The sequence below is a fragment of the Chenopodium album genome, chromosome 16, assembly GCF_948465745.1.
Source record: "Chenopodium album chromosome 16, dcCheAlbu1.1, whole genome shotgun sequence".
Classification (NCBI taxonomy): Eukaryota; Viridiplantae; Streptophyta; class Magnoliopsida; order Caryophyllales; family Amaranthaceae; genus Chenopodium; species Chenopodium album.
The window spans coordinates 36,820,674-36,892,762 of NC_137849.1; the positions used below are offsets into that span (position 1 = coordinate 36,820,674).

At 33.7% G+C, this 72,089-nt stretch overlaps 3 protein-coding genes across 3 annotated transcripts; all 3 read right to left on the reverse strand.

Annotated features, from left to right (window-relative positions):
* Nucleotides 1–20,809: 20,809 nt before the first annotated feature.
* LOC145584178 (putative mitochondrial protein AtMg00820) lies at nt 20,810–21,512 on the reverse strand. The gene is made up of 2 exons (XM_081641086.1): nt 21,357–21,512; nt 20,810–21,019 (listed from the first exon to the last, which is right to left on the reverse strand). Exons 1-2 carry the CDS (start codon nt 21,510–21,512, stop codon nt 20,810–20,812), a joined length of 366 nt encoding a protein of 121 aa, XP_081497212.1.
* Nucleotides 21,513–21,521: 9 nt separating this feature from the next.
* Nucleotides 21,522–22,199, reverse strand: LOC145584180 (uncharacterized). Its single transcript, XM_081641087.1, has one exon. The coding sequence runs from the start codon at nt 22,197–22,199 to the stop codon at nt 21,522–21,524; it is 678 nt and encodes a 225-aa protein (XP_081497213.1).
* Nucleotides 22,200–34,804: 12,605 nt separating this feature from the next.
* Nucleotides 34,805–42,209, reverse strand: LOC145585204 (RNA-binding protein 2-like). Its single transcript, XM_081641931.1, has 6 exons — nt 41,936–42,209; nt 36,924–37,060; nt 36,526–36,799; nt 36,369–36,430; nt 35,496–35,577; nt 34,805–35,302 (listed from the first exon to the last, which is right to left on the reverse strand). The coding sequence occupies exons 1-6, from the start codon at nt 42,012–42,014 to the stop codon at nt 35,199–35,201; spliced, it is 738 nt and encodes a 245-aa protein (XP_081498057.1). The 5' UTR covers nt 42,015–42,209; the 3' UTR covers nt 34,805–35,198.
* Nucleotides 42,210–72,089: the final 29,880 nt, after the last annotated feature.

Here is a 72,089-nt window from a genome sequence, read left to right on the forward strand (position 1 = left end):
CCTCAAAGATTTGGAAAAAACTCCACTTTCCACAATCTATTCGATAGACGATATTTGGGATGAAGAAGACTCACCCATAGATGTCCTCACAAGATCCGGGAGAATGAAACCTCCCATTACAACACAACCCATTCCTACTACCCAAAAAATTCCCATACCTATTACAGAAGACAATGATGTTGTGAAATAACTCAAGAAGACTAAGGTCGAGATGAATGTATGTTAATTGCTAGCCACGTCCCGTGAGCATAGAGTTGCAGTAATGGATACTTTGGCTAAAGTAGAGATAGATTCTGAAACCACTCCTGAGAGGTTAGCTAACTTTCTCACGAGTGACCTTCCAAGTCTCGTCAATCTAATCACTTTTTCTGACAAGGATTTACCCCCAGAAGGTGATAAGCATAACAAGACCTCACAGTGATCTGCAAGACAATTAATGTCCCAATGACTCTTATAGACAATGGGTCAGCAATTCATGTTTGCCCACTTCGAACTGCGAGAATGCTGGGGATAAAAGATGAAGATTTGTCTCCATCTACACAAGGAATAAGGGCTTATGACAACACTCGTCGCCAAGCTCTTGGGACTATCATTATGAATGTCACGACAGTTGTCATTGAACATGCTACTACTTTCCAAGTAGTAGATATCAAAGCTTCTTTCAGCTTGTTGTTAGGGCGCCCTTGGCTTCAGGACCTTAAGGTCGTCCCTTCATCAACAAGTGAAGGCCATAGTTGGTGGAATTCCTGTCACTATCGATGCTTCTACAATAAGAATTAAGGCAATTGATAAGCCAATTATAAACGTGGAGCATGATGAAAACGATGAAGACCTATGGGGCTTTAATGCAGAAGAGGTCTCTTTTATCGATGAAGATAAAAAGACCCCTCTTCACTGCGACCTCCATTCGAACATGATAGTTAATGGTATACTCCGAAAGCAAGGACACTTTCCTAGAATGACTCTAGGAAAGAAGAAAGGAGTAGCAATACAAATGGGATCGCCCGGCCTTCCTAAATTAGATACTTTTGGACTTGGTTTTGAACCGACTCCGAAAGACTATAAGCAAGCCCGAGAAAAGGCTAATGTGCAGGGAAACGCTCGTACCCAAAAGAAAGCAATCCCAATGGATCAATATCCTCTCACTCTAAATGGAAAATTCATAAGAGAGGGTGAAGATTATCCATGTTATGAATTTCCCAAGCCCGTTGTCAAAAATGGGATAAGACAATTTGGGTTCGAAATCTTTCTGGATTGCAACTTCTTATATGACATCCCAATTCCTATCCATAAGGAGAAAACACCTCCATGATTTGACTTTAATGTCATGTGACTCCTTTTCGGGCACGAGAATAATGAGCCAAAATATGTTGAAGACAACTCCGTGCTCATTCAAACAGCACTACAAAGTGAAAGCTTTGACCCCTCAAAGCTTATCACTCCTGCAGAGGGATTAGTCTAAGGATGGCGAAAGACTGTAAAGGTGACTACACCAAATTGAAGGAAAATCTCCATAACAACATGACAAGGACCCATGTTCGAAGAGTCGTCTGAGTCAGAGTCTGAATTCGAGTCTTCCCCTATCGAATCTTCAAAGTCTTTAGCTATATTACCTCTCCCTAGCTCTTCTACTTTAGCACCTACTCCTAAGATAGTTAGTAGCCAAATCCCAACGGACATTTCCTTATTTGATGTAATGGCTTCTGAATTCAATAATATGTCTTCTTTCCCTTACTCCTCGTGTCAGTTTTTAACCCAAGATGACGAGCATTGCTCAACTAACAATGAAAGTGACAAAGAAATAATTAAGGCAATGGAAACACTTGAGAATAAAACACCAGTAATTGAAGATATTAAAACAGTGGATATCTCAAAAGATCCAAACATCAAAAGAGAAGTTAAAATCGGACTAACCCTTAATAAAGAAGAAAGAACCGGTTTAATTAATCTACTAAAAGAATTTATCGATGTATTCGCTTGGTCATATGAAGATATGCCAGGAATAAATAGAGAAATAGCTCAACACACAATACCACTAATTCTAGGAATGAAACCTGTAAAACAAAAGTTACGTCGAATGAAACCTGACGTAGCTCTTAAAATAAAAGAGGAAGTTCAAAAACAAATAACTGCATGTCTCATCAGGGTACCTAAATACCCCGAATGGGTTGCAAATGTGGTGCCAGTTATAAAGAAAGATGGAAGGGTAAGAATGTGTGTCGACTATAGGGATCTAAATAAGGCAAGTCCAAAGGACGACTTCCCTTTACCACACATCGACATTTTGGTAGATAATATAGCGAATCATGCGATTCTCTCATTCATGGATGGGTACGCAGGGTACAACCAAATTCTCATGGCCGAGGAAGATATGAAAAAGACTACATTCATAACACCATGGGGCACTTACTGTTACATGGTAATGCCATTCGGGATGAAAAACGCGGGTGCCACTTACCAAAGAGCAGCGACTGCCCTACTACATGACATGATGCACAAAAAAGTTGAAGTCTACGTGGATGATATGATTGTAAAATCAAAAGATCGTCAAAGACATCTAGTAGCCTTAAGAAAGTTCTTCGAAAGGCTGAGGAAATACAACATGAGATTAAATCCATCTAAATGCACTTTTAAAGTCACCTCAGGAAAGCTCTTGGGATATGTCATTAGCTCTAGAGGAATAGAGATAGACCCAACCAAGATTAAAACAATCATGTCAATGTTTCCGCCCAAAATCAAGAAATAGATTCGAGGATTCATTGGTCGGTTTCAGTACATAAGTAGGTTCATATCTAAGTTAACCACAATATGTGAACCAATATTTAAGAAACTTAAAAAGAATGTGCTAGTAATATGGGACAACGAGTGTCAAAAAGCCTTTGAAAAGATCAAAGCCTACCTCGCTAATCCTCCCGTATTAGCACCAGCACTCCCGGGAATCCCTCTTAGGTTGTAATTAACAGTCACAAAAGAGACAATGGGGGCTATGCTCGCACAAGAAGTAGAAGGAAAAGAAAACGCCATCTACTACTTAAGTAAAAAGATGCTCGAGTATGAAGTACGCTACACACCACTTGAGAAATTATGCCTCACATTAGTGTGGGCCACAACCAAGTTAAGACACTACATGCTCGTTCATACATTCTATGTGGTATCTCAGATGGATCCACTAAAGTATCTCTTCGAGAAATCTACACTTAATGGGCGAATATCAAGATGGATAGTCAATTTAGCCTAATTTGATGTAAGTTTTATGCCTCAAAAGGCTATCAAAGGATTAGTGGTCTCGGACTTCTTGGCGGATTTCCCAATAGAAGATTCGACACCAATACATGAAAATGAGTTTCCAGACAAAAACTTAATGCTTACAGAAGATGATACTTGGACATTATACTTTGATGGAGCATCAAACCAAAAAGGTTGTGATGTAGGAGTATTATTAGTATCGCCTGAAGAAGAACATGTCCCAATCTCCATAAAGTTAGATTTTGACGTTACCAACAATACTGCGGAATATGAAGCATGCGTGGTAGGCCTCGAAATAGCTTTGGCATTGGGAGTAAAGAAACTTCGAATATTCGGAGACTCTTCTTTGATCATCAATCAAATTTCCAAAAGATGGAAAGTAAGGAGCGAAATCTTGGCCCCTTACCAAACATATCTGGAAACTCTCACCAATCAGTTAGAAAAGGAGAATACACATATCTACCAAGAGAGGAAAATCAAATTGCCGATGCCTTGGCAAGACTAGCCTCGATGGTCAGAATTCCCACAGAAATTGAGTAAATGCCTTTGATAATAGAAAAGAGGCATAAACCCGCTTACATTCAAGCTATAGAAGACGATGAAGTAATCCAAGAAGAAGAAGAAGAAGAACCTTGTCAACTATGTCACCAAAGGGGAATATCCACTCCACGCTAACAAAAGAGCAAAACGATCCTTAAGACTTTTGGCTTCCCAATATGTACTCATAGACAATGAGCTACACAAAAGGGTACCTAAAGGTCGAGCTCTTTTATGTGTAGGCAAAAAGGAAGCCCAAAGGGCAATGAGAATAGTCCACGAAGAAGTATGTGGAACTCATATGAACGGCAAGATGCTAGTCTAAAAGATAATGCGCGAAGGATATTATTGGACTACAATGAACAAGGACTGTCATCATTATGTAAAAAGATGTCCTAAATGCCAAATATACGCTAACTTGCAGCACGTTCCTCCGTCACTCCTTTACACCTACACATCCCCATGGCCATTCTCAACATGGGGAATAGATATCATTGGAAATATCACCCCTCCTGGAACAGGAGGTCATGAATAGATCCTGGTAGCAATCGATTACTTCACGAAGTGGGTCGAAGCAGCATCATATGCAAAACTCACTGCCAAGCATGTAGCACTTTTTATCGAAAGGAATATTATATGTCGATATGGAGTCCTACATGAAGTGATAAGTGATAATGGAACTCACTTTCAAGCAGAATGTGAAGAATTGCTACAAAAGTATGGCATTCAACATCATCACTCTTCCCCTTATAGGCCTTAGCAAATGGTGTAGTAGAAACAGCTAATAAGAACTTAAAGACTATTATCGAGAAAATGACAGAAAATTACAAAGATTAGCCTGACAAACTCCATTTCGCTCTTTGGGGTTATCGTACATCAATTCGCTCATCCACATGAAATACGCCATTCTCCCTAGTTTATGGAATGGATGTCGTACAACCTATAGAGCTAGAAATACCTTCTCTACGCATCGCGTTGGAAAGTAAACTCGATGAAGTCGAATGAACTAGAGCAAGATATGAGGAGCTAATTCTACTTGATGAAAAACGACTAGAAGCTCTACATTATACTCAATTCTACCAAACTCGTATGGCTAGACACTTTAATAGGAAGGTCAAGACAAGAAACATTAAAGTAGGAGACTTGATATTAAAGGAATTAAGGAAAAATGTTCTGGATCCAAGAGGCAAATTTAGGCCTAATTGGTCTGGACCATATGTTGTCAAAACCATCCTATCGGGGGGTGCCACAAAGCTAACTGATATGGATGGCAATGAATTCTCAAACATAACAAATCTTGACCAACTTAAGAAGTACTACCCATAATCACTTGAGTAAGATACTCAAAAGAGCTACGTTTGGCCTGATTTCTTAGGAAAGGATACGTAGGCAACCCTTTACAGGGTGCAACCACTTTAATCTTCACAAAAGACAATTCGTCAATGTAGAACGAACGGCGCGCAAAAATCAAGTCCAGCGCGACACACCACATCTGTCGCACAACGACAGGAAGTAGCGCATCGTGACAAGCACATCATGCTGCGATAAATTCAAATTCGCAGCGCCAGAAGCTCTACATCAATCTGGGTGAATTTTGGCGTTTTTCGGAAATTTTCGACTTCCATACTCAAATAATTCTCGGAAATAATTCAAGACGTTTTCATTGCATTAATAAATTTTTAATGTAAAAGTTGGTTTAATTTAAAAAGCTGAAAATTGCAAAAATTACATTATTGATGGAATTTTAAATAAAGCTTAAAAATAAAATTGACTTAAAATTAAAACTGTCTAATAAGTTAAAAGTAAAGAAATGCTCTAATCTGTCTTCTCCTTTCTAGCACTTTTCCAATTCTTGTCTGCCTCTTCTTCATCATCCATCACTTTTGCTAGTTGTTGAGTAATTAGGTTTTGATGATTATAAACTAATGATGATTATCTATCTAACATGTTTGTTTAGTTGTGCATAGAAAGAACAAGTTATGCTTGGAACATGGTACAAGGAACCTGAGTAATGTCAGATATATATCAGGAACTGAAGTAATATAAGATAAGCAATAAAGGAAAGAGAACAATGATGAGTGTTATGGTTGATAAGTATGATGATGGCGAAGGAACCATGAAGGTAACTATGTAAATAGGTGTTTGCATATGTTAGCTTCACGAGGTAAGTATCCTATGCATATATAGGTCATGTATGTGTAGGAGTCTTTTAATTTAGTTTAGTTTTCTAGTTTTCTAGCTCTAGCTTAGTTTGGTTTTGTTTTAGTTTTCTTTATTGGTTTTTTTATAAATAAAAATAACCTTCTGTTTTATTCTGTTATCCTTAGAAGTTTGCTCAGTTTGTCATCATCAAAAAGGGGGAAATTGTTGACCCTGATTTGGTCTTGATGATGATGTTAATGATTGAGCAAACTTCTATCTAATAAGAGTCTTTTAGTGTTTTGATGTTTGCAGGATAAGTAAACTCTAGGAGTTGAAGTGAGGACTGAAACAGAGAAACCTTAAAAGACTAAGGATGACAAGTAAAGCAGAAGAAGAGTTCCAGAAATGGAACTTCAAGGTGTTCCCTGACAGGAACATATCAACGGGTTGTAATGACCTGGTTCCGGTGTAATGCTGGGCCAAAGGTGTGTCCTAACAGGAACATATCAACGGGTTATAATGACCTGGTTCCGGTGTAATGTTGGGGCAAAGGTGTGTCCTGACAGGAACATATCAACGGGTTGTAATGACCTGGTTCCGGTGTAATACTGGGGCAAAACCTGAGATCCAGAATACATCAAGACTACAGGATTCCAGAACAAGAGTCTCAGAGAAGCAACATGAAGACGAAGAAATAGAAGTATATTGCTCTAGGATTCATGTAAGTATGTTGGACATAAAAGTCGGTCTGGAACAAGTTTATATAGAACCAAGGTGAACTCCAGACAGTCAATGAAATTAGGGTTACTGAATTGTTAGGAACTCAGAGACTGTCAGAGTTCCGAACCTAATAGGAACTTAAGTATACACGTCTTTAAAAGTCTGTTTTAATGATATGTATATTTACCTAATTCGTGCATATCTTTTAGGGATTTGGTCTTACTGAAGAAAGATATTTATTTTCTAATAAATCCCTTTTGGAAAAAGATAAGTTTGTTTAAAAAGTATTTTTAAACAAAAAGATAAGATTGGAATAAAATTTGATTTTATGTTAATCATATCTTTATTATCAATGACAGATTTTATTCTTAACAAAAAGATATATTTTCGGAAAACTTATTTTTAGAAAATATCTTTTAAACTTATCTTTTCATAAAACCTATCTTTTTCAAGATGAAATGAATAATTTGAGTGTACTATAAATATGCTCATATGTATTCATCCAAAGTTGAGGCTGACGAAGTGTAGTGGTCGTGCTTAATGGTTTTATCCTTCACCACGAAGCTAAGTCAGTCTTCCTGGTCAAAGTTCCTATCAGATTTTGGTTACAGTACGTCTAGTGAGTTCTAGACAGATCTCAAGTGTCCATCATATTAGTTTTATCACTTTATTCATATGTATGTATTTAGAGTTATTCAATGAGATCTTGTAATGGGAAAAAGGGTTTGAGTATTTTGGGTATTGGGGTGTGATGAGTTTGAATTCTCTAAAATTCAAGTGGTAGCTGTGAGTGCACAGTGAGTGAAAGGAACCTGAGTGTGTCTTGGGTCAAGTGAAAGGAACCTGAGTGTGTCTTGGGTCAAGTGAAAGGAACCTGAGTGTGTCTTGGGTCAAGTGAAAGGAACCTGAGTGTGTCTTGGGTCAAGTGAAAGGAACCTAAGTGTGTCTTGGGTTTGGTAGGATAGGTTCCTATCATGTAGCAAGTGTCCTTGGTGGAACTTGTGAGAAAGGTCCGTGTATAATAGGATGTAACTAGGTGTTTAGCCCTATTATAGTGAAATGTTTGTGTTGAAAATCCCTTGGTGGGTCGAGGTTTTACTTCGAGTTGGGCCCTAGAAGGTTTCCTTGTAAAATCTTCTTTGCACTCTTTAAGTTCCTAACTATAACTGTTTTGTATTCCGTGAAAATTAGGCACTAGGAACTTACTACAATTCACCCCCCCTCTTGTAATATATCATCTGAAATAACACTAGTAAACATCCTTTAGAAGATCTACACTCGATTTTGGTGTTGATAGTTTCTCCAATAGCCATAACACCATGCTTCTCTTCAACCCACACTTTCTTCTCTGCAGAGTCGGCTTTTCTTTTCTCTTTACCCTTAGTAGTATTTTTCTTCTTAGGCATGATAGGAGTCTTGAATTCAACTCTTTCACCCAAGCGCTCCTTAGGAGGAATTTTCTTATCCCCTAGGCGATCTTTCACATTGGTCTTCAACAGCTTTCGGGCTTTGCTCTTGTCCTTTTGAGATCTACCAAGTAGCCATTGCTTCACATCCCTAGATAAACAAGATGGGACCTTTTGGGTAACAACTTCCATTAAAGGTCTAGCACACCAATATTCATCAAATCTCTCTACATCTTGTGAAACATAAAATTCATAGGGACGACGAAGATCACCAGAGAGAACAGTTTGAGCAAGACCATATTGCCTCCTTACCCTAGAAGGGTAATAAAAAGTCAACTTTGACAAGCTAGGAAGACCGAAAAAAGGTTGACTGTTGACACCAACCATCTTTTCAATTTTCCACCAAGTAACGACCCACTTGATGGCAAAGTCACGAGTTTCAAATATTCTACTCCACTCCCGGCGGCCCATCTTTATGGAAAAGCGTTTCTTCCGTCTTACAAAGCAATTTGGTGTATATTTGTCAACATTGTCAGGAGAACTAATTAATTCAAGTCTCTCCATTAACCATACAAGTTCAGAGGCGCACGCAATGCGTGCACTACTATCCCCTTCAAATTTACTTACACGGTTCTTTATATTTTGTTCATAAAGTTAATTTATATACTTTACTTATGTGCATAAATGACATAATCTATTACTCTCTATTATTTTAATTAATTAGTTGATGTAAAAATCCATTTAAGGGATGGGCTATATATAAGAGAAAAGCATTACACAGACTTAAATAAATTTCATTGTATTTATATACTTCGTATCATACATAATTACTAAAATAAGGTTCATTGCATGTATTTATATAAATTATACGGAGTATCATTTAACTTGTACATACTTGTAAAATATGTGCACAATATTAATATTCTTACTACTAATAATTAAATTATAGTACGTTGTGTTATACTTATAACAAATTGAAAAACCATATGCAAAATTACAAAGAACAACTTTTTTAGCACCAAGTTTCAAATTTATACTCCGTATCATCAAATAAAAATTCTCAAATTAAACTACTTGTAGTACACTTCATATATTCTAACATAACAACAATTGAGCAAATTATTTGATTTTAGAAATTAAAATAACTACCATGAGAGGAGTTATCTTTTTCAATTTATGAAAAAGTTAAAAATGGAAGTTATTTTTCAAAGTAAGATTTTAATATTTTTTATTAGTTATAATAAATTATTTAGAGAGGGTAAAATGGTCCATTAAAAAATTCCCAACCAAAAACCCCTCTTCTCTTTATATATTACATAGATGTACAAAAATTCAATGCAAATAATTAGTATTACTATACAAAATTAAATATTTTTTTATTTCTGTAATTAAAAGTATTAATTTTCTACCTGTAATAAAATTGGAGAACCTCGAAGAGGTGCTTTTGGATTCTTTTTTAGTTCATCTAAACCAAGCATGGTTTTTCCAACAATCAAAGGCATTAGATTTCTATTTGATTCAATTTGCTCCATGATAAATGTTAAAATCGCTTGGCCCTTCTGAATATTACCACTAGTAAGGAGATATTGGTTTAACATGCAAAAAAGGAAGGCTCTCCTCCTATAAACATGAAAAGACTTAGAGCGTGGTCTGTCAAAATAAAAACGTGCAAATTTCTTCAAATTAACCACATTCCCATGCATTATATCTTTTAAGTCCTTGTCCCTAAGGTTAAGGAAACACTCAAAATCTTTATAATAATACTCGCTTACTTTAGGAATTACCGCAAGATTTAGGGAAGGGAAGCCTAGAATGGCACCAAATTCTTCCGGTAACGGACAAAGTTCGTCATAACCAAGTCTAAAGCAATGAGTATCTAAATCCCAATACTCTAAGGCGGTATGAATAAACTCTATGTCAAGATCTACCCCCTTTATACCATATATACCCCCCAAGTGAAAAAAGTCAAGCTCCTTTCTCTCCTTAGCGGTCAAAAACCGGCACCACTCACAAGTAAAATCGCTAAAACTCTTAGACGTGATTACTTGATGAGAAATAGAAGCTAGAATTATTTTTAATCTGTTCGATGTATACATAATCGACAGATTTGGGGGCTATATATGCACAGAACTGACGCAAACTGAATCCTTTGAGGATTCAGAAAAATATCACCAGCGCCATGCGACAAAAATCACGCACCGCGTGATGTTTGTCGCATCGCAACAAGCTTGTTGCATTGCGACAGCCAGGCTCATGCCACGTCAGCCTAACGTGCTATGTTAACCGTGTATTTTTCGACTTCGACTCGCTTTCGCACTATGACTTTATGGTTTTTACCTTTTTTCAAAGCCTTATCCACTCAAATCCAACTTTATCACAAACACTTGTCCCATATTTGATTATTTTGAGCTTACTTTAGTCAAACTCGATTTCTATTTTTCATTTTCCTTTTTGGGGGAGAAAGTCAGAGACCCTCCATTAATAATAATAATGACGGAAATTTTTACGCAAAAAGTTGGTCATATTTTTCACACACTTACATGCACATAAAATGAAAAATAAAAAATGTAAGGCTAAAATAGACATAGTAATCATAGATATATGTACAAAGTGTCTAACACAAGTGATAAGTCGAGAAAGCAAAGTCCTATAAAGTCAAAATAAAAATATACACAGGTACAACAATGACGGCGGAGGACGCAGATGATGAGGAACTTCGAAGGTATCAAAAAACTGTGTAGTTCGTGGAGTCAACCCCTCGCCAACAGTCTGATCACTAGTGGTCGGGATCGAGAGAGTAGAGCCAGTCCATCCAGGCTCACCCTGCTGCTGAGCTCCCAAATGCTGAGTCTGCTGTGGCTGCTGCGACGACGAGCCAACCTCGTACGTCCCACCGCCCGCTAAAGGAGCCGATGTCGTGCCTCCTTGGCCGGTCGGTCTCCCTGATACACCCTCAGACGAGGGGTCAGAGCCCTCTAGTCTGGCAGTATGGTCTGACTCTGCTCGACCGCCCTGACTCCCAGCTGAGGTACGGCGACGCCTTGAGTCAGACCCCGATCTCTCCCTCCTAGCCTCGAGTCTCGTACGAGTGCGCATCGGAGGAACAGGCTGAAATATAAAAAGCAAACTAAGTCAAGTACAGAAGGACAAATGTAAACAAACATAAGAGGTGGTCAAGAGAAATACCTCCATGCCGTCATCACCACGACGACAGGTAGCTCGGTGGCTCAACCTCACGAGCTGGTAACGAAAGGCGCCCATGCCTCTCGCCATCCTCGTCAGCACCTCATGAGAAAACCTTCAAGGTCGCAAAGTTAGAGATAATCAAACTGTACACACGGATAAATGACAATAAAGCGACTTACCGAAGTCTAGTGCAGAGGTATTGACTCCTCTATGAAATACCATGGCTCGGGAGCCAGGGGAATCATTTCCTCAACCGGACCAAAAGTGCCCTGGTAGACAATGGATATCGGCGGAGGCACAAACTCTGCAGTCGAAGCCTGTCAAAATAAACCTAAGCGATTAGAATGTGCTAGGGGGCTATCAAAGGAATATAAAAAAGAATACAAAAGGTACCTCTGCCCTCTCTGGCAAGCAAGATGGTGGGACCAAACGCGGCAAAAGCCTCTCCCCATAACTCCGGTTCAGATGGACATGACTCCGCCAATCCGTACCCGATGGCGTCCTAACCACCAGAGCCCTCAACCTCGTCTGATCGAACATGTGTCGTGGAGGGCGAGTAGGGACAACAAGGGACTCTAAAGAGTGCTGAATCGCAACTCTCTCACCCAGATATACTACAACATTGTATGTCCCCTGAAAATACCGACGCTGAGCCGTGTACTGAACAGCCAATGCGAGAAAATCGAAATCAGCCCATGGCCGAAACTGAACATCGGGCTCCTACAAAACGAGTGTCCATAAGATCAAATCCTATTAAGGGGTAATACAAGCAAAAGTGTTTAGAAGGAATACCGAGAGAATCAATTCTCGAACACGAGCAGTATCAGTCTGGTTACTATAGAGGCCTCCCCAACTGGTAGCAATGGGGAGCCCTCGAGGCGAAGGCCTCGCTGGTGAAAAAGACGGAAAATACTCGTAGAACCAGACCTATGAAACAGGGAAGCGACAGCAAGTGCTAACACAAAAACCAAGACAAACTTCGGTTAAAGAAAGTAGAGTATACTTCTACGAGTCTCTAAAAACTGGAAAGTGTGACTTCCTCATCGAATCTGCGATGGCGACAAGAAAGTCGCAATCCAAGCAGGAAGTCAGAATATGCCAAGCTGGCCCAATCATATGATCCAACCATACGAAGTTCACGAAGAGCAGGCAGATAGTAGAGCAGCACGCGGCTACCCCTGTCAGGAGAGAAGGTCCCCGTTAGAAGAATCAAAGCAAAAATGCGCACCCGCTGCTCCGAGGTGCTCGCACCATCTTGAAAGGCCTCTGCCAGCATGGTCCGACGGATACACCGGGCACTAATCTGCGTCGGCCGAGCCTCGCTGCGAGCTCGAACAGCGATGAGGCCGAGCAACTTCTCTACCTCCGGGGAGAAAACCGTGATGTCATTGCCAAATGGAACCGCAGCTGACCGGAACTCCAGTCCGGTGATTAGAGTGAAGTCGAGAGGAGTGACAGTCATCTCACCCCAAAGAAAGTGAAAGGTGTTGGTTGTGTCCCAAAAGAACTCCACCAAAGCTCGAACCAGATAACGGCTCGACGAAAAAGAGTACAGAGATCGAGTGGCCTAAATCAAAGAGGTCAGACCACAAGACTCCCATAACTCGCGCAACTCGTTGTTGTCGCGAAAGTGAAGATCGTACAGCTGACCAATGGTCTAGTTGCCTGAGCCATGGCAACGAACCCGATTGCCAGTCATCCCAAGCCGCACCCGCTCTGAGTTGTGAAACTCGGGCGCAAAGTACAGGGTACGCTCATCCCACTCAAGGAACTCCCCTAGACTGGTGGAAGCCCCTTCGCCTGCGACAACAAGCTCGTCCTCCCGGTGAGCCCCACGGGAACGAGAGCCGTAACCACGACGTCGAGACATACTAAATTATGCACAGCAACAATAAATCAAAGGTTCTATAGTATCTAAGGTTCGCCTAGCCGCATGATACTATGTTCGAAAAAAACAAAGTACATAGTACTAAAACAGAACATAATTTTGATTCAAGCAAAAATAGCATTTTCAAGAAATCAAACAATTTCTTGCAATACCATGACAAATATTATGACAAATTAAGCATGAATAGCTAGCAAAAAGATGAAAAATGAGCCACATTGTTCTCACGAAATTAAAGGGTTCAACAATGACAAAATGTTCATTTCTTCACCAAATCGAGTCAAATAAGTCTCAAAACACTCCCAAGACAATATACAAGGATAAACAAGTAAATTCACGGCATAAGATTCAACAAACAAAGCAAATTCAGCATAATTGGGTTCGAAATTTTCAAAAACCCGCGAGCAAAACACATGAAATTCAACAAAAACCGAGGTGAGTTCGAGTAAAACTTACATAGATTGGAAAATTAGAAATGAAGAGCTTTAATTTGCAAAAAGTTTGAGCGAATTTGGTTGACAAACGAGCGAGAACGAGTGATTTGAAGTTTTTAGCAAAATTTCGAACGATGAACAGCAAACAGCGAAATGAGGAAGGAGAAGGGGTTTTATTCGAAAAACCCGACTCCAACGCGAAACGACAGAAATCACGCGCTGCGCGATTCTTGTCACATCTCGACAGCCTCCATGCTCAGCGACAACATGAAGCGGTGTGCGCCGGATCAGCGACATAACCTGTGGCCCCCATAATCGCTTATGCGGACCTAGTTTAGTAATTTTGGGTTCCTTGGTACGCCAGTTAGCCCTTATAAGCAAATTGACATGATTAGTAGTCGACTCGATTACAATCGCAGTAAGTGATCGACCGGGCAACGATCGTCTCACTTAACTTAAGCAGGTCAATAATTCACGGGTTATGTTTAGGTGGGGTCATCTATTCTCAAGTAGGGTCATGTTCGGATTTGGGAATCTTAAGGTTAACGTGCGTGGGTCTTGGGTTGGTTTCAGGTCGAGTCATATCGGGTTTAGGTCACCAATTTCTCGGGTTCAAAGAAGTCAGGTCATGATCGGGTCTGGGTAAAATTTTCAGATCGGGTCAGCTTTTTACAGCTCTAGCTACAGCCTATTACAATTGAACCTTTCTTTCTATGCAAGTTCCTGCGCTAAACTTACTACCCAATTCCTCCTCGGAATTCAACAAGAGCCTAATTGTTTCTCAGTCAACTTGAATCCCATATTAAATTCCCTGAGCTAGTAGTACCCTCGTAGCACTACTTACTTGGCCTCGCTTTAAAAGCCCACACTTTACATTCTCTAAATTACAATAACGATCCTTGTCACAAACTCTCACATACACCCCAATCAAGAATAGTAGAATACACTCATCTTTTTTTCCCATTACAAGATCACATTGAATAACTCTTAATATATATGTACATGAATAAAGAGCTATAACTATTATGCTTGACACTAGCTCGAGATCTAACTGGAACTGAAATCTAACCCTAACGAGAACTTTGACTAGGTTGACTGACTTAGCTACGTGATGAAGATGAAACTATTAAGCACGAACAATTAACTTCATAAACCTCTCATTTCGATTGAATACATATGACCATATATATTACATCAAAAATGAATCATAATATTCAAAAGATAGGTTTATTATAAGATATTTTCTAAAATAAGTTTTCCGAAAATATACCTTTTTGTTGATAATAAAATCTATTAATAATGATAAGATATAATTAACAAAAAAATCATAATTTATTTTAAAACTTAATCATCTTTTTAATTGAAATGCTTTTTTATCTTTTAAAATAAACTTATCTTGTTCCAAAAGAGATTTATTAAAAAATAAATATCTTTATTAAGTAAACCTAAATCCCTAAAAGATAGACATGTACTAAGTTAAGATATATTATCATCAAAACCGACTTTTATTGACTGCAGACTCATGTTCCTTTTAGGTTCGAAACTCAGACATTCTCTAAATTCCTCACACGTCAGAAACTCTAATTTTATTGATTGTCTGGAGTTCCAACTTGGTTCCATAGATTTATTCCAAACAGTATTTCCTGACCAACATACTTACATAAATCCTAGAAAAATATACTTCTATATCTTCTATATTTCCATCACTTTATGTTGCTTCTCTAAAGAACTTGTTCTTAAATCTCATACAAACCTAATATATTTCTCTTGTTCCTCTTGTAATATTCAATGTTCCAATCCTCTTACTTCACCTACGTCAGTTCTTATCTTCACATAAACACGTAAGAGAACATTAGATTGAAGTTTGTTGTTAAAACTAACTTTAAATGAGAGAACTAATAAACCTTAAATCAATGCATTTTTGTATTTATAAAATCAACCAAGAAAAACTAAAAATACATAAACTGAAGATTTACAACATAGAGCATAAAGATCCTTAAAGAAACTTTAACTCATACACTTTACAAGTTTACAACAAAGAACATTATAATATAGAGACTCCTAAAAGTAAACTAGAAAAACTAAACTAAAAGACTCCCAATCATATTTACATGTATTAAATTTCCTAAAAATACACACCTCATGTATGCTAGGATTCTTACCTCATGAAGTTAACTTATACAATCACTTATTTACATAGTTACCTTCATGAATTCCTTAGCCATCATCAAGCTTATAAACCATAGTGCATCATTATTTGTTTTTTGTATTTCTTATCATATATTACTCATGTTCCTTGTATCTTGTCTGAAACACAACTTGTCTTCCTATGCACAACTTTACAAACATATTAGATAGATACTCATCATTAGTTTATAATCATCAAAATCTAATTGATCAACACACTCTTCACCACCCCTCCTCATTAAATCATGTCTGATTTTGTAGATCACAATACTTTAATTTAGGAGTATTAATACACATAAATATTGAGTATTGGAATGAAAGTGTTAACTCATAATACACTTGGGAAAGGAGTATTAGGTACATATATAGTTTATAATATAGCTAGTAAAAATGTAAAATAAACTTTGATGTAGAAATTACACGAGTTTCAGTGACCTATATTTACAATATTGTAGTGTAATATAACACTATCTAATCATATGTGTCACTACCTCTAACATACTTCTTCTACAACCAATGCCTACTTCACCCTTGTCTAACAATCTCCAATTTTTTTATGTTAGATGTCTTGTGTACAAAATACTATAAAATATGCCGACTATGACCTCCCAAATAATATACAAAAAGAAAATTATTTTGTTTAGCTTGCAAACTATTACTACTGGAATGTTCGCTCTGATGACCTTTAGTAGTGGTCTTATTGTCATCGAAAAAGTGGATCCTCCATCCTTTGTCTTTGTCGGAAAAGAAACCTCCAACCAACCACTTGGAAGGTTTAGAAATGCATCCATCACAACATAAAAGCCTCTAATAATGAGCATGAACTAGCAAAAATCAACATATTTCAACCTATGAGAATGCTTGTAAAATTCAATGGCGATTATTACTTGTAAAAAAGTAGTAGATAATACGAAGTATTAGTTTTTGACAAGTAAGAAAATAAATATTTGTATAAAGGTGCAACATTAAATCTTCTTTACAATGGCTAGGATTCAGGTCTTTAGTTTAATAGTTAGTTATTTAGTTCTTTAATTATAAGTTATTGTCTTTATTCTATTTTTTGATTTAAGACCTTGGTAGTATTATAATTATGGCTCATTACTCCTTTAATTTATTTATGAAAATATTAACAATGAAATAATAATATAACACTAAATTATTTGATATATTTAGATGTGTCCAATATGTGTGCAATATAAGTGTAATATAAGTACAATTGCATGTAATTTATTATCCTTAAAATAATTTAAATATAATTTTTCAAGTAACATATAATATTTCATTCATTAATTACTAGTTTTATATCTAATATAATACTCGTGCATAGCTTAAAATTTTTTAAGTTTTGAAAGTCATTACAAAAGCGTATTTATATATTTGTCTTAGTGATTATTTAAATTGCATGAATAAATTTTTTGCATTACATTAAGATTTACTATTAATTGATTTGAACCTACTTATATTAATGTTAGCTTCCCCATGAATAAATAGCTTTATTAGTTTTCTTGGATAAGTCGCAGCAATTGGACTCTCGGTGAGGAAAAGCGAAAATGCAAAGGATGATTGAATATCACTCTACAATGCAAAAAGATAGCCTACCTCTAAGCTAATTAATGTCTTCATACAAAAAGGGTTACTAAGATAGATCTTACAGGTCTAAATATAAGTTTGCAAGGTTAAATAACAAAGTATTCGGGTCAGACAGTCTTTGAGGCAATGATTGAAAATTTAAAATGACCTATGGTTCAAATATAACAAAAATATACCTTTTTAGAAATTAAACGAATAAGAATAATTCAACAAATAAACTTTATATGTATGATAAGTAGATTTAAGTATATAGCATTGTTATAATCCAAAAATTCTTAAATATTGTTTAGGATTAAGTTATTAACATTAAATGCAAATATTATATCATCTTAATGCAAGGTAAATCAGATGAGTAGTCTAATAACATCTTATATACTGTAAATACATACAGTTTTAGATTAAAAACTAGCTTATTTGCTTTTACAATATTTTTTTTTCCTTTTTAAAAATAATAATTGATTTTAAAATAATTTTTATAATATAAATGATTATGAAAAGTTAACAATTAAAACTCCAAGATCAATAACTTGCATTGTAGAAAAGTTGTTTTTCTTTTTTGCAAATTCTTTTAACAAGACATTAATTTATACCTAAAAGAACATGTTACTAAAAACTTATCTTAACAATCAATTGTGGTAACATTATGCTAAAACCATTACACAATTCTTATACATCAGATCATGCCAAACAAAATATCATGTGAATGATTAAAATATATAACTCGAGAATTTTGATGCATACTTTTGATGCAAGGCCTACTTCAAAACTCTAGAGGACAAAACCACATCATAAAATGAAGAAGACGGGAGCCAAACTATGATGATGGTGTTAGTGAGCATCCTTAGAGATGATGTTATCCTATTTGTTGGCTGACTTTCTTTCCGGCCTAGCACATAAAGAATGCATTATAAAATCCCAACTATTATTTGTATTATCTATGTGATATCCGGCTAAGGATAGCTGAAGACCAAGTTGATAAAATTGGAGTACATATATAAGTCAGTTTTTTTGTGTATACTTCAATATTAAAATTAAAAAAAAAATAAAAAAATAAAAAAATAAAAAAATAAAAAAATAAAAAATAAAAAATTAATAATAATAAATTGTGTAAAATATTTTCAAAAATTCATCCATACCTATCACATTTCCTAAGTAAAAAGGGAGTGTTTAATTTCAATAAACATAAAAATTTTCTATTAATTTAAGAAGAAAATTAAACCAGATGTATTAAAAAAATTATTTATTATAAGTAATAAAACTAAAAATTACATCTTTTTTTTTTAATTCTATTTTTTATTTTATATATTTTTTTTTCTTAAAGTAATGCACTTTATAAAAAATTTTAAAAAATCTTTTGGGGAAATTAAATACCTACCTTATAATTTTGTAAAAATAAAAAAAACTAAAAAAATTTTAAGTGTTGTTTTTTCCTTCTTCTAATGTTATGTATCTTGTGGATATGTACCTTATAGCTTTTCACGTACATTAAAATTTTGTACAATTAAAAAGTTCACCAAATTTTTTTAGAAATATATTGTAAAAAATATTTTGGTCATGTACCTTATACCTTTGAGTATGTACCTTATATCTTCTGAGCATGTACCTTATATATAAGATGTGTAACTTAATTTTTCACCAATAAAATTGAATTTTTGTAAAAATATTTCACTGCTCATATAATAAATGTTTTTAAATGATGAATTTAATCTAATAAACAAGGATTAAATTATCAAGGATTGTTATGTAATAATAGTTGTAATTTCCAAACTCTTTAGGCATCAACTAATTGATCAACTTTCTAAATTCTGCTAAACTATTAAGATTAATTCTTGCTTTTGGGGTATGGCTCCATCATCTTCAATAATTATCTGTTGGCATAAAACATAATTTCTTAAGTTTAAAGTTGTATTTTGAGCTGAGTTCACTTTGAAAGTTGAATTTTTCCATGAGGGTGTCAGAATTTTTTTGTTGTGTCCCTGATATATCACTATTAATCCATGGATTTTTAGAATATTTTTTCATGGAGTAATTAAAGTCAAACTAAGAAAAACATAAGTGATTAGTGATATTGTTGTAGAGTGATCGATAAGGTGTTTATAAATGAAATAAGGTAGTTGTGATGGCATGAGGAAACCAAAAGGTGATTAAAATTTTCCTCTGGCAGGCTTGTCACAGAGCTATCCCTACTAGGGAAGCTATCCAAAGAAGAGGAATGCCTTCGCCCAAAATAAGGGTTCCTTTCTTCACTTACTTATCTCGATACCACCACTACATTAAACTTCATATAATCACACCATCTGATGAAATCTGCAAACTCAGCAGATTTTCTTCAATTTTCTTCTAAGAACTTGCAGAATTCTAGAGAGAGAATTAGAGAGGGAAGTTTGAGAAAAGTAATTTTTTATTATTGAAGTATGAAATAATATTACAGCTTTATATCTATTTATAACTAATTTACAGCAATAAGAATTCGTTACAATATACAACATAATTCTGTTATGAAAGAATTCTGAGCTGGCATTCTGTTGTAACAGAATGCTGAGTTTTACAGGGAACCGTAATAAACTATAGAAGCATCTAGAACTATATGGAAGTTTCCAGAATACTTGAGAGCAGCAATGCAGACAATCCTTTAGCTAGTTGTTCCTTGATATTGGGAGTGGCAGCTGAGGTGAATGCAGTAGCAGCAGCAGCAGGAGTATCACCAACACCCCTCATCAAGCTTGGGGTAGTTGAGACATCAGTTAGACCAAGCTTGGACAATAGATTTCGAGACTGAGGTCCTAACAAAGCTTTAGTGAAAACATTAGCCAATTGCTGATGAGTAGGAAGATAGTGCAGCTCCAGCAAACCATCTAGCACTTTGTCCCTAGTAAAATGCACATCAATTTCTATGTGCTTAGTTCTTTGCAATGTGAATGGCTGACTGATTGTCACAATGCAAAGAAACAGGCCTGAGATTACCAACATTAAGTTCCTCAAGTAATCTCACAGTCCAAGCTATTTCTGAAGCAGCTGAAGATAAAGCTTTGTATTCAGCTTCAGAGGAAGACTTGGAGAAAGTCTCTTGCTTCTTGGACTTCCAAGATATTGGAGATCCACCAAGAAGGACAACATATCGATTTATTGATCTTCTTGAATTAGGACATCCAGCCCAATCAGAGTCAGAATATGCTCTGAGAGAAAGCTGGTCAGTAGCTTTTAACAAGATGTCTTGACCCACAGTTCCAGCAACATATCTGAGCACGTGATGTAAGGCATTCATGTGAGGAACACGAGGTTGCTGCATGAATTGGGTTAAGGTTTGTACAGAGAATGAGAGATCAGGTCTAGTGTTTGTCAAAAAATTGAGTTTGCCAACCAGAGATTGTATAATGCATGATCAGGGCAAAAATCACCAGCATCAGCTAAGAGCTTGAGATTGATAGGCAAGGGTATAGAGGCAGACTTTGAGACATCCATTTTACAGAAAGAAATTAATTCCTTGGTGAATTTTCTTTGAGTAAGAACAATACATCATCAAGATGAGTAACCTCAATGCCAAGGAAATAGTTGAGCTTGCCAAGGTCCTTGATGCTGAAAGTAGCATCCAAATGAGTTTTTAGTCTGAAAATCTCAGGAGTATCACTACCTGTGACGATAATATCATCAACATATACAGCAACAATAGTGAGACTTCCATTGACCTTCTTTAAGAACAAAAATTAGTCATTTTTAGACTGTTTGTAGCCATTTAAAAGCATTCACTATGCAATTTGGAGAACCATTGCCTTGAAGCCTGTTTGAGACAATAGAGGGATTTTCTCATCCTGCATACTTTGTTTTCTAGGTTGAAAATTCCTTCTGGCATCTTCATATAAACTTCCTCAGCCAAATCCCCATGTAAAAAGGCATTATTGATGTCTAATTAGTGCAAAGGCCATTTGTGAGCAGCAGCAAGAGATAGAACACACCTGATTGTGGTCATCTTAACAACTAGGGAAAAGGTTTCCTCAAAATCAACCCTATATTTCTGTGTGAAACCTTTGCAACCAACATTGCCTTATATCTCTCTAAAGAACCATCTGACTTGAGCTTCAACTTGTAAACCCACTTGCAGCTTATGGCTTTCTTCTTAGCTGGAAGAAAAATAACATCCCAAGTTGAATTCTTTTCAAGTGCTGCAATTTCTGTATTCATAGCCTAAACCTAATTTGGATCTTGAGAAGCTTCCAAGAAAGAAACAGGCTCAATCAATTGTGCAACAGCAATGATAGTGGTCTTAGAGTGAGCAGGAAGTGAGTTGAAAGAAATCAAATTACACCAGTGAGTAATAGAAGAATAGCACTTATAGTCTTTCATCCAGGAAGGTGGTTTAGATGGTCTAGCAGATTGTCTCATAGAAGGAACCTGAGGTATCTGACTAGGTGTCTGACTGAGAACAGGAACAGGATCAGCTATAGGGTCAGAGATAGATGAATCAGGTGAATTGTGAGAGATATTAGAATGAATATTATGTGTAGGACTAGGAGATGTATTGAAAGTTTCAGGTATGTCAATGTGAGGAGTAGTGTATTTAGGAAGAAAAAGAGTAGGGGAGGTTGTATTTGTATCTTTGAAATGGAAAGGAAGATGAAACTCATGAAAAACAACATCTCTAGCGACATGAATCTTATAAGTTTTTAGATCCAAAACTTTGTATCCCTTTTGGTGAAGTGAGTAACCAATGAACACTGCTGGAGAAGCTCTAGCATCAAACTTGCTTCTGTGAACTTTTGATGTAGAATAGTAGCAAAGACAACCATAGGATCTCATATGGTCAATAGAAGCAGAAACACCATGGAGTTTTTGATATGATGTTTTGTAATCTATACTCTTGAGGGGCATTCTATTGATTAGATACGTTGCACAAAGAATGATCTCACCCCAAAACCTCCTAGGGAGATGAGACTGAAAACTCAGGGCTCTTTCAGTTTCTAGAAGATGTATGTGCTTGCGTTCCACAACCCCATTTTTGTTGTGGAGTGTCAGGGCAACTGGTTTGATGAACTATCCCATAGCTGATATACCGTTGTTTCATTGCTCCCTTAGTTAGCTCTTGGGCATTATCAGACCTCACACACAAGATTTTTGTGTTAAATTGTGTATGAACATAATGAGAAAAATTTATCATAACATTCACATCATCACTCTTAAATTTGAGCAAATGAACCCAAGTATATCTAGTGAAATCATCAACAATAGTCAAAAACTGATTATATCCATTATAGGTTTGATCCTTATAGGGACCCCATACATCAATGTGAACTAATTCAAAGGGTTTACAACTCTTTATTGAACTCTTAAGAAAAGACTTTCTAGGCTGCTTTGTAGCAGGACAAACCTTGCATACTATATTGTCAGTGCAGTCTCTAATATGCCAAGGCAATACATACTTGAAATTGTGAAAAGGTAAATGGCCTAACCTAAGATGCCATAATTCTAAAATCTTAGTGGCAGTACTAGCTTGATTACAACTAGTATTATTACAACTTTTAAGAAGATTGCTAGATGAACTTCCATGACACTTCTGATCTTCAACATAGTATAAACCAGCATGTAATCTACCAAGAAGAGTTGTATTCTGAGAATGGTCCTGAATAAAACATGCATCATGAATGAACAAAACTTTGCAGGACAAATCCTTGCATAATTTGGTAACAGACAGCAGATTGAACTTGAAATCAGGGATATGTAGAACATTATACAATGTCATATTCTCAAATAAAATCACAGTTCCCATGTGCAGAACACTGATCTTACTACCATCTGGAATAGTGATAGAATTATGCAAGCCATGTAATTCTTGAAAATCAGAGAACAGTTTTACGTTGGTGCAAATATGGTCTGTAGCACCACTATTAATAAGCCAACCAATATTTAGAGAAGAATTGAGACAGATTTTACCTGCTAGATTGACCTGAGCACCAACTTCAGAAGGTTGAGTGCCTGCAGATTCTGATTGTTGTTTGTTCAACAAATCCAACAAATGATTATACTGATCAACAGTGATAACTGGACCAGAAGCTTGATCTGCCTGAATCTGTTGTGCAGCATTGTTGCTTGTCTCAGTCTGTTGAGCAGCAACAACAACACCTCTCCCTTTCTGCCATACATTTTTCTTGAGGTCTTCTGGATGGCAATGTAACTTTCAACAATTGTCAATGGAATGTCCAGGCCTGTTGCAATGATTGCAAAAAGTAGATGAAAATCTTTTGTATCCTGTCATAGGCCTGGTATTGTTGTTGTTGTTAGCTTGAAAACTTGAGCTGGATTCAGGTTGTCGGAAGCCTTTGTTCTGTATCCTATCTTGAAATCTTCTGGATGAAGCAAAAGCCATTGAGTCAGAATTTCCTTGACTGTGTATGTTGCTGAGTTCTCTGTGCCTTTCTTCCTAAATTAGTAGTCTATAAGCATGACTGAGATTAGGTAAAGGATTCATCATGAGTATGTTCTCGGACAGCACCAAAATGCTCATTAAGTTTCATAAGAAACTGCATCAGTCTCTGATCTTGTTGAATCTTGAAGATCTTTTGAGTGAGATTACATGTACAGTGGCTGCATACACACACATGAAAAGGGCTAGCAGCATTTAACTTATCCCATAGCATCTTCATCTTAGTGAAAAATGCAGCAATTGAATCTGCACTCTGATGAGCATTTGATAATTGTTGCTCAATTGAATACGACTGTGGTCCAGATGTATAGCCATACCTATCTTCTAGGTCCTTCCAAATCTCTGTTGCAGTGTTGAAGTACAAAACACTACGAGCAATAGTAGCATCTAAGTTGTATAGAATCCAGGAAATGATCATATCATTACATCTCTCCCATAGTTTGTAATTCACATCCTCGGGATTAGGTTTGTGAATAATACCAGTAACAAAACCTAGTTCATTTTTAGCTGAGAGAGTAATTGTCATGCTTCTTTTCCAGTCAGTAAAACCTTCACCATTGAATTTATTCAAAACAAATTGCATGGAATTCATATCAGAAGGATGAATGTAATAAGGAGAAAAAGGATCTTGACCAATAGGAAGGGGAATATGAGATTGTGGTGCCATTTGTTTAGCAAATTGCAGAATATTTGATCTCAAATTGAAATGAAAAACAAGGAATTATCAAGAATCTGATCTAAGAGAATCAAACAAGAGCTTTTAGAACTCAAAATTATTTGCCAGGAATCAACAACAACTTGTAGAAACAGAAACAACAATCAATGATTACAGTATGAATTTGAGTGATACCTCAATATCAAAAAAATGAGAAGAAATCTAAAATGAAGAACAACAATGAATTACGGAAGCGTTGATTATGAAGATCGAGCAATTTAGTGCTCTGATACCATGATGAAATCTGCAAACTCGGCAAATTTTCTTCAGTTTTCTTCTAAGAACTAGCAGAATTCTATAAAGAGAAGTTTGAGAAAAGTAATTTTTAATTATTGAAGTATGAAATAATATTACAGCTCTATATCTATTTATAACTAATTTACAGTAATAAGAATTAGTTACAATATACAACAGAATTCTATTATGAAAGAATTCTGAGCTGGCACTCTGTTGTAACAGAATGCTGAGCTATACAGGGAACCGTAACAAACTATAGAAGCATCTAGAACTATCTAGAAGTTTCCAGAATACTTGAGAGTAGCAATGCAGACAATTCTTCAGCTAGTTGTTCCTTGATATTGGGAGTGGCAGCTGAGGTGAATGCAGTAGCAGCAGCAGCAGCAGGAGTATCACCAACACCATCATTATCTCCTCATTCTCTATATTAACTTTCATTTTGTTTAGTTTGACTTTTACCACCCTAGTAATACATTACTCTCAATCCAAGCATATCATTAGCTTAATAACAAAACAGGCAATTCGTACGATAAACAGTTTGTTACACTATATTACAAAGAGTGATGTACACTAGGTGCACCTGAAATTTTGTATGTATAGCTAATTAACTATATATATAGGGAATTTGTATTGTTTTGAGGGAGGTAGGGAAGAGGGGAGCTAAATGAAATGTACGTAGATAGATAGACCTATCCTAATCATAAATTAGGATTTTTCAATAATTGGGCTAAACTCGAACTGTCTTGAGCTTAAAGTTTAATCATCTCATTAACATTTTTAGAAGGACAAATTACTCAATTTAACTACAACTAATTAAGATGTATTGAATTTTTGTAAGGGACAACAATATAAATGTTATCGTATGACACTTAATTGTTGTAATCTTTCATGACTTGTTAGTGAAGTTAAGCAAGCTAGTTCTTATTTATTTATTTATTTTTATTAATTAACATGGAGTATAATTTAATTTTTGGGTCCATAGAAGATTTAATAACAAATTATTAGTTGATCCTTGATATACATAGATCGACTTAGGTGTGCCATGAGTACGTGTTTTTAAGTATGTTCATTTTATCAGTTTTTCTCGTTCAAAATTCTCTAAATGATGAGGAAAAATAAAAGTAACTCTTAAGTTACCTTTAAGTGTACCTAGAAATACAATAGATGTGCTGAGGTTTGATGAAATATTTGTTTATCAAAGGAGTATTGTAACAGCAACAAACTTAGCTTGTAAATAGTCGATTGATTTCTTGATTGATATATTTCTTTTCTTATCATTTATTTCCATTTGTAAGAAAGTTAACTAGCTAATCAAAAGCTGGAGGAAAGTTTAGATATACACGTATGAACAAGTTTTGAAGTTTTAAAATTTTGGAACTCAATTCTCAAATTGAAATTTTAATTGAATGAGACTTTTATTTGATTTCGTAGCAGTAAACGTTACTTCAAAAAAGATTATATTCCGAATGCAATTGAAATATTAGTTCAGAGCTAGACAATACTACGTACACTAATGCACCATGTCCACAATGTTACCCGTGAGTTTCAACTAGTTAAGTTATTAAATGTTTGACAATGGTTAGATGGGTTAAGTATTGGCACATAGCTGCTATTTACATGTCAAGTAAATAGCAGCTATACGACAAAAGAATAGTGAATTTTTTTTTTCCCAGTGTTACAATATTTATAACACTGTTACCTAAAATAGCTATAAATAGTACTACTAAAATAGCTTATACTCTAGTAGTACATTAAAAATTCCACTGTAAGTATAATGGTACATTAAAAATACCATTGTAGCAATAAAAAAAAATCTCAAAAACTAAGTGAATTTACCAATTAACCCTCCTATATGCATCCTAAACATATAGGAACTATGCGCCTAATTGCACTCGGTAAGATGTATGTAAAAGTCTTTTTATATATTGCAGTTCATATATACTCTTGAAAAAAAAAATCAGTGTTACCCTCTCACATCTATACTACAGAGTATATATTAAAAGGTGTTCCTTTTAAAGGAACGGTGCCACGTGGCACTCTTTAAATTATAGGGAAATTCTCATTGGTACACCCGTAGTTTTGACTTTTCCCATTGATACACTCTTAAATTTTTGTCTTCCCATCGGTACACTTGTGGTTTGGTTTTTTTTCCAACCGTGACTAACACCGTTAAAAACTATTTCACTAAGTTAAACTAATTAAGGAAAAGATTATAATACCCCTTTTAAACATTTAATGTTTCGATTTGCGTGTCGAAAATTGTTCGGGTAAAGTTTTGGGAGTCATGTTAGTCCATAATGATCCAAATTAACCTCAAATTAGTAAAAAAAAAAATAACGCAAATGTCTCATATGTGTGTAAAAATGACTCGGTTTGCGTGTCGTTACATTTTTGTGATAGTAATTGTTCGGTTAAGGTTTTAGGGGTCATTTTGACCCTTTATGAATCTAAATCGAACTCAAAATTGTCAAAAAATTAACGAAAATCTCTCATTTTGCATGTCATAATATTTCTTATTTTTTTTGTCATGACACGCAAAACGAGACATTTTCGTTCATTTTTTGACAATTTCGAGTTCGATTTAGACCCATAAAGGGTCAAAATGACCCCTAAAACCTTAACCGAACAATAATTATCACAAAAAAGTAACGACACGCAAATCGAGATATTTTTGACACGCATATGAGACATTTGCGTTATTTTTTTGCTAATTTCTTGGTTAATTCACTAGGCGAAAATACTAGTTGGCCACCGGTTCAAAACCACCATATGCCACCGGTTTTGAACCGGTGGCCAGGTGGGGGTGGCAAATCCTAGAACAAAAGGCCACCGGTTCAAAACCGGTGGCAAAATAAATAATTGCCACCGGTTAACCGGTGGCAATTATATTTGGCGGTTTTTTGTATTTTTTGGTTTGGCAGACATTTGCCACCGGTTAACCGGTGGCAATTATAGGTATATTATTTTTTTTTTCACTTTAAATATAATTGAACTCAAAAAAAAAAATTTAACATCGAATTTAAAAATAATCGACCAATTTCATTCATTATAATCGAAAAAATTACAACATATATATAATCAAAAAAAAAATTACAACATAAAAATGACAAATAATGAATAAATTAAATTACAGAAAATCAACAACCAAAAATTGAAAAAACAAAACCAAAAAACAGTCCAACCAAATTGAGTCAAAAATTAAAATATAATACAAAAAAATACAACATCTTGATTCTTCAACTTATATTCTCATCTTGATTCTTCGAAATATTTAGATCTAAATCAATTAACCTGCATCAATTAAACAAAAAAAAATTACTTGACAAAAAAAAAAAAAAAAAAAAAAAAAAACAAGAGAATTCGAAAAAACAGAAAACACAAAAAACAACCCGAAAAAATTACTTGACAAAAAAAAACAATAAAAAACAGAAAACACAAAAAACCTCAAAAAACAACCCAGAAAACCCGAAAAAACCCAGAAATCCGCATGCATGTTTTGATTAAACACAGAAAATTCGTTTAATTAACAAAACACCCACCTTAAACCATCCAACTAACCTAGATCTACCATCCGACACCAAAAACCACCAAAAACCACCAGAAACCGACCAACACCATAAAAAGCCACCACCAAAAACCACCACAAACCACCAAATTCCACCAAAAATCTCAAAAATAAAATAAGAGTAAGAAAAAAAACAGAACTTACCTCAAATCCCACCAACACACCCCAAATCTTGCTTGAATTTGGGTTATAAAGGTCAAAATCGACCAAGAAAACTCTAGATCTAGAGTTTTCTAGGTCGAATTTGACCTGAAAACCTTTGGCGGCGTTGAATAGTGGCGGCGGCGGTGGTGCTCGAAAGAGGGTAAGAGGAGTGAGGAGGTGATGATCGTGATGGGGTTGAGGGAGAGAGGAAGACGAGAGAAGAGAGGAAAAGACGAGAGATAACAGAGGAAGAGGAGAGAGGAAGACGAGAGAAGAGGGAAGACGAGAGAAGAGATCGAGGAAGAAGGAGTGCGTGAGATCAGAGAGAATGTGAGGAGGAGAGAGAATAAGAGGAGAGATTGAGGGAGGAGTGAGAACGTGATGGGCTAGGGTTTAGGAAAAGGAGGGTTATAAAGGGAGGAAGAAAATGTCGGGTTTTTTTTTTTAAAAAAAAAATAATTAGTTATTGCCACCGGTTTAAAACCGGTGGCCTTTCCAATTTTTGCCATGGGTTTGGTTGAACCGGTGGCCATTGTTCTTTGCCTCATCCCGCCACTTAATTAAGCCACCGGTTTTTAAAAACCGGTGGCCAATGAGCGATGTATTTTTCAATTTTTCTACTAGTGATTTGGTTTCTTAGGGTCTAACATGACTCCTAAAACTTTAACCGAATAATTTTCGACACGCAAATCAAGACATTAGATGTCAAAAGGGGTATTATAGTCTTTTCCTTAATTATTTTAACTTAATGAAATACTTTTTAACGGTGTTAGTCACGGTTGGGAAAAAGACCAAACCATGTGAAGGCAAAAATTTAGGAGTGTATCAATAGGAAAAGTCAAAACCACGGTTGTACCAATGAGTATTTCCCTAAACTATATGACACCATATCACAAATACCACGTCACTATTCAAAGTACATACGACACGTAAACTTGCAACTTCATTTAACAAACTAAATAAATTATAGTTTGATCTACATTTGAACCTACAACCTCCAACAAATAAAGATTATACAATTACCATCTCAACCTACTTTTATTAGTGTTTTAAATTCAGCTAATTAACATAATATATTCCTTTTTAAATTAGAGGCTATTTAATTTATTTATTCTTCACAAGATCAGAAAATAAATATATATGAGATAAAAAAATAAAAAAAAAAAAAAAAAAAAAAACAACAAAACCGTAACATCCGAGGCAACGCCCACATCACACACTAGCTATACAAACAGTTGGCAACGCCCGAATCACACACTAACTATACAAACAGTTGAACGTAATAATCAAATTAAAGAATTAGTGTTTTCAAAAAAAAAAAAAGTACAAACTAGTAATTCAGGGCATCGCCCGGGACACATACTAGTTTGCTTTAAAATGTTATGCTGGTTATTTTAATTAAGCTGGTAACAAGACTAACAACACATCCATACAATTATACAAAGTTTCAATTTTAGTTATAAAGTTTGCTTGAATAAAGTTTCAAGTACTTCAACTTGGATCAAATATAGTTTGCTCACTAGTATTTTCTGGGACTTTTTGTAGTGTACTACATAATTTGTTGTTAGCCTTTGTTATTTTCTGTATTTCTTTAAATAATAGATAAATGAATAAAAATAAATTAAAAAATAAAAATAAATTAAAAAATAAAACCCTTGTAATTGAACGATTGAAAGAAATGTTACATAATTTAGTATTAAAAATTTGCCGATCACATAAGTCATTTTATTGTATATAGGGGCCCACTTATTAAAGGGTAGTAGGTAATTTGTATTTATTATATTTTCAGAGTGTTTATTAATTTTATAGATTATCACTTCATATGCATCAATGCATGGTATGAAGAGAGCTTATAAAATATTCCTGCGATAACCTAAGTCAACAAAAATCCAGAAAACTGGGCGAATTAATTAAATAAAAATATCATAGAAGAGGAAGGCTACACCAAATAATTGATACCTTTTGCAGAGCTTGCAGCCTCAACCCAAGCAAGTGCTAATTATAGTAATACATAAAGAATGTTATACCCCCAAAGTCTTAACTCAATTAATATGTTTCATACCATATTACTATTAACATAATTAATTTTTTACTGAGGTTAATTTTATGATACAAGTATTATACAAGATTTGTATTTAGTACGTAGAAAGTGACAAGGTAAAATTTGTAGCTATATAAAGGCTAGTGTGCTTAGGGTTAAAGCATAACCAAATCCTTCACATTTTAGTGAAATAAGCATGAGAAAGTTAGGAGGAATAGCCCCTCTCATGGCCACTCTAGTAGTGGCTTTCGTAGCCCTTACCATGCCATTGTTGATCTCGGCTGATTACAAGTATGCCTCACCACCACCACCACCCTACCAATATGCCTCGCCGCCACCGGCTCATCATGAGATGCCTAAGGAACACTACCCACATCCACACCATGATAAGCCTAAAAAACATTTCCCTCCTTATCATCATTATGATAAGCCCCCACACCATAAAAAGCCTAAGGAACATTATCCATGGCCAAAACCTTCTCCGGGTTACAAGTCACCACCTTACTATTATTCACCACCATCTCCCGTGTACAAGTCTCCACCACCAACCCCCGTGTACAAGTCTCCTCCTACATATTATCCCCCTCCAACCCCGGTGTACAAGTCTCCTCCTACTTACTACCCCCCTCCGACCCCAATATACAAGTCTCCACCACCTTCTCCAGTGTACAAGTCTCCTCCTACGTATTATCCCCCTCCAACCTACAAGTCACCACCAACTCCGGTATACAAATCACCTCCTAAGTACAATCCACCTCCAACCCCAGTTTACAAGTCTCCTCCTACATACTACCCACCAACTCCTGTCTACAAATCTCCTCCAGTATACAAGTCTCCACCAGTTTACAAGTCTCCTCCTACATACTACCCACCAACTCCTGTCTACAAATCCCCTCCAGTATACAAGTTTCCACCGGTTCATAAATACCCACCTCCAACCCCTGTGTATAAGTCTCCTCCAATATACAAGTTTCCACCAGTTTACACGTATCCACCCCCAAGTCCGGTGTACAAGTCCCCTCCACGCTACTACTACCCACCTCACCCTATCTACAAATCTCCCCCGTTTCACAAACACCCACCGCACCACCACCACCACCCAATTTACTCATCTCCACCGAAGTCACACCATCACCCGTACCCTCACCCCCATCCCCACCCTAAGCCTGGCTACCATTCACCTTCTCCTCCTTATGCCTACACTTCTCCCCCACCTCCTTACCACTATTAGCTTGAGTTGACTCTTGTTTAAAATTGTTGACAAGGTAACGCTACCTAATATTATTAGGATTGGTGTAACATTACTAAACCTTAATATTTGCATTGCAACATGCATAAATGTATCGATCTTATGAAAAAATAAAAAATAAAAAACACGTTTTTAATTTCATCCCTAGACGATAATATATCCGTATCATAACATATTGCGTATTTACATCATAATACACATTAATAATCTTCATTATCTTGTGTTTTTGATATTTATGTATTTAAGAGATATGAAATGAGATAATAACAAGTAATTGAATTATATGATTTAATTTGCAGGTAAATGGCAGCTATTTTATTAATACAAGTTCAGAAAAACGGCACGCAAGTAGTTTAAGGGAAAGAAGGAGAAAAACCAAGACTGTATTGTCATAATAAATCAAGTTAGGGAGTGAATTAATTTCTTGTATTCCTAGGGTTGTATTCAGTTTCCAACTTATGCAACTCAAGCATCATGTAATAATATGTTTGTTATAAATTATTATAATTAATAGTGTTTTTTTATTGTTTAACCTACAACATAATTCCTCCTATGTCCTGAATTAATAACATTCAAAGTATGATGTTTATCCGTTTTGAAAATAATTTAGCACAAAAATAATTTAACTTTACGAGTTAAATTAATTTGCGATAGAGAAAACTTTATTAGGAAAGTTCTTATACTACATACAAATTAAGCTAAGGGTATACAATAAGTTCACATGGCACAAAGAATCTAGTTTCCAAGTTCATCATAAACATATTTGATACTGGTAGGAATAAAGTTGATCAATTTTTTGGTATAGTACTAGCTAGTAGATAATGACAATGAATGAAGAGAATTGAAGTAAATGCATCTCAAATTGACTTTTCACATAGAAGGCAATTGTCATCATTAAGTGCTCTTTGAAGAATTTTTTACCATTTGTGTTCACTCTTTCAAGCACTTACAAGTTCCTACCAACAATTTAAAAAGGTATGCATGAAGAAATTAACTGTCTTTTATGCTACTTGATGTTAATTTCACATTCAAAAGTTAAATTAAAGTTTCTTAGAATTCATAGTATGTGTAGTTCAATGATACAATAATCGACTTACAACTAGCACAAAAGCTAGAAACTTTATTTACTTTTTTTTTTTTAAACAAAGTCTGCTAAGGGATTTAGATTTCAATTTGTATTTATAACATGTACAACCGTTAAATCATAATTTTTTTGTTTAGCGGAATAGATATATTAAACAAGTCATATGTTATTGGTCATTAGTAACTACAGAATTCCAATGTACATTCAGGCTTTTAGATTATATCTTATGCCATAAAAATAGTATGGTGCACCCGGAAAGAACATTAGACATATTTTAATGAACATGGGCGAACAAAAGAACATACTAGTATTTGAAAAAGAACATAATAGTGTTTGATAAAGAACATATCTGTGTTTGACAAAAGAACATGTTTATATTTGACAAAGAACACGACATTACAAAAAACATAAAGTCTTTACAAAAAGAACATGTTCTTTTTCATATTTACTCAGGTGGTTGAATGTGTTTGAAAAAAAAACCTATGTTTAACAAAAGAACATGTTTGTATTTGACAAAGAACATGGCATTACAAAGAACATAAAGTCTTAGAGGTGATCATTGGGCAGGCCAAGAGCAAAACATTAGCCCACTTCTCGAGCCGGGCTGGGTCGAGTCAAGATACGGGCCGAAATTTTTGTGCCCAACCCCACCCAAAATGCCCGGGTCGTGCGGGAAAAAACAACTAAATATACATCAAACACAATCCAAAAAAAAACCAGGATTGGACCGGGCCTGACCTGAATGCGGACCGAAAAAATCTGCCCAAAATCTGGTCGGTTCGAGCTGGGCTAAGTATGGTCAAGGGTGTGTTCTATTCACCTGATTTTTACTTATCTGAACTTATTATCTCTTCTTAGAACTTATTTTAGTTATAAATTAAACTTGGGTAGCCCTGATTAACCCTTATCACAACTTATCTGAACTTATTTTTCCTGAACTTATCTAATCTAAGCTTATCTGAACTTATTAACCCTGAAATAAGTGAAAATAAGGTGAATAGAATAGGGCCCAAGTATATAGTCTTTACAAAAAAAAAAAAATGATAATACATTTGGTTGAATTTAACCATTTTTTTTTTTTTTATGTACATACACTAAAGAATATATTGTATAATGTAAAGAACATATAGTTTAAACTCAAATAACATAATAATCAAACTTAAAGAACATAGTATGCCCGCATTCTTATAAATGTATATAATGTTTTTTTTATCTCCCATGTTCTTTTAAATATACCTAATTAAAGGTTTATTACCTTCTTAATTCTTATATTCCTTTTCACCCCACAAATAAAAAGTTGTTAGAACAAAATTTACAGAGGAAATGCCATTGAAAATGAAGGAAAAACGAAACTAATCATTCACTGCTTTGTATACACAGCTCTATATAGTGTACATAGATTATAATTTAGTAATATTTCCAACCTAAGAGCAAACTTATAAATTACTTAAAAGGGAGCTCTACGAGCAGAGTACATCAAACAAAAGGCAACCAACATTTCTTCTGCCATCATCCCCCAAAGTCTCGGGCGCAACAGGGATTACAAACAACACGATCAAGGGTAGCTGTTCTTGACATCTTCCGCGTACACAACCCTAGCACACCAGGGAGTAGTGTCATGGTGCTTCTCCCCCTCCTCCATATCCATGGCTAACTTAGCCAAGTAGCCAGAAACATAGTTTGCTTCTCTAGGAATGTAAAGTATGTAACTGAAGCTGAAATTTGGGTTCCTTTTGAGCGATTCCCCATCATCAGTTTTATTGCTAGTTACAAGTTATTTTTTAGGCTCGGACTGTTCTAGTTCTCTTCAATACAGCCCAGTTAGTCCATTTTTCCAATGTGTACCGATGGTCACTTCTGTTTTGCAAAACACCGGTCTTGTATTCGATGCTAAAATCAATAATAGATTAATAGGTGTGCCAAAATCAATTTATTAATAAAGCAATTTTGGAACTCACAAACTTATGTAAGCAAAGCAGATCATAGCGTATCATCAAATTTTGCATCTTTTGAAAACCATGTTTGGAGCATAAGAATTAGCTATCTCCGACCAAGTAGCTAGCCTTGAAATAGTACCCTTAATAATACGCTCAATTAGGAAATAGCTGAGCTAATGCATTCGTTGGATTTATAGCTATTAATTTACGGTAATATAACTAAGATAAAAAAACACTCAGGTTTAAACAAAAAGCTGCTGTAAACTACACATCACACAGCGGATGCCAGAAATTAAAGTAAAGGCTAACAGATCTACGCCACTTCAATCCAGATGCCGATATTTATCTTCTTTTCCGCATCTCTTCCAGCATGTTCTATAACCTTTAAGGCAGGCATAGAACCATGATACAATAGGGCAAAATAAACCACCAAATTGGAGCATGATTAATAAAAAGCGCACTTGCCCCATCTCATTCACTAATGCCTCCCACGAGATCCAGCACCGGATCGAGGACCAGGGTGCCGAGAGAACTGTATGCGTAGATAAGCAGAATCTCGATCATCTTCATCCATCTTGTAACCTGTCAATACGGACTAGTTATTATAACGAGTCATTATAAATGCAATGCTTGAAGACAAGCCACAAAATAATTTCTTTTGTCCTAATTGTCACATTGTCCCCACTGTTCATAAGCTGGCTAAACTACTTCAACACACGAGGAAAGCTAGTGTAGTGGCCTAGCATGGCTAGCAGGGACTAAATAACCAAATTACCTTGCAAGGCGCTTAAAGCTGTAGCAGCACAGGCTGCATCAACAAAATCCACAAAACAGAGGATGAGAGGATCTCCCCCGCGCTGCATAACAATAAGCATAATTAAATTGTATATTGGCAACAGAAATGCAAACATAATCAGATCTAGCAATAATTACATTACCAGAAATATATACAAAGAATACATGTAGAGTTTGGGTCATACTTATCAGGTTTAAGGTTGGTTTTTGGCAATAACTTTCAGCAGACTTCCAAGATATTCACTTAAGTAGCTTAATTCAGGTAATATCAGCTTTTCAGGTTCTAGGGTTAATTGCACCTTTGTGCTGTTTCTGCAAACTAGGTTGGGTTCAGACAATTCAGCTTAATTTATGTTCTGAAATGCAATTTTTTATAAACCTTTCATGGGACATCAAGATTCAAGTCTGTTTTGACGGCTTAGACTCAGATTGGGTTAGGGTTTTTCAAACCAGGTCAATTTTGAGATTCCTAAGTGCAGAATACAAACATAAAGTTATAAAGCCAAATCAATAAGTAAATTTTTCACACCCAAAAATATCACATCTCATTTCCCTTTAACATTTAATAATCAATACACCAATACTTTGATGCTCATGACTCTGGCATTTCTAGTCAATGAATTAGTCAAATTGCTGAAAGTTTTTTTGTAAATATTCCTATTTTTATATAAAAATAAAGGAAAGAAATGAAAAGCAAGGTACAAAAGACAGCACAATTTTCTTTTCGTTATAAGTGAAACAACAATCAAGGTTATTGAGGTCAAATAAAAAATTAAAAAAAATAATAAAAAATAAAAAAAAGTAGCAACCAGTGTATGAAGAAACAAGGAGATGAAATCGATTGCTCACTTACATGCTTGGACTCCTTGGTCACTAATCGTACTTCTTTATACCCCACAAAGGGGCGAAATATATCTAGACTAGTTAAGAAACTTATCAAATAAAATTATTGATTCAGTCATAATGCAGTATAACTATATGTCGTCAAATACGTGATGAAAAAAGGATACGAGCTACTTCTCTTTTACTGCTATTCGGAGGAAGTCCCTCAACATATAGAGTGTTTGAAGCGTCGGAAGGAAGAGGTACAGTTTCGCGTACAGGTCTGGCCAACGTATCAACTCGCAGCTGACCCCCAAATCCAACATCTCGTCCATTTGATGCTGCATCTGGGGCCATAGATCCAGGGCGGCCCAATAGAGAAGGTTCTCCCACTGAAATACCCCTTCCCAATGAAGCTCCTGGAAATGTACTAGCTTCTCCAGCATTGTAGGATGGGACTTCCTTCGGTAGAGAAGAAGGGAAAATGAAAAAAAAAAAAAAAAAAAAAGTAGTGTGCACTTCAGCAATTAGATGGATAGGCCAAACAGAAAACGATAAAGTGTCTCAATAGGATCAAAGAGACTACCGTTCTTTGGAGATAACGGTCATATGCTGACCCTAGTGTTTGCGAGTCCTTTGCAACCCTGGGTCCTCCTCGTTCATCGTCTCGTATTAAATAGTCACGCATATCAAGTGCAGGTGTTATCCGTGAAGGAGGCAGCTCTGTGGGATCATGATTAAAATTTTAGTTCAACAGAATCAAGGAGATTAACTCAATAGCCCTAACCATGGGTAGCAGAAATGAGTTTCATCCTTGTATGTGTCCATTTCATAATTTAACCCTAAAAGGTACAAGCCTATTGGCAGAAAGATGGCCACTTCTTCAAAATAAGAGTAGGGTAGATATGAGTCAACTTTGACCAATATAATGTCAGTAAATTAAAATATCTTCATCACTAGATTGTCATAAATATACACTCATAAGATTAAAATTATTACGTTCTTACAATAATATACTGATTATAAGCAATTAATCTTGATTAACCCATGACTGTTGAAAGTTCCATTTGGCTATTTGTATTGTTTGTGGAAGCACAGTTTAAAACATATGTTTGGTGACATCAGATGTTAGATATCTTTATGCAATGACCCAAATTCTGAATATAAAAAACTTGCAGCCATCCTTAAAAAGCTACTGAAACTAGCATTCCATTTAGGATGTGCTAGCTGAAAAGCCATTTACCATATTAGAGAAGAAAAAATGGGAATTCAAGCCTTGCAATGCAATTAACTCATTGTTTTGGAGTTCTTAATTGAATTTGTGATAGTTAGTGGATAGTGGCGCATTTTTAATTATAGTTAGGGGGGTGGTGGATACTTATAGGCATTATAGAAGTATTGCATCTTGTATGTAACTTGAAAAGACCTAATAAGACTAAGGAAGTGCTAGACAGGTATAGCTTAGCTAACAACTTTTTGCAACTAGTAAACATAGGACCAAGTCCTATAAACTTGCAATCTAATACCTCCTCAAAAAAAAAAAAAAAAAAAAAACACCATCTAGTGGGCCTCTGTGTGACTTATTACTTTACTCTTTTCTGTACACATTTCTCTCATTTTTCATCAAAGTTATATACTTATATACCCCTCCATTCTTATTGTTCTACTCACTTTCTATTTTAGGACGTTTGTTATAATCTACTCACTTTGCATTACTCTATTTATGGCTTACCCCATTACCTATCTTACCCCTTCAAGCCCATAATAATTATACCTTTCCATACTCTCTCTTAACTTATTCAACTTTTATTACCACAAACCCACATTTTTACATTATCTCTGTACCTTTATCTTACACCCACTCACATTCTTCAACAATTTCTTAAATTGCGTATCTATTGTATATGAGTAGAACATAAAAGAAAGGAGGTAGTACATGTCCCCTTACTAAAAACATTTACAGCTTCAGAGAATAAATAAAGCTTTAATACCTTAACAGGTAAAGATGAGTTTAGTTGGGGACATTCTGAATATGATATAAGGAAAAAAAATTAATTGGAGAATGTATAAATTAATACAAATGTAAAAACTCCCTCTGTTTATAGATACTTGCTCCACTTTCTATTTGCGGACGATTTTAAATACTTGCTCCATTTTCTTATTTGGAAAGCTATTACAGTATTTAATTTATTTCTCTTAACTAGTGGACTCAACATAAATTATATTTTATTAATTTCATACTCTCTCTCCTTCAATTTTCTCAATTACTTTTGTTTTTTACAATTTTTTATTCGTCCATCAACCCCACTACCTCCATATTTTATTACTTTCTCTAATTTTTCCTAAAACTCCGCGCATTGAGAAATAGAGCAAGTATTTAACAACAGAGGAAGTAGCTAATTGAAACGCTCATCAATCTCAAAATTTATAGCCTTCTTGAGACAGGAAAACAAAAATAAAGCTATATCAACTCCAAGTATTATGCAAACTTAATTCTCACTCACAACCAAAAAAAAAAAAAAAAATCCCTACAATATCAGCCAAGTTACCAACAGCTTCATAGACACCATTGACCAACCCAAAAAACAAAGACCCAAGGAAGAATTATTCTAATAAATTAAGAGAACTTTATGTAATGCTCTGGCATATCAACCATGTAACCATCACCTTCATAGCTTGCATTCAAGTTTTCGTTTTCCAAAATTGGTTTTTAATACTAATGAATGAACTTATTAAATCAGAAGCCAAATGACACTTTGCAATAAACTATATCTAACAGAGCAAAAAATACTCATGCTATGAAATAACACAGTTACCAACCAGCTAAATTCATACAACCCCAGTAGATTTAATCTTACCCTTCAACAGTTTACAGTAACTAAAATGCTATAAATATTTATGTAATAAGTTTAAAATTTTAAGTCACAAACTCCATAAGAGGGTAGGCCTACTTTACTCGTCCTCATTCTTTTTCATATTTATGAGCATTCATATGTATCAATACACGGAGCAAGAGAATCTATAACGCAACACATCAAGCAAAACAATAAGAAAACAGAAATACAAAACATATGCTGATTCTATTCACAAGTCTTTAGAATACCATATTTAATATTATAAATAGGACTACAGGAAATAATGTACTAGTATATAGGTTGTTGGACTTATTTTTATTCTTAACGCAAAACTCTCCAAGTCTCCATAATAAACATATCTATTTTGACATATGATCTTTCATATAATAGAGCTGGAGATAGGAAACCTTATGAAAAACTTGACATCAAACTCTAGAAACTCATACCAGCACTCATCATCCACAAAAGGCCCTTGTGAAAAAAATTTACTCTCTAGTCTAAACCCAGAACCAGAGTATAAGTTGGCAACCTCAATATCACTATCTCTGTATCTCAGTTAAGGGTGTAAGAACCAATCACATAATTATCAGAAGAAACCTTCTGATTCACTCCGAAAGTCCAAAATAATATCAAAGATGGCTTATTATCAAATTTGGCTTAAATTAAACTGTTTCGAGACAGGAGAACATTTACACATGTCAAGCATAAGTTAGCCCTACATTAAACACCAATTAAGAGGGGGAAGCACAGCTTGCTCCATCCATTAATTGTCCACAACAAACCCACAACCAGTAGAAGTTATGAAAATAAAGACCCTCTAAACCTCAATCCAATAATCCATTTCTCAGTCTAAAAATAACCATTACAAAATCAAATAGCTCTTTGATTAGTCTTGCATATAGTAATGTCCTCCTCCAACACAAAAAGTTATGATGATCATAGTCATATCTGAATCATAACGTTCTTTCTAAGAGAATTCTATCAAAACTAAAGTTGCTACTAACCGAAATTCAAAGGACTGACAAAGTTGAACTTGAAAAGTGAAAACGGATATAAAATTTGGGTAGGGGTCTAAGAATTCAGCTTATTTCACCTGCAAAAGTGGATAAATTTTCTTTCATATGCCATGAATACTTTAAAGCTTCCATCCATGGGTAGGGGTCTAGAAATTCAGCTTATTTCACCTGCAAAAGACTATGTGGCATTCTAGTTGGCCTACCCAATCTTTCATGAGCATAATAGAAAATCATCAACCTTAACTAAAGATTTTAATTTCCCAAGCTACACGTCAAAGTGCAAAGCTCAAAAATAAATTTTCCAAAAAGTGGATTTACTGTTATTGACCTCCCACTAGTTTATCACATAACCTTTGTACTAAGCCCCTATTAGCCCCTCATTCAACTAACTGAAAGTCAACTAGTTGCTATCTCAATACTTTGAATAAGCTTTATACTAATCACTCTTTTGCCTACTATGATGCACTAAATGAATTCTGTGGTTTGTTCTTTAACAAGGTAAAACAGAGCTATGTGATCCAAAATCTAGCAATCAACAGCAGCTAACATTGTTCCATATTGCATTTTGATTAAAATGACCTTGGGTGCCCACTCAGTTAACCTAAAGAGTTCCAGTACAGGATTTTCCCATCGATAACCATACCAGAATAAGCCTCCTTTTTGTTCAGATCCTATGCATGGATATTGAATCAAAATGATGCTTTGGAAAATTTTCCCACAGATCATACCATACACACATTAATCTTTATCCAACTATAAAACATACTTCAACGTCAATTAATCAATCAAAGCCTTAATCCCATAAGTGGGGTTGGCTACATGAACCAAAAGTGATTATTCCGTATAGTCATCCATAAAAATCTTCCTCTTCCATCCCTTACAATCAAATACCTCATTCTCATGCAAATCCATTTGCTTCAAATCCATTTACTTCAACGTTAATGCGTAAAGCCATTCCCTAATGCTGACTTGTCAACAAACTTCCAACACAAAGATAAAGATAGTCAGAGGCAGTGTATCATTTCTCATCCCTATTTACAACCCATGTACTACGTATTTTTCTCTTTTCTTCTCTCCGATCTTTCTAACACACACCCGCCTTCCACTCACTCCCATCCCCACCCCACTAAAATAGCTACAGAAAGTCACAATTCACAAGAAGTTATTGTCATCCAGACTCTTGTAGAAAAGACCACACCCAAAAATGCAACTTTAATTAGGCGAATTCATTTCAAGTTCAAAAAAATAATAACAACGAAAACCATGAGTGGAATATCAAGTTTGTTATACTCCTACAAAGCTCCTGCCACTGGGGAAATAAATTTCTCTTCTTTAGCATCAAATGCTTCTTTGTTTAAGAACAGGCTTGTAATTTAACATGAAACAAACATCATAATCAAGCACGACGAAGAAACCGAAACGCAAGACAACAATTACAGTCAATTTATAACTTTTTACGCAATGAACAAATCACAATTTCACAAAGAGCTCATTGCTTAACGATGATAGTGTTCTTTTCCCAAATCAAATGTCAATTCCTACCGCGAAAACAGCCTTACAGTGTGATTTGCAATCGCAACAAATCAATCAACCATATTTAGATGAATCAACCAAAATTAGATAAATCAACCAATAATTACAATAAACAGGATAAACCCTAGATTATAAACAATCGCCAAATTCAAATTCATATAGCTAAAGAAAATTTTGAGGAGAGAGGGAGTTACCGTAATCGTTGCGAGGGCGTTTAAGCATGCCAGAAGACGTATACAAAGGTCCCTGTCGACCCCAAACTCCATCCGCCATTGTTGAATTTTCCAAAAGCTTGAAGATTTACAGAGTTTCGAAACTTGATTTGAGTTAATTTGAAGTTTTAGGAAAACCTAAATTGAAATTGAGGAAGAAGATTGAAATCGATCAAGAGGTGGTGTTGTGAATTTCAGGCATCCAATAGTACAATAGATCTCAAATACGAGGAGGATATCAACCCCTTAATCACGCTTGGTTGGTTTCACTATAAAAATGTATAAGTATGTACACTATAGGAGTGTAGGTTTTTTTTTTTGTTTTTTTTTTTTTTTAGGGGTAAGGGGTGGGTCCCACCTTAATTTCCTATCACAGGAATATCAAGAGGGTATTACACTATTACCCACAGGGAAGGGGGGATATGAGCCTCAATCCCGGGTCACTACCACGAGAACTGAAGCTTAGCTCCACTGAACTATAGGCTGCTTGCTCAGGAGTATAGGTCTATAGCCCTTGCTCAGTGTTTACTTTATTTTCAATTATTGTGATTTTTCACCATATACCACTGAGTTAAAACTTATATATCATAGAAAACTTTCTAATTCATCATATACCATTCAATTGAACAAAATTGTCACAACATGCCATTAATGACTAACGGACGTTAACACCGTTAGTCATTAAGGTTGATAAGGCCACGTGGCAACATATAATTGGTTCCCTTTTAAATTATTTAATATTAAAATAATTATATACTTAATTATAAAAAAATTAAAAATAAAAAAAAAACCAGCCACCCACGTCCCTCCGGCCAGCCACCACCGGTCGTCGCAAAACTCGACCATAACCCTCGCGCCGGGCGGAATCCGACCACATCCCCTACACTGACCTGAAATTCGACGAGAAAACCCCCGTCAGGTCGCCGTACTCCCTTTCTCTTGAACCACCAGTGAAATCCTACGAGAACAATCGAACCACCAGTCGCGAAACAGCCCATCTCCCTCAAAAAACCCTCCGCTAACCACCAGTCAGCGCCCGAAGGAGATTCATTAGCTCGTTATTTAATACGAATCGGTGAAATGGCCGAATCCGTAAAAATTATTCAACAAGCTCTAGAAGCAATTCCAGGAGGTCCCTATGAGAATTTAGAAATCCGACGCTTTAATAGAATAAAATATCCTGAATGGAGTCTTGACCAATTTGAAAGATCATTTGATGTAGTTGAAATAACAGAATTTTTGGCTAGAATATGAATGAGAATTCCAAACAACACTAGAGGATGTTGCTCTCAGCACTAGCGCTTGTGCTAGGTTCCGATCCCGCTTCTTTGATCTATAGGCCATGTGTACCTTTCTGCTTGCTAGGAATTTTTCTTTCGGTTTTCTGCAATTTTTTCCATACCTCTGTGTAAATAACCTTTATCTTAATGAATTCTTAACTTAATTTCATTTGTCTTTTCTTTTTTAGGCTCATCGCTGTAGTAAGTAGTAATTTGATTAATCGAGGTATAGACATGAAAGTATAAGAACTCAACGGGACCTTAAATTACTTAAGGTTAAAAGTCGGGGGTTTGCCCCAGATTTTCTCCCGCTAACGCGTTAAGTATCCCGCCTGGGGAGTACGTTCGCAATAGGAGTAATTAGCTGTGACACGTTCACTAAAAAAAATCCTTTTGTCGCGAATCATTTATTAAGAAAAATTGAGAAGTACGGAAAGGGTTTAGCGAAGATTCGAGATAGAATCAACTGAGAACGAAGTAACTAGAAAGATTGTTAGAATCACTTTTTCTATAAGGATCATCTAGAAAGTAAGTTGTTTTGAATTAAATAAATGCATTCATCTCCCGATTGAGATATCCTCCCTTTCACCCAAGAAAGATTGATTGAATCATCTCCAACAATTATTCCAATAATTACATATCCGATTTGACCTATGGACGAATATGCAAGCATACGTTTCATGCGGAACTAGAATGAATAGTGCAGTAGCAATAAATGCGAGAATATTTACTTCCCAAAGTGTTTCAAAGAAGAGTTATCTTGACGTAGGTCTGCCTTTGGCCTAGATGAATTTGAAAATTAAATGGAAATGAAAAACAAGAGATACTTTTTCTCGAAATATGACCTTTTGCATGGGCTCGCCACGCACTTGTCTGGTCTGGTCCCAAATCCCGTGGACGACGTACCATGCAACTTTCTATTTTGTCGAGCCCGGCTTTGGTCTCAGTGCGCCCAAACCACCTTCCCCCTGCGCCGACGAATCGATTTCGCCCCTCTCGGTGCCATTTCCACCCCAACTAAACCACCACGTATGTCGAAACCCCAAAATCAAAATCTAGGGTTTTGATTTTGGTGTTTTAGGGTTTCAGGGTGGTGGTTTTCGACAAGTTGGGCGGCGGCGACGTGTGGGAGTGGATTTAGGCTGCCGTACGAAGGTGGTGGCTGGAGATTTCGGGAGGGAGAGGGGAATTCGGGAGGTAGAGGGGAATTTGCAGGTGGTGGCTGGGAATTCGGGAGGGAGAGGTGGCTGGGGTCGGGAATTTCACCGGCGGGGAGGGGGACGATTGCCGGCCAGCTGGGGGTAGGGTCAGGGCTAGGCTGGTGGCGACCGTGGCTAAGGTGGTGGTGATTTTTTTTTTTTTTAATTTTTAAAATAATTTCTCTAAAGTTGGTTAATTAAATAAAGAATATTAATAAGAACCAATTATAAGCTGCCATGTGGCACAATTAATGTTAATGACTAACAGAGTTAACGGAAAGTTTTCTATGGTATATGATGAATTAAGCTTTAACTCGGTGGTATATGGTGAAAAATCCATTTATTTTAAAAGGGGAATATTAAACGTAGGGACAGTTTTACCTAAATGTAAAATAAGTTATTTTTAAAAAAAATAAATTATATTCCAATTTTGTCCTTGTTTTAACTTAATCCTTTACACTTTTTAAAAATGATTAAAATTAAATCCGGTACACTCCTAGCTATATAATCATCCTTGCTGTTTAATTTACAGCCATATTCTAACGTATTCAATCTTGAATCATATTTAATATTCAATACTATACAAATTCATAGACAATAATGAAGTGCACTACGACATTTTTTTTAGGTATGAAAATTATGTATTGTAATAGATGAACAAACAAATAAAATAAAATTTCCATCTTATACAGCTAAGATTTTCGAAGGTATCTAGCACCCCCCCCGTATACGATTTCCGAGGGTCTCCAATACCTCCCAGCTAAGATTCTGGGGTTCTCCAGTACCCCCTGAATAAGATTTCCGGGGGTCTTTAATACCCCCGGATAAGATTTCCGGGGGTAAATAGTACCCCCCGAAAAACATAGCCGGGGTACTTAAAATGAATAATTACAACAATTCAACAAAAGAAAATTAAACAAAAAAAAACATAAGACCGGATGGTTTATGAGCGGTGAACGACTTCTTCGTGTCTAGGGCTCAGATTGAAGAATTTTAAGAGAAATGGTGAAACGAAATGAATTTAAAAAAAAATGGTGACTGAAAAAATTGGCGAGTAAAATGAATTGCAAGATAAAAAAAATGTAAAAACTAAAAACCTGGTGAAATGGCGAATCAATTTTTTTCACGTTGGAAAAGGGTATTTCAGTCTTTTTATTATTTTCGTATCATTAATTAATTTCTGCATTAGTACTTGTGTTTTAGAATTAGCCCGATTCTTTTGAGTTAAAGGGCAGGGTAAGCTGAGCTGATTTCAGCAAAGTAGATCAGAGCTTCCCAATACATTGCAAAACAGAGCAGAGCAAAACAACTCAAAAGAACATAAAAAAAGTTTAGTTTTAGTTTAGTTTAGACAAAATAAATTCAGAGAAAATAAATGTGTTATTTAAGTTCAATATACAATTATAATATGGAGCAAGTTTTAATTTGGTTTAATAAGCTCACATACTTTTCAGAAAAATAAATACTCTCTTCGTCCCTAAATATAGTTCTCATCTGACTTATTTGGGTCAAACTTTGAAAACTTTGACCATAAATTCTCGTTAATTTATAAAAAATTATATGTTCATGTGTGATCTTTTTAGATTCGTCACATTGTATATTTTATTAGTATCAAATTTTTATAATTTTTACGCGTATGAAAATACAGATATTGATTTTTTAAAGACACATCTTGGAAACTGTAAAAAGTCAAACGCAAACTATATTTAGGGACAAAGAGAGTAAGTTATTTTATTTGTTTATGTGCAACTTTTTTTAGCTAAATATTTTTAATTTCGTAATGCAAAAAAAAATTGGTCAAGTAAGTGAATCAAATCAGATCAAATCTGCCAAAATTAGGTGAAATAAACAAAGTCTAAAAAGTCCAAATAAGATAAGATCATGATTATTAAGATACTGAAAAAAAAAATTCAAATGCAACCATTTAAATTACTTATTTTGCTAATTGCAACATTTTAAATAAAAAATTACAAATTGCAGCCTAAAATTTTTAATATGTTGTTAATTGATACCCATTTTCATTCTTCGGCCATAATTTCTTGAAAATGACATCATGTATTTTGCCGTCCTTCAAGTATTTTGTTAGGTTGCAAAAAACTTCTTGCAACTGGGCAATTAAAAACCGAAAAGATTTTTGTTGTTGAAAAACACAAAATTTGGGAAAGAGGTGGGGAGAGATTTGGGTTTTTCCCTCCCAATTTGTTTCCAAAAATGTTGAATTTGTGAATATTGTAGAGATTCAACTCAATACTTCCATCGATAATCCATTCTCCTCTAAACAGAGTTTGATAAAATGAGTCAAACAGTGAAACTCCATTAAGATGTTAGAAAAGGGATTAAAGATGGTAAAAAGGTAGCTTGTTCGCCATTTATATACGGTTGTGATAAAAAGTGAGTGGTATGTAGTCGGTGGTGCAACATAGTTAAAAAAGAAGGGAGAGGAAAAAGAAAATACATGACGTTAATTTTAGGGGATTTTGGTAAAAAAAAAAAAAAAAAGAAACTTGCATCAATTAAGGTCCCGTTCACTTCACCTTATTTTTGCTGAACTGAAATTATTTTTACTAAACTGAAATTATTTTTGCTGAACTTAAATTATTTTTACTGAAATGAAATTATTTTTGCTGAACTTAAATTATTTTTACTGAATCTCTATTATATTTCTTCTTTACATTTACTGAATTTTACTGAACTAAAATTATTTTTACTGAATTGAAATTATTTTTGCTCACTGAACTTAATTTTACTGAACTGAAATTATTTTTACTAGAACTGAAATTAATTTTACTGAATATTATTTTTTTTAAGATGAAGTGAACAGAGCCTAAAAAGTTTATTGTACTTAGGCTACAATTTGCAATTATTATTTTTAAAGTCTACAATTGGTAAATTTGGGATTTTAAATGACTGCATTTGGCAAATCTTTCTTGGATATTACTTGGTATAAGGTAAGGTTCATTTCACTTTAGGTAAGAAAATATTTACATTTTTTAAATCAATTAAATCTTATCTCTATTTATGCTTACTAGCCTATTTTTATACATTTTTAATCCCGCAATAAAAAAAATCAAGAAAAAAAAACATATTTATAATGTACACAATAAAACGAAGTTAATGACATCTTAATTGATTGTTTTTTTTTTATTTAATTATTTACAAATCAACATACAAATAAGGTTAAAGATTGGTCCATTTTAGAATTCATATCAGATCATATCAAAAAAATTCATGTCAAATAAGGTTAATTTAAGATAACCTACTTGAATTAGAAAGAATTCCTCAATTAAGCAATTGTAATGTGTTTACTATGAGGGACAGAGATAGATAGAAGATTGAGATGAAATTTGGGAATTGATGAACTACTACCTTCATTTTTTTCAATGGACACGCACTTTTCTTATAATGTGCGTTGGTAAAGTCAGCTCACAAGTTGGCATTGCTTATGAAATTCTATGCATGATATTTTCCACATCTATCTCACAACTTAACAAGTATGTTACTACTGGTAATCATGTGCTACAATTGGAGACAATCCAATTGGATGATTTTTTTTTTTTTTTTTTTTTTCTTTGACAATAGGATACTAAAAACTAAAAGTTAGAAAAACAAGCCAGGTTAACCCTGCATCCATTTGCAAGGATATGGGCTTTGTTAATCTGATCCCTACTAACGTCCCAGACTACGCAAGTATGGAAAAGTTTACCAAGCCCCCTTAATTCTCTAAGAAGCCTGAAAAATTCAATTTCTTCCTTCTATTGCTATAGTAAATGTATAATAGTCGAGGAGTTTGAATAAACTGCTACTCATGTTAACTAGCATCCTTTGCCCATCGAATACCACCCAAGCAAGCTAAAAATTCCACATGCAAGGCTGAAGATGCTTTACATAAATCACCTCTACTATCAACAATTATAGTAGTATCATCGATCTGTAACCCAAGCCATACCCGCATTGCACGAGTGCTTTTGCCAGGAGCTATCTGTTATGATAATAATCTCGTGACTCCTCCCTTGATCGGGGTTGGCAGCTTAGAGCATTTTCTCTTCCTATATTCACCCTTAGGAAACTCGAGGGTGGCCCCTAATGCTCGTCCATAGATTGAAGTGTGCCAAGTCTTCTAACATCGGATTTCAAAAAGGTAGTCAATTCCTTGTAGTTCTCACTTGCCCTACGAAGGGTAGCCAACCATTAAAGCTCCCCTCTAAACACCATTTCATTCCTTGTTAACCAATAACCCTATAACAAATCAATAAAGGTGTGCATCCTTTCACTTTCTATACCATCCTCGCTATAAAAAGAGTAGGATATATTTCTGAATCCAATGCCCAAAAGGAGTAGATTCATCAATTTCAGAGCTAATTGCCAGAGAACAACTCCTCTGAGCATACTTAGCTATTGAGCACTACCGAAACAAGTGTTCCACTGACTCCACACCTGTTCCACAAATACCACATTCCTCCTCCACTAATACCCCTCAATGATGCGAGTTTTCCTTCATCGCCAAACCATTCATAAAAAGTTTCCACATGAAAAGGCCAAGCTACACTTTAGGGGACTGTTTAACCGCTAAATAAGCCTAAAAAATTCACAGTCCCTAACCTTCAAATGGGTTTGCAAAGCTTTAGAAAAGAGTAAAGCACACCCATATTTTACCACATAAATCCTTGATCAATGATGACTCCAAAATAAGAAGTCATTTAATTTTCTTCATTTTCTGACAACTCTAGAGTAAGAACTTGTTGCGTTGTATCACACTCAAACCTATCCCAAATGATATCAGCATTCCACTGTCGGTGTAGAGAATGCAATATTAGATCATTAACCCTTCCCTGACCAACTCCCTTGATGAGTTGATCTGACTTGAGGATAGGTATTTTTCCTTTTACCCAGCGCATACTGGCGTACTTTACTCACTCTCACCATTTCCAAATTTCCAAGCAAAACCTGAAATAAAATTATTAGTCACATTATGCAAGTCTCGCCTTCCCTAGAAAGCATTACCCCTTAAAAAGGTAATCGAGTGTCCCACACAAATGGAATAGGAATGCCTAGGAAAGTAGGACCTAGCCACCAATAGTTGAGATTTACAATTCATTTTGGGTAACTTGTTTAAATAAAAGATCATCATGCATTCAAGTTAACCATAGATCTGACCCCCAAACCTCTCATTCCTTTTGCAAGGTGGAGGACATATTTCTTTACCCAATCTATTCCCTTCCCTTCACTGTTGGTCCACCAAAAGCGGGCGATGATAAAGTCTATTTTACTTGTGATGGAACTTGGTAACTTAAAGCATTTCATCCCATGTGAAGAAATACTAATGAGGATTAGCTTTTGTTGATTGTGAAATCCTCAGCGACGACCCCCATGCCGCCACCTTCTTTAAAACAATATCCACTAGATGCTGAAAGCGAGCCTTCTTACTAGAGCTCAAATTGTTTTGTGCCCTAAGGTGCCTATCTATCGTTGTGGCTTGTCCTATCTTCATAATGTTTTTGAAACGATCCACCATCTCTAGTTGTACAAGACAACTGAATTTGACACGACTTGCTCAAATTTAATTGTTGCCCTGAAATATCACCAAACCTAGCAAAAATATCAACCAAACTAGCACATGATTTCTCTATGACCTGAAAGAAAACCATAGCATCATCAGCAAAAAATTAAGGCGAGATGGGGGGGGGGGGGGGTGGGACCTCCTTATTGTAACCTTTAAACCCTTAATTAAGGAAAGGTTTTCCGCTATTAGCAGCATTATGGACATGATGTCCATACAAAACAGAAAAAGAAAAGGAGACAAGGGATCTCCTTGTCGTAAGCCACAATCCAGATTGAAGACTTTCGATACTTGTCCATTCACCAGCATTTTGTAGGAGACCGTCGAAATACATTGTGAGATCCACTTAATCCAAAGTGTCAAAAAGCCATAAGCCTGGAGCAAGGTCCAGTAAACCCTATAATAAGCCTTTGACATGTCAATCTTTACCGTCGCCTTATCCATGATCCACTTATTTGTATTAAGGAGGTGCAAAATCTCATGGCTAAGGAGGATATTATCCTCGATATATCTCCTCGGCACAAATCATGTTGATATTTTGTAATCAAATCAAGAAGACCCTATATTCTAAACATTTAGCTATGCACTTATAGATGGTATTACATAAGCTAGTAGGTATAAACTACGAAGCCAACTCAGGAATATCCACCTTTGGGATCATAACTAAAATAGAGGCATTAACCTCCTTTAAAAGGTAAGTTACGCTGTTGAGAAGAAAGTGGTTATTGTCTTTGTTACGTCTGGCCCCACTTCATCCCAATATTGATGGAAGAATTCAGAAATGAACCCATCTAGACCTAGGGACTTTAGATTATGGATCGAGAACATAGCTTTTCTAATTTCGTGGTGCTAAAAAGGCCGCACTAGATCCAACTTGTCTTCCTCCTTGATGTGGGGAAGGTCTGACTTATGAATAAAGTCTTGTTAAGATTTTGGACCCTACAGTGTGTGAAGTAAATTCCTTTGCATTGGTTTAACCAAGAGTATGAGGAAGTTAGTTAATTGGGATCTCGAAGACTAGATGAGGAAGATGTATCATAAATTGTTTCTAAGGTGAGTTGGTGTAACTCTTTTTCTTTACAAGGAGAGAATGATAGAATTTTGCAATTTTTGCCTTATTTTGTGCCATATTTAGGCATTTTTTTTGTGCTTATATTAGTATTTGTGTGCTTGTGTAATATGTAAAATTAGGGTAATTATTAAGAGTGTGACACAAGTGGATTAACAACAATATAAAGTATGAAAATTTCTTATAAGTATGAAATCTTTTAACGTCTTCGTGCCAAGTTTAGAGATGATTCTTCCTTTAAGAAGGGTAGACTACAATCCCTTGTATTTTTTTTTATGAATTTATTAGTGTAGTTTAATTATATTAATTTGTTGTAAAAAAATATATACTTATTTAAAGTGTTTTATAGGAAATTTTACAGGGCTTAAGCATATGTAAACATCGACAGATCACATGTGTAAAACTACTCCCCAACAATACAAGTGCAAAGTGGTTAATCAAATGATCATTGATACATTAGATAGGTGACGAGCGACAAACAAAGCATGTAATCAATGCGCTGACTACATACAAGCTACAAAGACAATAAAATAAAATATAATCGAGTATGTCACTACTAGTGAAAAAACAATCGATAACACATATAATACATCAATTATAATTTATTACCAATAAACTCTGTCATTAACCAAATGCATGATTATCTAATTATTAATTTGGAGTAAGTAATAAAAAGGGTATGCATCACACCAAAATTTTAATAAGGAAAAATAATAAATAGGTATACATCGTAAGTAATGAATTGGCGCAACTGCATTCCCACAGAAAAAAATATAATTGTTCCAGTTTAGCTTGGGAATCGATAAATGGGTCGTCGGCAGTGGTTTCTTGTCTAACTGGATACCTTCACAACAACGCGAATTAGCTGCCCTTGGGGTTTTGTCCGTTGAAAATCTCTATAATGATAAAGTCATTACTAATTTGGTATGATTATGGGATAATTGTACCTTAGAAATAAGATATGTGAGGGTATTTATATGATATCCTAAGTAGGTGTCACATGGGGGTCTTGTCAAGTTCATGACAAGTGCATATGTGACCGAAAGCATTTTTCACATAGTGCAGTGTAGGCATTAATCGAAGTGCACCTACTTTATCATGTGTGAATATGCTTGACAATCGTAAGAAGTTGAATTTGACTAATACAATAGGGAGAAAAGATAAAGTAGAGAGCCACCAAATTTTTTGTAATGAACTTGTAAATTGTTCATGGATTTTACTGAAAAGGGACAAGGCAACCACAAATTTTGATCCATGAAGGTTACACCTCATTCAGAATCCATGAGACTACTAACTCCATATGGTTAAGAACCATAATAGGAGGGTCAGGGATGAAGGTACGAAATTGAGTCAAGGAGACAATCTTGCCCATATTATTGGCCTCTACTCAATTCTTAGTATGAAAAATATTATTTTGCGATTTAATTAACATACAAACAATATTCAATTTATTCCAAAATAACATTATTGAGTTGGTTGAATATTTAATGCATTTGTTATTCTATATATTGTGATAACTTATTAAGTCTACAAGATTAAACCGGTCGTCCAAATTATCTTACTAGGCGTGATTTTCAATTACATATTTCCAACTAAACCTGTATAAGGGTGATCAAAATAATAAATTATACGACATAAATATTGGAATTAACATAATAATAAAATTAGGAATCAAAGCATCCAAATCATCAAAATAATATCAAATAGAATAGAAAAAAAAAATAACCATTTAAAAAATTAACCGCTTACATTGATTGAACCTCTTTTAACTTGCTACTCAGTACTCATGAAACAAAATATTAATAACTTCAAAATAATACAAATTAATAAAAAATTAAATAAAGGTTAGATTTGTCAAACCCTCATCAATTTCTTCATGCGCCTTGGTTTAAGAGTAGTGCTTTGAGACTTTGAGTACGTATTATATATAATGTCTCTTTGAATTGCTTGAAGGAAAACTGATTAAGAGTATTAAGAGTTTAGAAATAGAGTGTTTTTGCGTCTGATTTCGTGTTCAGAACCCTAGATAGGTATAATACCCTGTATTTTTGAAACGTATTTTCTAATTAGTATTCTCTTAAAAAGGGTATTTTAGTAATTTATTTTACTATTTGAATTTTGGAGCCAAAATGATATTTGAATTTCGGCGCCTAAAGTATTTTAAAACTTAATTATTATTTTTGGATTTTAGATAAGATTTATTATCCATTTATTTTATTTTAAAAACCGGATTATTTATATATATTTCGGATATTTTAATTAAACAAAATTATAGTTTATTATTTATTTAAAAGGGCCGAAAACTCCTAAATTATTAACTATGATTTTTGGATTTTCTGTGTGTAGAAAATCTGATTTTATTATTTATTTTATTTAGTGAATAATTGGAATTTTATTAATTAATTATTTTATACAATAAATATTATTTACACAATTATTTTTAATTCCTTAAAACTATCAAATTAATTCTCTAAATATCTAAAGCCACCATGATGGATTTTTGGGTGACTTATTTTGGTAAATTATATTTTTAATTATCTCCTTAAAATCTCTTATTTTCCTTAATTCTAATTCTCCATCTTTTTAATATCTAATCATCATATTTTCTTGCCATTCATTCTTCTTAATTATTCCCCAAGTAATTCTAATTTCCTTATTATTTTTCATGACATACATACCTTCCATATTCAAGTATACACAATCACCTTAATATCCAAACTTTCCTTAATTCTTTTACTCACTTCTCCAAGTAATCCCTTAAACCCTACTTGCCATAATTCTTCCCACATTCTCTTGCCATAATTCTTGCATGAGGTAGCCTACAAATACCCCTTCATACCTCTCATATTCTTCACACCAAAAACCCAATTTTCTTCTTCTTTCTTCTTCTTCTTTTCCCTAAACCGTTTCATACTTTTCTTCTCCTCTTTTCATACAAATATTATTCTGTATACCTTTGAAACCAGTTTTCGGAAACTTCTGATCAGTTTTTGGGATATTGATGTTTCATAGAAGATTGTTCCTCTCGAAAAATCCTTGTGGTTAGGCTCAAGAATCACCCAATTCGGAGTTATATTGAAGGAGTTATGACCTCTGCAAGTTCTGCCTATTCTTTCCTACGAAAATTCAATTCTCTTTAATCCTATTCTTTTATCTTCTTCATGGTTAGTTCTCTAAAATACAAATACCTATTTCAAAGCTATAATTTTATATTAAATTATTATTTTAAAAGAGTTTTATAGCCCATGCACATTAGATTTGAGTTTATGTTGTGATAACCTTATGGTTATGTTATTTGCAAGGTGTATTCGTGATTGAACTTTGAAAATGCGAAGTGTTGATTGATAGTCGGAATCAAGGTTCTTGAGGTTCTTTTTGTGTGGTTTTTCTAGCAAGGATCAAGGTACGTTTAGGTGGCTAGATACCTTTGAAAGTGATTGGTTTGAATAACATGTTTTACATGATTTGATTGGTCATTGAATTAAATTGATTTGAATTATAATTTTGAAATAAATTATGTTTGAAGATATTAATTTTAATAAAAGTATTTTGAATGATTGATTTTTAAATCATGTTTTGAATGGTTTGAATTACTTATGGTGTCTAAATAAAGGAAATGATTTTAAAAGGTTTTTTGAATTTAATAAAAGGTTTTTCAAGGAAGAGTTATTGATTTTGAAAAGTTATTAATATGAGATTTTATTCTCAAGTATCTATTTAAAAGGTTTTGATTTTGAAAGTATGTGGAATTATTAAAAAGGAGTTTGAATTATATTGGAATTTATTGGATATTAAAAGGATTTATTGAACCATTGAATTATTATTATTAATGCTTTATAAGCATGTTGGTAATCCCACTATGCGGATTTGGTTTATTGATAAGGCCTTGGACTTTGTATGACCAGGTCTTTCCTCAAGAATAGCCTTGTAATATAAGGAGACTAGCTTGGGGGGTGTGCACACTTGGGTAAGGAATTGGATTAAAAGAAATTGGTTCTTAATAAAGGGATTGATTTTATTAACTATTATTTTGAATATTGAATCATTGAAATTGGTTTTGGAATAATGAGTTTGGAATTTATTGGATTAATTATTGAAATTAATTTTTAAAGCATGTTTGCAAATAAATTGAGTTTACATTATCTTGCACTTATCGTACTTAGCATAATTTTCTAATCCGTATTTCTTATTTGTTTTGGTTTGCCCTGTTTATCGTAATGGTAAGCAGTGTTGACTAATTTCAGGTGGAGTCAATAATTGAGCATATGGAGTCCCGGAAATGGTTTTACCTAGTTTAGGAATGTTGGTCTCATCTTTATTTTGAGTACTCATAACAGTGTTACTATTTTTATAAGTATTAATAAAAGAAAGTTGAGTTTCCGCTGCAAGTTTTGTTATTGAGTTAAGTGTTTTGAGTAGCCTTGCGTAATCACGCGGCGGTAATACGCCCTAGTCTATCTCTACGGCATAATTATACGTATTATACTAGTATTTCCGTGGAACGAGATTTGGGGGTGTTACAATAGGAGTTCGGTATTTATAGGCTAGGTGACAGCCACTGATAGGAGTAAAATAAAAAAGGGAGAAAATCACCGCAATACAACAGAAAATTGCTTCAACACGGCAAAATTCCGATGAAAGGTTACTCATCATCAGCAGGTTTGAGTTGGAGAGACACGATTATGTGTCTATACGGATGATTTGGCCAATATGGATAAATTATATATCAATATGGCTCATTGATCTAAACCAAATCGGTAGCAGATAACATCCCACACAATAACCAAAATAATAAAACACAGACTCATTGATACTTTAAGAATTTTATTAAGGCTTTGATTAAGTTTCTTATCTAGTTTATTGAATAAGTATAGATCATTGTTAGAGATATTAGATATCGGAAAATATATGTGATATATTTTCCGTAGGTATAATATCATTAAGAGAATAATATATTTAGGTTTATTTTATGTTAAGATAGTATTTAGTATATCTTTTAGGAATATTGTTTCATTCCTATCTTATGAGCTTAGGTTTTGTATAAGTACTCTACCTATTGATCAATAATAAACAAGTCATTCTATTCTCTCTTTTCCATAATTTGTCATGGTATCAAGAGCAGGTTAGATCTTGGGAGTATTTACAAAAAAATTTCCCCCTACCGGTGGGTTAGAAACTTAAACCCATCGGTGGGATAAACCTTTAGCCAAAACTACAATTTTTTTTACGTACCTAAGGATGTTGTTTAGTGTATGTTGATCACTTTATGATCATGCATGAGAAATTTTTTTTGTTAGTTTTTTATAGTTGACGAGGTGATGATCAATCAGAGTCTGAGCTTTGACTTTGATTTGATTTAAAAAAAAAACTGGCTCTCTTGTGTCGTGAGACAAGATATATTGGTTCTCCTTGTGCCGTGAGACAAGGTTCATGTGTTGGTTCTCCTTGCACCGTGAGACAAGGGTTTTAAATGTTTTGAGTGTGGTTTACTCTAAAAAAAATAAAAAAAAATAAAAAAAAACACCAATAAGAGATTTGAGTATTGTTTACTTTGAAAGACCATTAAGAGATTTGAGTGTGGTTTACTCTGAAAAACCAATATTTGATTGGAGCTCGGTTTTGCTCTAGAAAAATCAAAAATTATTATATTTGCAGGTTCGAAAAAAGTGACGTTCCTGCTTGATCGATGATTGATGGGTTCGAAAAGATGTATGTTCTCATCCTTCAAAAAAAAAAAAAAAAAAAAAAAAAAATTGAAGGCGACATAAACAAAGTTATGCAACTCGATCGACTTCAACAAAGTGAAGAATTTCCAATCGCAACGTTCGTGTTACTGCCGTTACGATTGCGGGAAGGTGTTAGAGATATTAGATATCGGAAAATATATGTGATATATTTTCAGTAGGTAACATTAAGATAATAATATATTTAGGTTTATTTTATGTTAAGATAGTATTTAGTATATCTTTTAGGAATATTATTTCCTATCTTATGAGTTTAGGTTTTGTATATTGGATTGCTAAATACCGCCAACAAATTTATCAAACCACCAACATTTCAAGTAAAGGGACAACATTGCCCTTACTAAAATCTTCCCCATATTCTTTCTCTAACTTCATTCCATGATTTCATCCACCACTTCTAAAACAACCACATCAACCACCACCAATCACACCACTGGTACCATGTCGACCACTACAACCCACAACCACCGCGTCAACCACCACCATCTACACCAGATTGCCAATAATAATAACAGTTAATCAATATAATTATCTACAACAATAGTAATAAAATTAACTATAATTATTTTGTAATAATAATAACAATTAATTAGAATAAGTTTGAATCAAAAAAAAAAGAATAAGGTTTTTTTTAAAAAAAAGTTGTTGGCCGTTAAACGACGCTCAAAACCGGTTGGTCGCCATCGGTAACCGGCGGTCAAAACCGATTGACCAGTGCGGTCAACCGATTTTGACCGTCGGTTACCGGTGGCGGTCAATCGGTTTTGAGCGCCGGTTACCAACCACCGGAATTTAAAAAAAAAAAACTTAAATTCAAAACAAAAAGCTAATCGGCAAACTTACCTCCTTCCCCGGTTTCCAGCCATGTCGCCACCATCAACCACCCGACATCGACGTTTGTTCGCACCGCCACCTCTTGAACGCCGCTGACTGGTACGCCGGTTGTCTCTTTGGTGGTGGTGGTGGTGGTGGTGGTGGTGGTTGTATTTGGGGATCTTGAGGGGTTGTTGATGAGAGAGAAAACAGAAAGAGGAGAAAGATGGGTTTGGGTTTAGTATTTTAGTAAGGGCAATAATGACATTTCGCTTGAAAAGTTGGCGGTTTTGATAATTTTTGTTGGCGGTATTTAACACCCTCTTTGTATAAATACTCTATATATTGATCAATGATAAATAAGTCATTCTATTCTCTCTTCTCCCTAATTTGTCAAGCATTGTTATTATTGTTTGTGAAGTGAAATTGTATGGAGAATTAGTTGGAGATTGATCTAGACGGAGATTGAGGTTTATAAATTTCTCGAAGGACATTGATTCGATCGGTGGGATCTATCAAATTTGTATATTGATAAATATGCCAATACAAAATTAAACTGCCAAAAAAAATAAATGAGGAAACAATAATAAGTTATCTAATATTTTTACACAATAATCAACTATCACAACTAACTAACTAAATCAATATATACAATAATCAACGTTTTCAAACTAACTACTCCTTATCCTTAAATTAAATTGTATGTAATACTTTGAGTTAATAGTGTGATTCACATACATACACCACTTTGGCTGATATATACGTTTTATTTATCCTCTGTTCTTTTTTTGTTGACAATCTTGAAATGTTTTGATTTTCGACACTATTCAAATTATGCGTATTTTAACTAACTTTTGTGATTTTATAGTTATTATAAAGCATAGTCATTTGAAATCTTATTAGAATTGTCTCAATGTACATATATTTTCATATTATCAACATCTTGTAATCTTTACTTATTGATAATTAGAGATATCAATCGTTAACTTTTTTATGCATTGGCAAATGTGATAAAAATTTGTGTCAACAACTAAAAAATGATTGAGGAAAGTACATAATATTATAGCAAACATGATCATGTGAATACTTGTTAGAATTGTCTTAATATATAGTTTTTGAATATCAACTTAATTATCATTTAAACTTACTACGAGTAGTAACTAAAAAATTATTGGTTAAAGTTTAGCATTAATAAATATATGAGAAGCTATTGCGTGCAAACTGCCGCACGTAATAGTTCGTGTGTCCAATATCATAATACTTCTATTATTGGTGGTTGTATCCCATTATCGATCTCCCACCAGGCCACCACACAAATACACAATCTCCTAACTAACCTAGCTAAAATACCCAACACCGCTATCACTGCTAATACTCCTATTATCGGCCCCACATGACCACTTCTCCCGACGATTGCTGGTTTATTGTCGTCATCAGCGGCCCTCCTTGTTGTATGTACTCAGTACTCTGGGGCGCCATGCTCGCTTCCATCGATCAATTTCTATCAATCAAACATTTATAGTACTAATTTACAACACCAAATTATTAACCCCATCAACAATTTTAGTGGGTACATATGTTTGGTTTAATCTGTTTGTTTTGTTTCTCTTCCATTTTTTGGGGGTTTTAAAAAAAATTGATTGTTATTATTAGTAATTAGTAGTAGTAGTAGTATATGAGGAAATAAAGTAAAAATTTACAGTGGACATATGATTGAAGAAAAAAAAAAGAAGGGATTAGATTTAGAAGAGTAAATGGAAACTGGAGAAGAAAGTAGAGGAGTAGCAGAACACAAATTAACAAATGGGAAAGTAAGAGTTAGTGACTCATAATTCATAAAGTGGCTAATTCGAAAAGAAAGGGAAGGCAGATGGGGAAAGGAAGGAAATGCTACATACCCTTTTTCATACCAAAGAATTATATTATCTAACAATAAAATTATATCCTCTAATACAAAAACTATGTCATCCCATCAAAGAGTTATATCCTCTAATACAAAAACCATATCAGCTAACAAAATAAATAAATCCTCTAACCAAAGAATTATGTTCTCTAATACAAAAAAACATATCAGCTAGTAAAAAAAGTTTTATTCTCTATTACAGAAAACATATCAGCTAACAGATACAACATAATAAATAAAAAATTACTCACCCATCAAATAGTCACCAAACAAGTATTAAATAACCGTAGAATTATATCCTCTAAGGCTCTAACCATGCAAAAAATTATATCCTCTAACACAAAATGCATATCAACTATTAGAGATATGTATAGTTATGTATAGTTCGTTGGAGGATTTATATTATTTTATAGAGAATCTGTATTGTATGTTGGAGGATATGAGTTATTTGATGAAGAACATGTACAATTTGTTAAAGAATATATATTATTTGATGGAGGATATGTACAATTTATTAGAGGATATATATTATATGATAGAGGATATGTATAATTTGTTGATGGATATGTATTATTTGATAGAAGATATGTACAATTTGTTGGAGGTTATGTATTATTCAATTGAAGATATGAACAGTTTGTTAGAGGATATATAATATTTGACGGGATGATATGTACAATTTGTTAGAGAATATGTATTATGTGATAGAGGATATGTATAGTTTGTTGAAAGATATGTACAATTTGTCTAAGGATATGTAATATTTGAAGGAAGTTATGTATAGTTTATTGGAGGTTATGTATTATTCGATGGAGGATATGAACAGTTTCTTCGAGGATATACAATATTTGACGGAGAATATGTACAATTTGTTAGAGAATATGTATTATGTGATAGAGGACGTGTATAGTTTGTTGAAAGATATCTATTATTTGATAGAGAATATGTACAATTTGTCTAAGGATATGTAATATTTGATGGAAGTCATGTATAGTTTGTTGGAGGTTACGTATTATTCAATGGAGGATATGAATAGTTTGTTCGATGATATATAATGTTTAATGGAGGATATGTACAATTCTATTAGATTATATATATATATATATATATATATATATATATATATAGTTTGTTGGAGGATATATAATATTAGATAGAGGTTATATTTAGTTTGTCGAATAATATGTATATTTGACAGATTATATGTAGATTTTATTAAATGATTTCATTATTTCAATAAAGGAAATACTTAGAGAAAAAGAGGATATCATTAATTCAATAAAGAAAATATTAATAATAACATTAAAAATAATATTATTATTTTAGATAAAAATAATAAAAAATATATATTTTTTCAAAAAAAAAAAACACCATAATATTACAACAATCTCATTAATTTTCCCTTGCATCTCACACTTCACAACCAACAATAACAGCAACAATTCACAAATAAGAACAGCAACAAGTCAACAATAATGATTAGCCACCAAATTTCCCCCAAATTTCCATGCATTATCGACCAAATTAGAGCTCAATTTCCTTTAAAATCTGAAATTTGTACTTCAACCACCAAGAGTAAAAACACCACAACTAAAACATGTACTTCAACGACCGCCGTAACTAACATCAGTACAGTTGAAATTTTCGAAGTTACTAGCCGGAAACCATTGTCATTCTGGAATTCAAAGAGCAAAGTAATGTCTTTGAAGCTAAATTTGAAGGAAGAAAGTTAGAGTTTTTGAAAAAAATGGGATTTTGACAATGTAGAAGTAGAACTACTACTACATCTTCTAGATTTCAGCAATCGGAAGCTTAGTAGTTTAGGGGTGATGAATTTTGAGAGGTAAGTGGTAGGATTTGGGAGGAGAAAGAAAGAGTAAGGAAGATCTTCTGACATATTCGAATTCGGATTATAAGGATGAAGGTTGTTTTTAGGTTTGCCGCTTGCCGCACCCAATAGTTTGTGTAAATATATAAGCCATATTGGGGCATTTATTTTAAATAAAGATATTATTTAACTAATTTGAAATCAATTTTTGCTTATTTCACCTTATTTTTGCTTATCAAATCTAATTAGAACTTGCTTTTTCTAATATGATTTGATCGGATGATTGATTTGGACTTATTATTTATGATCTAATTATCTGATTGACTAAACAACGCATGACCTAGTTTATATGTACGTTAATCTATAAAAAAAAATACGTAGTATATAAGTGGGATTATGTTGGATTCTTTATTAATATACACTTTTAATAATTTTATTCATTACGATATTAAATATATTTTGCGATTAAAAACACATATAAAATGATGATACATGATATGAAACTTTTTTAGTATGATGCGATTTAAACTAAATGAAAAACATTGTGACTCCGTTCTATTAATCGGCCCGCGTTCGGCTCGTTTACTTAAAGTTCAGCCCGCGCACGGCCCGAACTTTAAATATCCATGAATTTTTTTTTAAAAAAAAATCAAAATCAAACTCAACGTTCCGCCTTTCTCCTTCTTCTTTTTACCCATGTTTTCCGCATTTTCACTCCATTTTCACTCTATTTTCGTCAGTTACACTCCACTACTATCGAATTAACTCCAATTTCCCGAATAATTTGCATCACTACTTCATTTTTCAGCTTTAATTTTATTTGCATGTATTTAATTTTTAGTTCTTATATATAAACCCTATATTTCGTCATTCTCTACTTCATTAATGTCTGACGTTTCGTCGATTAAGGATTCATCGCCCTTAAAAGTTTATCTTAAACGAAGTAAACAAGCAAGAAAACAGGAGGAGACAGTTGCTATGGCTGAAAGGTTCATTATATTTCAGTTATTTTTAGGTTATACTTTTTTTAAAAAAATCTTTTTTATAAGTTATTATTTCGTTATATAGGGATCATTCCGAACCTCCTTCGAAAAAGCGTGGTCCTAAACCTGGTTCTAAACGAATTCGAGCTGTTAGGTGTGAAATTATATTCTATTTATTTCGCAAAAAGTCTTGTTTGGATATAGTATTTGTTGTTTTATTATAGAAAATTTTTGGTTAGGAAACATAGCATTTCTGGTTTTTATGTAGAATATTCTTGTGTAGAATTAGCTTATTGTTGTTGTAATTATATTATTGTAATTTGATAATAGATTATTTTTGTCAGGATTCACAATTACTTTGTCAGGAATTATATTTTTGTATAAAAAAATAGCTTATTATTCTGTGATAAATCATATTTGCAAATTAGATTGTCTTGAATTAGATTATTTTATTTTGATAATAGTATATGTTTGTCAGGAATTAGATTATTTTGGTCAGAAATTATCTTTTTGTCAGTATTTAAATTACATCAATAAGGAATAAGATTGTTTCAATCAGAAATAAGATTACTTTAATTAGGAATACGATATATGTGTTATTACATTAGTCAGGAATAACATTTCTTTTATCAGGAATAAGATAGCTATTGTTTGACAATACAATCTTTTTGTCATGAATTAGCTTATTTTGGTCAGAAATAAAGGTATTTGTGTCAGGAATAGATATTTATGCTTAGAAATAAGATTACTTTTATCAGGGATAAGATATTTATTGTTAGGAATAAGAATATTTTAGTCAGCTTACAATTTTAATGTGATTTTTAATTTTTCAATTTTTCAGTTCTGTTACTGAAGATGATATTTTAAACTTAAAAGTTGGTAATAAATCTGGTGCTAATCAACTTTGTCTAATTCTGGAAGATTTAAGTGAGAAGCAAAAGAAGGATGTAATAGAAATTGGTTTTGGTGGATTGCTTCATATTAATTTCAAGGAAAATATTAGCCATCAGTTGTACAATCATGTAGTAACTCATTATAATCCCAAGTCTAGAAATCAGATTGTTGGGAAAAAGGAACATGCCATTCATATTGATAGTTCTGATATTGCTGATGTGTTGGGTATTCCTTATACCGATTTAGCTGTGAAAGAGATTTCTAAAATCAAGAAAGGATTTAATCCTGATGAGGGTTTGAAGTTAGAGTAGAGGAATTTTTTGTGTTTGGATAAAGAAGATGAATCAGAAAAAGGAGATGAATCTGAAAAAGGAGATGAATCTGAAACAAAGAAGAAAAAGAAGAGGAAAACTGGAGATGAATCTGAAAAAGCTGTTCAAAGTAAGAAGAAGACATATGTCAATTTTGGTACTTACGAAAAGTTGTTTGAGAAATATAGAGAAGGGGGTTATAAATTCAAGAGACTTTTTGTTATGTTTGCTGTATCTAATTTTTTGGCTCCAATGGGTGATAAGTCCCCCAATTTTAACATCATCAAGTCTTTGGAAGATGTACGTTTCATAAAGACTTACAACTGGGCTGGTTATGTGATGGATTGGTTATGTGATTCAATAGCAGACTTTCAGGCATTTGTTTTGAATAGGAAGGCAGAAGGAGAAGGGAAAACTAAATCAAGACAAGTAAGTTGCTGTCTGGTTGCGTTTGTAATTGCTTTTTTGCAAAAGTTTGAGTTTGGGACCACTCTAGATAGGAAGCCATTTATAATGAATTGGACTTGTGATAGTCTGAATGAGAGGATTAAGTCTGTTGCAGAAAATATGGATTATGGTACTCTGAAACAGTATCCTCAGACCATACCAAAACAGTATGATAGCAAAAGTGAATAGGCTCTTTTAAAAGCTTTTCAGCTTGAGAGCATTGAGTTTAAGCTTGAAGATACTGGCGATGAAGATTTTGATGAAAAGAAGGAAGGCCATGGTGTACAATCTTCTAGCATTAATTTGAAAGTTGAAGATGAGAAAGCTAGATATGTAATGTACATGATTCCTCAAGATCGATTATCCCACTGATGATGAGATTGACAAGATGGATATTGATGTAAGTTTAAAATCTCATCTTTTTATTAATTTTGTAAAGTTTCTTATTCAAGTTTTGATATTGTATAACCTGCTATATATGTACTTAAATTTTTGTTAGGAATTAAGTGTTATTTTTCAGGAGGTAAATAATATTAATCAGGATTAAAATTGTCCAGTCAGAAATTAGTTTAGTTTTATCAGGAATAAGAAATTTTAAGTCAGGAAATAAATTATCTCAATCAGGAATAACATTGTTTCAGTCAGAAATTAGATTACTTTTATCAGGAATAAGAAAATGTTTGTCAAGAATTAGATAATTTTGGTCAGGAATGAAATTATTTTAGTTAGGAAATAAGTTATCTCAATCAAGAATAACATTGTTTCAGTCATAAATAAGATTACTTTTATCAAGAATAAGAAAATGTTAGTCACGAATTAGATTATTTTAGACAGGAAATAAATTGAATTAGTCAAGAATTAAATTATTTCAATAAGCAATAACATTGTTTCGGTCAGAAATTATATTACTTCTATCAGGAATAAGAATGTTACAATTCACTTTTTGTTCATAGTTAGGAATCAAAATATTTTATTATATTTTACTTATTCACTCTTTATTCTATTTTTTATTAGCCTGTGAAGAAGAAAATGATGAAATTTGGTCGTGATTTGAAGATCGTATCAGAGAACCAAATTCACTTTGCTATTGATTTGAAGGATGAAGCAAAAACATATTCACAAGAGTCTCAATCACAAGGAGAAGATGATATATATTCTAGTCCTCAATTCTTAGTAAAAATTGATGAAATAGTGATAGCTGCTATGTAGAGCAAAAAGTTAGCCTCTGATTTGGATCAGTTTGATATTAAGCTTAAGCCTGATGAAATTGTAAGTTTAATTATCTTTGTTATTATTTTATATATTAAATTCATTTAAGATTTGTATCTGATATAAATCTTGATTTTATATAGGTGAATAATGTTATTGCTGATCTTGATTTGGAAAAAGACCAAACTCAAGATAATGAAGGTAATTAGAGGATGAAGGCAACAAAACCAATGTAGAGGATCAAACTGATATGCCTGAAACTAGTATGCCTGAAGAGATACCAGATGGTAATAAAGATGAAGGCAATGTCTTGACCGTTGACCAAGGAACTGATGTTGATCAATATGTGAATAGAGAACCAGAATCAATTGTTGTTTCAGTTGGTCCAGAAGCTGCTATATATTCTGAACCTAGCACAGGACCATTTAGGGCTGTGCACCGGTCCAAAACTGGACCGGACCAGACCGAGACCGGAACCCGGAATCGAATTTTTTTGGGACCGGGCTTGGACCGTAATCAACCGATCCGGGTTCCGGTCCAGACCTGTTTATTCCGGTCCGGTCCGATTTTGGACCGGAATGGACCGGTTACATTATTTATTTATTTTTTTTTTCATTTTAGTATCTTAAATACATACATACATTTTTAACGTCTTGTTTTTGTTTGCGTACTTTCCTATTTTGCACCTAGAATTTATAAATTACAAGTTTTGTGCCTAAATTTTTTAGAAATTTAAACATAAAATTTAAAATTTCACCCAAAAAATTACAAAAATACACTTTCCAGTCCATTTCGGTCCGGACGGAATATTCCGAATTTTATTAGGACCGGACCGGAAACCCGAAATCCCCAATTTGTGAGGATTGAAGACCGGACCGGGGTTCGGTCCAATTCTGATCCGGTCTCGGTCGGTTTTTCGGTCCAGGTCCATTTCTGCACACCCCTAGGACCATTAGAAACTTCGACATCACCTCCAAGAACTCAAAAGAGAGCCAAGGGACTCAATGAATTTTATTTTGCTGGTTTGAATGAGAATCTGGCTAGGGTTGTGCAAGAAGGAAGGAGTTTTTCCAAGGGAGCTAATCCTATGACTCAGTTTCTATTAATTACTCCCACTCCTCCTACTCCTCAACCATCTCAAGAAAAAAATGCAGAAGTTACTGAAGAAGAAATTCCAGTAACTACTGAAAAAGAAAGTAAAAATGACAAGGATGATGACAGCACATCTAAGGTCTAATATTTGTATTTTATTTGAATAATTTATTAAAATAATTTTTGTATTTAACTATGATATTTTAAATAAATAAATGTATATATTTTTTTATTTGTATTATACATATGATTTCAGGTTTTTAATTAATCTGATGATTTAATTCAGTCTAAAGTTACACAAGAACATCATTTACCTATTGATCAGGCACATCAGGTAATTTTTTATGTTATTTTTTTCATGAATTAAAGTATTTTAGTCAGAAATTAGATTTTTTTTTCGTGAATTAAATTAATTTTATCAGAAATTTGTTTGTTCATTATTGTCAGGAATTAGATTATTTTTGTCATTTATTAGATTAGTTTTGTCAGGAATTAAAATATCTTTGTCAGGAATTAAAATATGTTTGTCAGGAGTTAAATTATATCAGTAAGCAATAAGATTGCTTCAGTCAGAAATTACATTAAATATATCAGGAATAAGAATATTTTAGTCAGGTATTAGATTATTTTGGGCAGGAATTAAATTATTTTTGTCAGGAAGTAAATTATTTCAATCAGGAATAAAATTATTCCAGTCAGAATTTAGATTAATTTTTATCAGGAATAAGAATATTTTAGTCGGGAATTATAGCAATTTGGTCAGAAATTAACTTATTTTTGTAAGTAAATACATTTTTAATCAGGAATAAGATTGTTTCATTCAGGTATTAGATTACTTTTGTCAGGAATAAGAACTTTGCAATCAGGAATTAGAATATTTAATTCACGATTCATATTATATTAGTATAGATTATTATTGTCAGGATTTAGATTACTTTTGTTTGATATTAATATTTTTTTTCTTGCAGGAAGTAGAAGCTCAGCCTAGAGATACAAGTGCAGTTTTAGATTTATTGAGGAATAAAGATGTTCCAAAGGAATCTGTTGCAAATAATCTCCTACTGCTCCTAATGCTGACATAATTCTAATAGATAAAACTCCTACTATTCCTATTGTTGTTGATTCGTCTCAAGATGATCTTATGGTATCAGGAACTCAGCTTCCTAAAACACACATTGAGTTAATTGATATAGATGAAAGTTCTACTGCTCCAAATGTTCTTGCTGAAACTACTTTTATTTCTATTGATATATATTCTGAAAAAAGGGCTGAGAGATTGCAATATTTAAAACAAAAATAGCAGTTGACATTGCAGGCTAATTTGGAAGCAGCTGGTGATCTAGATTGGGTAGAACCCCCTATTGATAAGATTCCGATTCAAAATCGAAGAATTCTTGTCTCTAGGAATTTGCAGGAAAATAAGCCCTTGTATCTGAAAAATTTGACTGAACAGGAAAGATATATGTGTGACTTCCTCTTTTATATGCAATATGAGGAGGAGAAAAAGTTAGATCCTACGTCAGAAGATGAGGGAATTAAGGCGCGTAACAACAGTCTGTACGTACGACATACTGGTTCTGTTGTCTGTCAATTTGCCACCGAAGATATTTCACAAAGTGATATTATTTTGGTTAGAGAGGAGTCTTGTTCGCTCCAACCCTCTGTCTGGATTAATAGTGCTATTCATGATGCTTGGGCTTCTGTGCTGAATATTGAAGAGAGAAAAATAACTGACAGAGGCGTTTTTCAATACAAAAGATTTGTTTTTCATACTGGAGTTGCTGTAAGTTTTTTCTTTTTCTTTACTTATTATTTTTGGAATTTTTATTTATATAACATAATATATTTTTAATATTTTTGTTTTATAGGAGGTTATAGAGAGACACTTAAGAAAGAGAAATATCTATAAACAAGAAGTTAAATTTATTAAAGAATAGGAAGAAATTTTGAATACTTTGGAATATAATCCAGAAGAATGTGAAAATTTTAAGGAACAGTTGAAAAAAAGGGAGCTTGCATTGAAATTGAAAAAACATGATCCTCAAAATGTTTATAATTCCATTGATAAGTGGGTTAAGTGTTTCCCATTGCTCAACATAGCTGAAGCAGAGTTGATAAGTTTTTAACTTTATTTCTTCTTTTAGTCAGGTAATATATTTTTATAGTCAGGTATTAGCCTAATATAGTAAGATATTAGCTTCTTTAAGTCAAGTATTAGCTTCTTATTGTCAGGTAATAATTCATTCTAGTCAGATAATAATTTGTTTTTATAGTCAGGTATTAGCCTAATATAATAAGATATTAGCTTCTTTAGGTCAGGTATTAGCTTCTTATTGCCAGGTAATAATTCATTCTAGTCAGATAATAGTTTGTTTTTATAGTCAGGTATTAGCCTAATATAATAAAATATTAGCTTTCTTAAGTAAGGTATTAGGTTCTTATTGTCAGGTAATAATTCATTCTAGTCATATTATAGTTTGTTTTAGTCAGGTAATATATTTTTATTGTCAGGTATTAGGTTCTTTTAGTCAGATATTAGATTTATATTTAGCTAGGTATCAGCTTGTTATATTCAGGTATTAGCCTAATATAGTTAGATATTAGACACTTTTAGTCCTGTATCAACTTCTTATAGTCAGCTAATAAATCATTCTATTCAGATAATAGTTTATCTTATTATGTTTTTTTATTTTTGCAGATAATCTTTCCTATTTGGTACAAAAATCATTATACTCTAATGGTTTTGAATTTCATTCCTGGTAAAACTCCACGTATAGATTGGATAAATAACAGAACTGATATTACTCAATAAGATTTGGACGAAATAGATAAATATTTGGTAAGACTTTTTAAACTAATTATCTAAGTCTCTTTATTGAAAATTATACTTTTAGATGCTTATGTGTATATATATTTATATTTACAGGTTAGAGCTACTTATGTTTATTTAGTCAAGCAAGATCATCCAAAAGCTAATATTATTACACCTTTGGATTGGCATATTCCTTCTTTTTCATGGAAAACAAGCACATAAAATTATGATTGTGGGCTTTTTGCGTTAATGTGTATACAAAGGTACACTGGATTAGATGGAGGACTTGTTGACTTGAAACTTGTAAGCGTTTTTTCTCTTTTTTTTTTGGATTTATACTAATTATTTTTTAGTGTTCTTATTTTTGTACTTTTGTATAAATTTGCAGAAGCAAAATCGGAAGATGTATAGATGCAGAATTGCTTTTGAATTGATGAATAGAGAAGAAAAATTTTTGCGCAAGCAACTGTAGAATGAATGCATTGCATTTTCTATTCGGAAGCATAAAATTTTCAGTGCTCGGCCTGTAAGGAAAAAGCTTAAGAGTAAATATAGGCAGGAAAAGGCTGCATACAAAAAGACAAAAAGAGAGGAGATTCTTGTTGGAGCAACAGCAAAAAAAAAAAAAAGGAATTGAAGAATACATCCAGCAAAATAGAGGCAAAAGTTAGATAATTTTATTTTTACGATTATTCATATGTATATATATTTTCTTTTTGTAGTCAGATATTAGGTTTCTTTTGTTTGTTAATATTTAAGTATAGTTACATATAAATTTTATTTTTGTTAGTTATTTTTACAATTATTTATATGTATATATTTTCTTTTTATAGTCAGATATTAAGTTTCTTTTCTTTGATAATATTAGTCAGGTATATGATTGTTTATGTTAGAAATTAGATTACTTTTATCAGGAATAAGAAAATGATAGTTAGAAATTAGATTATTTTGTTCAGGAAATAAATTATATCTGTCAGGAATAAGATTATTTTATTCAGAAATTAGATTACTTCTATCAGGAATAAAAAAATATCAAAACTTAATTTATACTAAAAATTAAAAATATCAAAATCAAAATATCAGAACATAGTATTTTTTTACAATTATTTTGAATAAAAAAAAATTATTTGATGGATGACCCTATATTAAATGAGTTGTGGATTTGGAGTTTTTGTATCAAACTCATTTGGATCTCTAGTTGTTATTCTTCTTCTTTCAAAATGTCCTCTAATTCTTTTGTTCTTCTTTGGCCTTCCTTTTGTTTTTGGTCGTTTTGGATCTTTTACTGTATTCCTTCTCTCTTCTTCTTCATCAAGTTCACGAATTTTTTCTTCATTTGTTTGGAACACTTTTCTTACAGATTTGTACATTTGTTCCAAAGCATCATCACATATTTTTGATGCCTCTTCGTTCCCTTGACATATTGTTACAAGGTTGTAGAAATTCTTTGTTAGTGACTGCCTCCAAGGAGTGTTTATTAAAGAATGATCAATAAATGGATTTCCTAACAAAAAAAAAAAAAAATTCATTATATTTTTGTCAGGAATAAGATAATATTACTCAGGAATAAAAATATAAATCAGGAATAATATTATAATTGTCAGTTATAACAATATAAATATCAGGAATAAGATTATGTTTGTGAGGAATAAGATAAGCTTAGTCAGAAATATGTTTTTTTTATCAGGAATAAGTTTTTTTTTATCAAGTTAGGAATAAGTTTTTAAATTTAACAGGAATAGAATGATATTTGTCAGGAATAAGATAACGTTAGTCAGGAATAAGTTTATTATCAGGAATAACAATACTTATATTGTTTTCTGCATAAGCCATAAGTTTTCTAACACGAATAAGATTTTTTTTGTCACGAATAAAAATATTTCTAACAGGAATAAGATCAAATTTGTCAGGAAAAATAATATTGTTTTCTGCATCAGCCATAAGTTTTCTTGCTTCATGAAAAGTCATACAAATCTGACTAAAGTCATGAAAAAATCATACAAAACTGAAAAAATAATTTATTGCATCATCAAAAAGTCATACAAATCTGAAAATATAATTTATTGCATCATCAAAAAGTCATACAACTCTGACTAAAGTCATAATTTCTTCTGTTAAATTACATGTTAATTATTGTTGTTTATACATAACTATTCTCTATTTTAAGGCTGTTTTAAATTAAGTTTTTTCTATAAACAGACTTTCTTTAATAACCTCTATTGTTTCTATATAAGGTTGAGCAATATATCATTAACTTATATTTTTTTTCTTCTATACAATCTTGAAGACAATGGCTGATTTCTATGCAAATATGGCAAAATGTTCTGTTAATTTCAGACCAATTTATAGGCTTAGTTTGGTAAATACATTAAGTTATATGCTTATACATTTGTTTTGCGTTATAGTAAATATTTAATGTTTTCATTCTTTCTTGGGTGTTTTTTTTTTATTTCAGCCGCTTCCTGCAGAATGAAAAAGTTTTATTTTAAGATTCACAGGTCCAATTAGAGTCTATCGTGGGAATAATGGCAGATTCTGGGAGGTAAGAGTGATAAGCGTACCACAAAATACAAGAAGTTGTGGTGGTTGTTTAACTGATGATGGATGGACAAGCTTTGTAGCATCCAATAATATTGTTGCTGGAGAAAGACTGGATATTTATCACGATAATGATTCAAATTTTTACATTAGAGTTTTTAATGCTGATGGTAATGAGAGGCTTCCTACTGAAGCTGAAAATGGTATTAATGTATAAGTTTTTTTATCAAGATTATGTTTGTAAGAAATAAGTTTTTTTTATCAGAAATAATAATATTTGTATATGTATAAGATTATGTTTGTCAGAAATAAATTGTTTTATCAGAAATAACAATATTTTTAACAGGAAAAAGACTATATTTGTTAGGAATATGAGTATATTTGTTAGGAATAAGTTCTAATAATTAGGAATAATAATGTTTTTATTTTATATTTAATTAACAAATAATAAATTTTA

Bases quoted from the DNA above. Each gene is read 5' to 3' on its own strand.
- LOC145584178 (XM_081641086.1), bottom strand. From the start codon at position 21,512: ATGAATACAGAAATTGCAGCACTTGAAAAGAATTCAACTTGGGATGTT. The intron at 21,020-21,356 runs GTTTCACACAGA...TTCTTAAAGAAG, and splicing joins AGGCAATGTTGGTTGCAAAG to GTCAATGGAAGTCTCACTAT.
- LOC145584180 (XM_081641087.1), bottom strand. From the start codon at position 22,199: ATGCCCCTCAAGAGTATAGATTACAAAACATCATATCAAAAACTCCAT.
- LOC145585204 (XM_081641931.1), bottom strand. From the start codon at position 42,014: ATGGCGGATGGAGTTTGGGGTCGACAGGGACCTTTGTATACGTCTTCT. The intron at 37,061-41,935 runs GTAACTCCCTCT...ATGATCCCACAG, and splicing joins ACGCCCTCGCAACGATTACG to AGCTGCCTCCTTCACGGATA. The intron at 35,303-35,495 runs GTAATTTGGTTA...CCGTATTGACAG, and splicing joins AGCTTTAAGCGCCTTGCAAG to GTTACAAGATGGATGAAGAT.